Raw genomic sequence first — 72,089 nt, 5'->3', positions numbered from 1 at the left:
TCACAATTTCCCCTAGTATCCAGTCACAATTATCCTGGTTGGTAGAAAACTTCATTTAATTTCGTTCTATAGTGTAACTTTGTAACTTTCTTTCAACCAACAGTAACTATTAATCAAAATCAAGCATTGTAAAACTGTTTTCTATACCGGCACTGTTAATCATTATCTCAACGTCTTCTCCGATCTATTTTCGAACAAACTTTTTCGCTTCGCTGAAAACACAACAGGCAATCAGCAACAAGATGTCGGCTGTTGGGCTGTTGCGGTCCATCTTATAGCCACAATGATCCGCAGTGAATATTCACTAGGCCGCGACAATCACTGATAAGGATGACATCGATGCAACTTAATGAGCCACAAATATTAACTCTTTTCCTCCGACAAATTAAATTCTAAAACATTTTTCATGTATTAGAAAAAGCAATAAACACGTTTGACGTATTTGTAGGTAAAAATTATTTCCTATTTTAGTCTAAATGGGTATTAAAATGAGTAAAAGGCCCCATTCTGCTCGAATCAGTAGCGTCTTATGTAAGCAATGCACGCACCATTGAGCCAATGATTGACGCTGCGTGATATGGCGTCATGTGTTGAAGGCAGTCATCTTTTACAGAAATATTAGAAGACTTTCGTCATACTCTGAGAAACAGATTGTCTTATAGCATGACTGTTCACGTCAAGACGAGCCTCGCTTCGCTTTCCCTCGAGTCGCTCCGGTTACCTCCCTATAATCGTTAGCTTGTTAATGTTTTCGCTTGCTTTGCATTGCTTACTTCGCTAGCGTCAGTATGTGCTGCTAAAAACACGTCCCCTTCTGCAAAACGGTTAGGTGGACACCATTGAAATCTAAGTATAGGGTAACGCACAAATGTACGTAACTCGGCCATATAAGACGAAACGAATTTAGGTAAGCCTGGGGGGAAAATGGGGTCTTACAGGCGACCCTTCTCCTTGTCACGTACAACCCGGGAATCGAAACCACGCCAGTTCACTCAATGACAGACCTTATGATGCAACGCGCATGCGCTAACCATTCGCCCCCCCCCCCCCAAAGATATGTGGCAGCGGTAATGCTTTAAACCATTCGGCCATTGCAATTAATAAGAGACGATATTGTATAGTATAATATCACAGTGCTATTTATTATATCATATAATCAGTAGTCTATTATATTATACATATCATGTAACATCAAGATCTTATCACATACATCTCATACCACCCAACAATATTCCTAAATCAACGGTTACCAACACTACTAGCTTATTAACCATTACTTCATACAGTAGTCAATATCTTATCACATAGCTTATTAACCATTGCTTCATCATACAGCAATTAGGGGTGATTATTTTGACTGACCAATCAAATTTATGTGATCCCTAATCAAGGGAGCTAATAAAAGACTTAAAACGATACTGAATTATCTGAATTCAGCCTGTTAACCAGTAAAGTTATCTGAATTCAGCGTGTTAATCGAGTGTAAACCTCTGTTAAATCACCGAAGTTATCATTGTATGTAGACAACCAAGCCTACTGGCTAGTTCATTCTTATATTATTTCAATTTATCAAAAATAAGTTTCAACCCAATGTGCCATGAAGTATGCTAATGGTGTCACAATAATTGGCTTACGTTATATGACCTTGACATTGTTAAAATGAGATAACGTGTATTATAATCAACTTATTGTATGTATTATAATTATATATTTTGTATATACAAAGCTCTATGACGTCATTATAGTATGACATCATGGATTGCTGCTAAACAACTAAATACTGTGTAGTTTTTTCTAATCCGTCCACAGACTTTGACTTCAGTAATGTAATAAGCGACCTGTCCTATATTATAATTCAACACTTACAAAAAAATTCTAAAAATATAAAGTGGGAATTATCAAATGGATAATGTTATTACAAGTTGTAGATTTTACAGCCGGACATTTAAGAAATGTGTCGGATATTTTTAACACCAGTCAATGTCTGGGAGTAATATTAAAAATGACAGCCCTACTCACAACCTGGCTTATTCCAAACAAGAAATCTGGCGTTTTACAAACCGGTTTTAAATTCTAAACAAAATTCATAAATACATATGCAATCTAAAACATAACGGCTGCTGCAAAAAAAACAAAACAACCATTCCGAATCTTATAGCTGTAGACAACCAACAGTCCTTATTACGGCTAGAGCCTTATACTGAGTTTTCGGATAAATCAACCAGCATGCAGTTTTCAAATACATCTTATGGCTGTAAGCTACAATCCTTATTATAGCTAGAGCCTAAATTCACAGAAATATAATACATGTTTAATTAAAGTAAATATATATGGTTTAGAAACAGATTCAACATAAATACCTTGTCAACAATTTTATTAATAAATCATTAATATTTACAAATAACCATGATGGTTTAAAATCGATAATTTCAACCGATATTATTTTAATAAATAACAACTATTTGTATCTATTTTTATCTTTCAATTTACCAGAACATTTTCCTTATAAAAGCCACCTTGATATTTGTTCAAAATTACTTCTCCTTTTTATTTGATAAAAGAAATCAGTTTTTCATTTTCGTTTAAAAAAAATATAAAAATATTAATATCCACCTCAGACTGATCTAACATTAACACATATCATTGGTCAATGCTATATCATCACCCAGCATTATATGGAAAAGGGGCGGAGCTTATTATTATTATATATAAATTGATGGTTGATATTAAATATAACATATACAATATAGATCATAATATATAAATTGATGGTTAAAGCCATAGTTTCATGTTTTCTATAAAAAAAAAAGTCAAAACATAATTTTTATATATACTATTCAAAAAAAGTAGGGGATATTTGATTTTTAAGTGTTATTAAAGTCACCTAATGAAACTGACGAAGAAACAAATGACAAAATGAAATGAAGTTCACATTCATCGATTTATTCCAAATGATCGTTAGACTAAGTAAGGCACAGACTGACCATTATAAGGGTAAAATGATACCCGGGGTCAAACAGCAAAATTACCACAGCATCACAACCAAGTCAGTAACGGGTAAATCCTCCTCTGTTTGCCAAACAAGCATTGATCCGACGTGGCATACTCCTAATGAGACGTCTAAGGTCATTTTGGTCCAGATTGTCCCATTCCTGTTGCAACGCAGCAGCAAGTTCTTGGACATTGGCAGGGCGTTGTTGACGTTGACGTAACCTCTGTCCAAGCATGTCCCAGACATGCTCGATGGGGGAGAGGTCGGGACTCAGTGCTGGCCAAGGTAATGTGGTGATGTTCTGTTGTTGGAGGTAACCTGTAACGATCCTGGCCCTGTGACATCTTGCGTTGTCATCCTGGAAGATGAAACGGCGGCCATGACGTCGTGCGAACGTCACAACATGGACTGCCAAGATGTTGTCCCGGTAGTACTGGCCTGTAACACGCCCTGCAACAACATGTAAAGCCGTTCTTCCAGCAACAGTGATGTCTCCCCACACCATAACAGAACCACCCCCAAATCGATCATGTCTGATGACGTTAACGTCTTGGAAGCGCTCGTTTCGACGACGCCACACCCTCCTACGTCTGTCCAAAAAATCAACAGTGAACCTTGACTCATCTGAAAACATCACATTGCTCCAGCGTCGATTATCCCAGTGTTGACGATCCCTACACCAACGACGTCTTGCCTGAATGTGATGATCTCTCAAACAAGGGATCACGCGAGGACGTCGGGCGCGAAGGTGACCCCTATGCAGTCGATTCCGAATCGTCTGGCCACTCACTCTCACACCAGTGTCTGTTTGAAGACGAGCGCTGATCTGATTTGCTGTGATGACACGATTTCTCAAGGCCACGGTACGGATAAATCGATCCTGGGCTTGAGTTGTCGCCCTAGGTCGACCTGAGCGTGGTCTGTCCTGTACAGATTGTGTATCACGGTATCTGGACCATAGCCTGCTTATGACAGACTGAGAAACATTCATCGTCCGCGCCACAACCGCCTGTGTTGTGCCGATCTGTAGCATGCCAAGGGCACGTAACCTTTCATTTTTGGTAAGCCGACGCATATCAAAATTTGTTTTCTGGTCACTAAAACAATTAAACTGATGTTTCCACCCTGGAATTCAATGCCACAATGACTGTAACATTCAAAGTCAGAGTCGTGCAAATCTTGGGTTGGAACCCCATGATGATCCCAAGCATCACCTGCATTCCATGCGGTAGCTATTGGTGCGTTTGGGCGTCACATGTAACTGGAAATGTTTCTTCTATTAGGTTCTATAGTGACTTTTTTCGTAGTCATTTGCATATTTTAGTATTATGCCCCCAAAATCAAATATCCCCTACTTTTTTTGAATAGTATATGAATTGATGGTTGACATTAAAGCGATAGTTTCATACATAATTATTTCTATATCTATTGCTTGAATATCATTCACATAAAAATTTGATATATATTTTCTACTCGCCCACGGTACTTAGTAAACTTTAATCAGAATAACAGTAGCCTAATTATTAACGCCTGTCAATGACAGTAATTTCATTAATTGTTACTTGAATTGTAAAGTTTCCATTATCATCAATAAATCCACTGTCAGGGTCATTGACATATGACAGGTCAATAAGTTTACCACAGTATAATCCACCACCAGGTCTGGCAGTATCAACACATTGTTTAACCACAGATTGTCTATCATCATTTTTATTTATAATTTTACATGTGACGTCAACTTTACATGACGTAATACTTTTATCTTCCACGTCATGCAGGTTTAACCCAACAAATAATGATGTGCTTCTAGTTACACTGATACTCCATGTAAAACCTGAAACTACTTGTTGTTTACCATAATTCCAACCACTACCTCTCACACCTTCCACAGTAAAAATATCTTCAATCATAATCTGATGACAACTTACAATTTTACCAAGTTGATTAGTTAACAACGTTTTATCTATCTCTGCTACTTGAAATGTTGAATATCTTACACCAGGTATATCCAATTTTCTACAACAACTTTCATCTTTCTCCTGTCTAACTTTAGGTAATCTTTGCAAAACTTCAACAATGGCCGAATCTTCTAAAACATTGACTGAATATTTAACACTAGCTTTTAAATCTTCTGTTAGTCTTTTAATATCCTCCATCAAATTCCGGCATTTGGATTCTTCCTCTTCACTAGTTTTTTGCATTTCCTTTTTAATATTTTCTCCAATTTTACGAAATTCTGAGCAGACTTTATCCACCTGTGCATCTACTCTGTCACATTCAGTTTTTGTAACTTGTTTGACTTCCATTAGTTTACTATTCAAATTATCATAATGTTTCTCAAAACGTTTAATTTGTGTTTCTAATTCATCATTCAGTGTTCTTAAATCCTGTCTCATATTTTGTCTGACTTCCTCCTCCTGTAAATCTAAATAATTGTGTCCGTTATGATTGGCCACGAAACATTTCCAACACATGGCTAGTGAACAGTCTTTACAGTACATTGTAATTTCCTCTCCTTCGTGATGGCGGCAAAACTCTTTATGATCTGTGACTGAAGTGACTGGTGTACTTTCGTTCTTTGGCCTTGATTGTTGGCCAATTTGGTATTCATCATATCGATAAGCAACATGGTCTTTACAAGACTTTAACTTATCATGCATGGTTTTACACGATTTACACAAACATTGATCGCAGTCTTGACAAAAATATTGAGATATATCTTCAGTACATACATCACATTGTGGAATATTATTTGGAGAATGGTCCGCAATGTATGGTTTGGATCTTAATTGGTTAACGCCACCAGTAGGGATTTGTATTAAACAACGACACAATGGACAAATGAACTGGTCATTAGTTGAGGTTTTCTTCACATAATCGTCTAAACAACTGAAACAGAACGAATGGTGACAGTCCACTTTTACAGGTTGCTGAAAGTTGCTCAAACAAATACTACAAACTTCCTTGTCTGTTTTTTCAGCCATGGTGAATTACTGATTGTTACACTGGTTGTACACCACACGAGCTAAAACTGTTCACAAGTACACTTCTTGGTCTGTCTGTTCAGCCATGTTGAATTACTGTTTGTTACACTGGTTGATTGTTACACTGGTTTTATACCACACGAGCTGCAACTGTTCACAAATACAAAAACAAACGAATAGGTCTATGTAATATACGCTATCGAGACGGGAGACTTAAAAAAAACCAAAAAAAACCCCACATGTATAATATACAAACTGAAACTCTTCAAAAATACAAAACCAAAACGAGTTGGTCAAAAAAATATACGCCATTAAACACGACAGTTAACTGTCTATAGGATAAAATGTCAAAATCAGCCATCCACTAACAGTGTACATACACGGTTTTGCTACCGTTTCTTAGAAACTCAGCTTGACTTTCTTAGAAACTCAACTTTTCGTTTCGTATTGAATTACTTCATGTCACAATACAATTGTATATATGTGATAGGTCACGTGTTTAGTGGTGTATAATGCTATTCACAATAATTCTATTGCAAGCCAAAGTTCAGCTTACGTTTTATCATTCACGTGTTTAGGGCTGCCTATATATATAGTTAAAGTATTATTAACAGGTCGCATGTTTAGTGTAAAATGTAGGTTATTAAATAATATGATAGCGGGATATAGCAACGATACAACTGTATTATTACGTGAATATATTGCAAGCTTGTCGTAGAATATAGGTTATTAGATAAAATGAAAGACGATACTATGATCAATATAATACAGATGGGATTGTATTTAGACATTGAAATGACCTTTTCTATAAAACTGTACGTCAGATAGACACGTTGATCCGTATGCCCCGATTACAGTTTTATTTCGTTTCATCTTTATTATTCTCGTTTCACTATTTTATAAGATATATTTAATACATTTTGTTTGCTGCACGGGACTATTGTTAGCCTATAAATAGATACGTGGATTACAGAAAGGTAGTTCTCTCTGATCTAATAGAAAGTGTTTACGTTAATGTGCACGCATAAGATTCTTCGGCAGTTTGGATGCGATGAACAATAGACACAGAAGCCGTTATCCGGTCATAATTTCCCCTAGTATCCAGTCACAATTATCCTGGTTGGTAGAAAACTTCATTTAATTTCGTTCTATAGTGTAACTTTGTAACTTTCTTTCAACCAACAGTAACTATTAATCAAAATCAAGCATTGTAAAACTGTTTTCTATACCGGCACTGTTAATCATTATCTCAACGTCTTCTCCGATCTATTTTCGAACCAACTTTTTCGCTTCGCTGAAAACACAACAGGCAATCAGCAACAAGATGTCGGCTGTTGGGCTGTTGCGGTCCATCTTATAGCCACAATGATCCGCAGTGAATATTCACTAGGCCTCGACAATCACTGATAAGGATGACATCGATGCAACTTAATGAGTCACAAATATTAACTCTTTTCCTCCGACAAATTAAATTCTAAAACATTTTTCATGTATTAGAAAGAGCAATAAACACGTTTGACGTATTTGTAGGTAAAAATTATTTCCTATTTTAGTCTAAATGGGTATTAAAATGAGTAAAAGGCCCCATTCTGCTCGAATCAGTAGCGTCTTATGTAAGCAATGCACGCACCATTGAGCCAATGATTGACGCTGCGTGATATGGCGTCATGTGTTGAAGGCAGTCATCTTTTACAATAATATTAGAAGACTTTCGTCATACTCTGAGAAACAGATTGTCTTATAGCATGACTGTTCACGTCAAGACGAGCCTCGCTTCGCTTTCCCTCGAGTCGCTCCGGTTACCTCCCTATAATCGTTAGCTTGTTAATGTTTTCGCTTGCTTTGCATTGCTTACGTCGCTAGCGTCAGTATGTGCTGCTAAAAACACGTCCCCTTCTGCAAAACGGTTAGGTGGACACCATTGAAATCTAAGTATAGGGTAACGCACAAATGTACGTAACTCGGCCATATAAGACGAAACGAATTTAGGTAAGCCTGGAGGGAAAATGGGGTCTTACAGGCGACCCTTCTCCTTGTCACGTACAACCCGGGAATCGAAACCACGCCAGTTCACTCAATGACAGACCTTATGATGCAACGCGCATGCGCTAACCATTCGCCCCCCCCCCCAAGATATGTGGCAGCGGTAATGCTTTAAACCATTCGGCCATTGCAAATAATAAGAGACGATATTGTATAGTATAATATCACAGTGCTATTTATTATATCATATAATCAGTAGTCTATTATATTATACATATCATGTAACATCAAGATCTTATCACATACATCTCATACCACCCAACAATATTCCTAAATCAACGGTTACCAACACTACTAGCTTATTAACCATTACTTCATACAGTAGTCGATATCTTATCACATAGCTTATTAACCATTGCTTCATCATACAGCAATTAGGGGCGATTATTTTGACTGACCAATCAAATTTATGTGATCCCTAATCAAGGGAGCTAATAAAAGACTTAAAACGATACTGAATTATCTGAATTCAGCCTGTTAAACCAGTAAAGTTATCTAAATTCAGCGTGTTAATCGAGTGTAAACCTCTGTTAAATCACCGAAGTTATCATTGTATGTAGACAACCAAGCCTACTGGCTAGTTCATTCTTATATTATTTCAATTTATCAAAAATAAGTTTCAACCCAATGTGCCATGAAGTATGCTAATGGTGTCACAATAATTGGCTTACGTTATATGACCTTGACATTGTTAAAATGAGATAACGTGTATTATAATCAACTTATTGTATGTATTATAATTATATATTTTGTATATACAAAGCTCTATGACGTCATTATAGTATGACATCATGGATTGCTGCTAAACAACTAAATACTGTGTAGTTTTTTCTAATCCGTCCACAGACTTTGACTTCAGTAATGTAATAAGCGACCTGTCCTATATTATAATTCAACACTTACAAAAAAATTCTAAAAATATAAACTAGGAATTATCAAATGGATAATGTTATTACAAGTTGTAGATTTTACAGCCGGACATTTAAGAAATGTGTCGGATATTTTTAACACCAGTCAATGTCTGGGAGTAATATTAAAAATGACAGCCCTACTCACAACCTGGCTTATTCCAAACAAGAAATCTGGCGTTTTACAAACCGGTTTTAAATTCTAAACAAAATTCATAAATACATATGCAATCTAAAACATAACGGCTGCTGCTGCAAAAAAAAAAAACAACCATTCCGAATCTTATAGCTGTAGACAACAGTCCTTATTACAGCGAGAGCCTTATACTGAGTTTTCGGATAAATCAACCAGCATGCAGTTTTCAAATACATCTTATGGCTGTAAGCTACAATCCTTATTATAGCTAGAGCCTAAATTCACAGAAATATAATACATGTTTAATTAAAGTAAATATATATGGTTTAGAAACAGATTCAACATAAATACCTTGTCAATAATTTTATTAATAAATCATTAATATTTACAAATAACCATGATGGTTTAAAATCGATAATTTCAACCGATATTATTTTAATAATTAACAACTATTTGTATCTATTTTTATCTTTCAATTTACCAGAACATTTTCCTTATAAAAGCCACCTTGATATTTGTTCAAAATTACTTCTCCTTTTTATTTGATAAAAGAAATCAGTTTTTCATTTTCGTTTAAAAAAAATATAAAAATATTAATATCTACCGCAGACTGATCTAACATTAACACATATCATTGGTCAATGCTATATCATCACCCAGCATTATATGGAAAAGGGGCGGAGCTTATTATTGGCCCTCGGGATATGAATACTAATGTATTAGTTAGGTAGAAATAAAGAAGCATAACACGCCCTAACCCTAGCTGACAGCTGTCAATCAATCTGTAATCATCAATATGTAAGACAACTGTAGGGAGCTAATCCCCCCCCCCCCTTAACCCTAGCTGACAGCTGTCACTCAATCTGTAATCATGAATATGTAAAACGACTGTGGGGAGCTAATCCCCGCCCTAACCTTGAAGCAATTGATATATAATCTAGATACATGATTAATCCAACACTGAGTTGAATAATTAACTAGATGAGATCTTAACTAGTGAATATATATTGTAGAATTTGGTTCCAGCAGCACTGTTTATATAATAATCATACCGTGCCCCTCCCCCCCTTTATTCTTCAATAGATATATATATATATTAATCAGAGATATAATAATATTTAACATATTAAACATTATGCTTGAAATTATACAGAACAATTTGGATATATGTAAATATTATAAACAATATTAGAGTTGGTGACAAACCATAAAAAACAACACGTTGTAGCCAGAGAATATAAACAACATTTCACAATGTCCATGTGTATTGTCACAAGTCGTTTTCATGCAAGAAGCATTGAGTATTTATTTATCAACAAAAAACAGCATTTATTTAATTCAATGACCTTGGTTTTTTTCCTTCAATGACCTTTAGAGCAGGCCTGAAAATAACGATTTTAGATGTACCTGACAAAATGTCAGGCACTAATGAAATATTACCTCAAATTTTCAACTTAGTGTCGGACATGTACATGTATTAATAATATCAATAAAAAAGACAAATCAGTGCCGGTCAAAATGACAGGCACCAGCGGTTTTGTGTCTGACAAAGCCTGAATCTATGTCTGACATTGTCTGTGACAGGTGCCTGATTTCCAGGGTTGCTTTAGAAAGAGATACAAATATTTCCCCGTTTTCATTAACCCAAATGGAACAGAGCGAGATGCCGTTAATTAAACTTTATTTCATTTCTTAGTTCATGAAACGTATCACATGATGTTGACTCTTACTACAGGTCTCTTTACCACACCACGTGATGTGACTCTTACTACAGGTCTCTTTACCACGTGATGTTGAAACGCGTCAATTCTCTTGAGGATTTAGCTCGTTACAAATCAACTACTAATTAAAGATACATTATGGGAGATTAGATAAAGAGCTGGCAGTTCTTACTATAATAGTTAAAAACTAGATAATGTAACGGGAATTTGCTGGAATTTTCAGTCAAATTGGTCCTCTCTGAACCAAGAATTTAGCGATTGAATTTTGGCCTAGCCTTGATCATCATTACTAAAGTTGGTACGCTAAAAAACATAGTCTTTATTATCTATTTCATGATTAAATCATGAATGAAAGTTTAGCAGCAAATCGGATTATAATCCAGTAAATATCGTTGGCTAGCCATGACATCAAGATTTGTGATTATGATCTGGATAAGTTAATTAATGTCTAGATAACATTTCAGACCTAAAGAAAGACCTGCAATAGGCAGATTTAGCTCTTGCATAATGTATGTCTAAACAATCAATCATAAAAACAGGTGCCCTATCTATTAATTTAATATATATGTACATAACGAACAAAGGTATAACATACTATAAAAGTGGCAGAAACTATATTTTCTTAAATTTATCTAAAGCTTCCAGCAATGAAGCTGACTAGCAAGAGAGATCATAGCAAAAATATAAATGCAATAATACGAAAATAATATACATAAGATATGTTTCCGGGATCGTAAATCGTACCATATTGAAATAAGGAGACAAAAACCCTTTAAAGAAAGAGACAAGATACCCTTTAAAGTGTGTCTCACAAATGGTAACCTAATGAAAGAAACATTTCTGTGATAAGCTAGGTATCTAATATAGAACCTGAATCACATGAATAACACTGAGTAGTAACCAAGTCATAAATAGGCTATAAACATGTAAAATGATGGTACAAAAAAAAATATGAACAAATTTTAATAAATAATCGAAGAAGAAATATTCTTGGGAGTTAAAAAAAACCCACAATGTTTCCAACAAAGGAAGAGAACTCTACACCAATTCAGGGGGAGAGAACTCTATTTACACTGTGTCAATACGATCAGCTTCTGGTGTATCTTGTTGAAAATCATTGTTTTGATAAATATCAATTCCTTGAACACGTGGCATCTGATTGCCCTGACCTCCTTGGTTTCCTAGGTTACCAGAAGCTGAAGATTCTGGTTGCTGTGAAACACTTGGTACTAGATGAGATGGACTTCCGGGTGCACGATGTGATGCAGCTGAATTGACACCGTTTAAATCAGCAGGACATTCAAAATGAACACAGTGAAAAACCTAAAACAAAATATAAATATTTCATGATTTTGGTTTATCTTGTGACCATCAGGTCTGTCATCCAGCCCCCAGCCCCCGACCATTGTGACTATACTGTTCGCCAACACCGATAATTCCGCTCAGAATGAAATAATTTGACTGAAATCTTACATAATGCATCTTGAGTTAATTAGTTTTTCTGAAATTGTGCATGGTTTTGGACTAGTGGATATTTCCCCAATGAAATTAAACATGTTGCCAACATTGTTATTTTGATCCATTACAGCATTTTGTAAACCTCACGAATGTGAAACAGCCACATAACTTCTTGTTCCGATTTTACGATTTATGGTGAAATTAAACTTACCTCGTTAGCCGAGTTGTGTGTACCGACTATTCTTATAAAAGCTACAGGTATCGGAGCAAATTCTATTAACTGCCACGCCCTGAAATACATTTAACAAAAGCTACAGAGAGAGAGAGAGATGGGGTTTAATGTCCACTTGTTAAAACTAGGTCATCTCGAGATTAACATATGGTTCAATTCTATTACAGAGAGAGAGAGAGAGAGAGAGATATGGGGTTTAACGTCCACTTGTTAGAACAAGGTCATCTTGGGACTAACATATGGTTCAATTCTATTTCAATAATTTACTTGCATATAGGGTCTTTAGCAATGTGAGGAAACCGGAAAAAACCCACAAGGTTTGACAGACGAGCCCACTCCTGAGCCCACTCCTTGTCGCGTACATGCTTGGAAGTGAAAACCATGTCATTTGACTCAATGACAGACTTAGTGGGGTGAGACGATTTACCCAGTACTACCCAATACCACCACAACACCACCTCATACTACCCAATACTACAACATAATGATATAGGGAGGCAAATGGAACAGCCAGACATCCGTAATCACATTTGAAGTACATTTCCCACAATATATCTCACTATTTTTGAAAAAAATCAAGAAATATGCTCATTAGACACCATTAGTATTGGGTAGTATTTGGTGATATTGGAGTGGTATTCGGGTGGTATTGGGTAGTATTGGGTAAATCGTTCCGCCAGACATAGTGATTTAACACGCACACTACTGATTGTTACATGTACGTACAAGCTTGGGAGTCGAACCCACGCCACTTTACAGATCAATCTGATTAAAATACAGATCTATGAAGATCTGACTGGTTGTAGCGATAGGTCGCATCAGAGGTCATACGAGCAGCTTTCAACCCTATGACAGTAGATATTTGATTAACCAATCAGCACTGATGTTACTAGTGGATTACCCACAGCTCAGTGCAAAACACGCCTAAAGTTCGCCGTAACAGACCGTTTCATTGGCTAATAGCTCACATCATTCAGAACACGTCAATGATAACGACTCTTCCAGAGTCTAGTGTAGTCAAGACAAGTAAAACGAAATTTTGAATTATAAAAACAAAACGAAATATGATCTGTGTTTTAACCAGATTGCTTGACAGACCTTGTGATCAAAAAAAAAAATAATCAAAATGTAATAGGGTCAAGCAATTGGGATAATGAATGCTGCACTGCAATGGGGTCTAACCGCCACGCGACACAAACTGGGTCATTTCAGGACTAGGATCTGGTTCAATTTTATTTCAATAAATCGCTTGAGCGTAGGGGTCTTTAGCATTGATGGGAAACCAGAGGACCTGGGAAAAAACTCATGAGGTTGGACAGGCGACCCTATTCTTTGTCATGTACAACCCGGGATTTGAAATGAAATGAAATGAAATGGAGTTTAACGTGCTACTTTTCTGCTCCTAACCTGGGCTAATGAAGACGGGCATACGCCATACAGTGTGCTATGAGGGAAATTTTGCCCGGACAGCGGCACTACGGCCTACTCTTATATCGAATTCCAACTGCCAAGGGATCTTTTACGTGCACGCCAATGTGTACACGGGACCTCGGTTTTTCGTCCCATCCGAAAGACTAGACAGCTTCCCTTGTCAGCCCCTCCGTCCTGCATCACTGACAAGGGAGAAGCACGCCGGAAAATCTGGATGAACTTTCTCGGCCACTGCAGGGATCGAACACCCGACCTCCAGGCTCTGGGATTTGAAACCATGACGCTTAACTCAATGACGTGCACACGATAAACAATATCAAATCAAGGGAAAGCATCTGGGGGCCAGCTGTAAGCGTCTACTGCAGGCCTGTAAAGAACGATGAAATTAAATAAACATACTTGCACATTTCTCTTTGTTTATCAGCCACCATTGTCCAGGTTTGGTGATCGACTGATACCTCGATATAAAAACTATAACTACGATCATCACAATCCCATAATAATAATCTGAAGAGAAAAAAAATAATATTCTCTTTTAGTATCTATAGAGCATCGATTCTCAGCCAGTGTGCCGTGAGATCTTCCTAAGTGTGCGTGAAATTTTGAACAGCACACTAAGAAAATGCAAAAAACCATGTGATCCCAAATGAGTATTCACTGGTGCCTACTAATAAGTTCATAGCAGTGATTCGCAACCAGTGCGCCGTGAGATCTTCCTAAGTGTGCCGTATAATTTTGAACGGCACACTAAGTAAATGCGAAAAAACATGTAATCCCAGGACTTACATGTGGTACAATTTTAGTTCAATAAATTTATTGTCAGAGGGGGGGGGCGGGGGTACACATTAATAACATGTAGTACAAATTCCATTTCAATAATTTTATTGTCAAGTACAAGCATTGGATTGAAACCACATCACATGACTCAGTGACAGATCTTGTGATCTAAAGTACACGCATTAGATTATTTGGCTATCCAAATCCTCCACCCGACATCCCCTGAAATATAGGGCCATAATTATAATTACACTGCTATCACACTGCTATTTTCTATTGAAATAGGGGTATATCATCCACTAATATAGTTTTTAGACATCGAGAGAGGAGGATATGATATATTAAAATCGGGACATATAATCAACTAATATAGTTTTTAGACATCAAGAGAGGAGGATATGATGAATTGAAATCGGGGTATATCATCCACTAATATAGTTTTTAGACATCAAAAGAGGAGGATATGATATATTGAAATCAGTGTATATCATCCACTAATATGGCTTTTAGACATCAAGAGAGGAGGATATGATATATTAAAATCAGGGCATATTATCCACTAATGTAGTTTTTAGACATCAAAAGAGCACAGCTACCCAAACCCCCCATGAGAATTTTGGTCCAATCAATGAAGAAGTGAAGATGCGTACATATAAAATGATATATTTTACCTCATAGAACTAATGACATATGGTTGTGCCAGTTGAATGACAATAGCTCCACTACCCAATTGATGACACGTATAACCAGAATCCCAATCGTAGTTCTTAACATCTCCATTGATTAACGCGTTACGACTTCTACTCACACCTTCTATCACCACAGCACTGTTTTTGATTGTTGCTACGTTCTCCGTCGGCACTGTAAACATAAACAAAATAAGACATTTTATCTTTTAGACCTTTTATCCAATAAATAGGGTTTATCACCGGACTTGATAACTATACCTACTAGACCGTTATCCAATATTAAGGGTCTATTAACAGACAACGAGACTTGATAACTTACCTACTAGTCCTTTATCCAATATAAAGTGTTTATTACAAGACAACGAGAGACTTGATAACTTTTCCTACTAGACCTTTATCTTTTAGACCTTTCATCCAATAAATAGGGTTTATTACCGCACTTGATAACTTACCTACAAGACCGTTTTCCAATATTAAGGGTCTATTAACAGACAACGAGAGACTTGATAACTTACCTACTAGTCTTTTATCCAATATTAAGGGCCTATTACCCGACTTGATAACTTACCTACTAGTCCTTTATCCAATATCAAGGGCCTATTACCAGACTTGATAACTTACCTACTAGTCCTTTATCTAATATCAAGGGCCTATTACCAGGCAACAAGAGACTTCATAATTTACCTACTAGACCTTTACCTAATATCAAGGGTTTATTACCGAACTTGATAATTTACTTACTAGACCTTTATCCAATATAACGGGTTTATTACCGGACAACAAGAGAATTGATAACTTACCTATACTAGACCTTTATCCAATATTAAGGGTTTATTACCAGACAACAAGAGACTGGATAACTTACCTATTAAACCTCGATCCAGTATAAAGGGTTTATTTGTGTAATAAGCTTCTAGCGCCACCAGATGAAAAACACGATTTACAGTATTATGAGTTCCAACAATTCGAATATATCTGGAGAAAAAAACAAATAATAATAATAAGTATGTAGTCAATAATTAAAGTTACAATTTCATATTTTCTAAGAAAGTCAAAACATAATTATTTCAACGTCTTTTGCTCAATAGGATGTCAACTCACTATTATAGATCATTCTCACACTTAAAACTCATTTACACCGGAAATAATAACACAATTACCTCCCTTGTTTCCTATTCTCCACCATGGAGTAGCTATCTTCAAACGTTTGAATTATAGGATTAATAGGATTATTCTTTAACAAGGTAGGACTGTTTAAAGATACGATCTATTTTAGGGCTTTATTTTAATACATTTCAAAAATATAACTTAAAAATATGAAATTGTAACTTTAACCATTCTAACAATTCGAATAAATCCAGGGAAAAAAAAAAATCATAAAAACAATACATATTGAGTCAATAGTTCACAGTATTAATAGTAAGTGAAAGGGGGACTGCACCACACACAAAATAAATCTACGGGGAGAGAGACAGAAATGGGGTTTAACGTTCACTCTTCACAAACTAGGTCATTTCGGGATTATCATATAATTCAATTATTTCAATAATTCACTCGCATGTAGGGGTCTTTAGCGGTGGGAGGAAAATGGAGGGCCTGGAAAAAACCCATGAGGTTGTACAAGGCAAAGAGGGATATTTCCCAAATACTGGTGTGAGTCATGATCGGCTATGTGTTACATGAAAAATAAATATAACAGTTCCAACAATTTGAATATATCTGAAATAATAATACACATCGACAACGACGCTGATATAAATTCAGACCAATCAATAGCGCTAAAGTGTGTTCATAGTCTTTATCATTAAGTCTGATACTGCAATGGATTAAAAATCTGTCAAATGATGAAGACAGGTTGCCAGGCAATGAAACATACACCCACAGCAGCTATGTTGTCCTAGCAGTCGACAATGGCTGTCTCATATTTATACTCTAGTTTGTATTGGGGTATCTACAGACACGGATATCAATTTCCTATAGTGTTCAGAGTGTTCAATAGAAATTAAAAGAAATGAAATGGGGTTTAACGTCCTACTGTTCTGCTCCGAACTGGGCTAATGAAGACGGACATACGCCATACAGTGTGCTATTAAGGGTAATTTTTCCCGGACAGCGGCACCACGGCCTACTCTTATATCGAATTCCAACTGTCAAGGGATCTTTTATGTGCACGCCAATGTGTACATGGGACCTCGGTTTTTTGTCCCATCTGAATGACTTGACAGAAGTCCTTGTCAGCACCCCTCCCCTGTCCTGTATCAATGACAAGGGGGCACCACACTGGAATATCAGGATGAACCTTTAATGCAGGGATCGAACACCCGATGTTCACTAGAAATTCTGGACTACGGACGGACATACCTACGGACGAGGATATAAGTTAAACGAATACAAAATAAGGTACTATAATACTTACTTGCACACCCTGGTCGGAAAATATAATTTTTGCCACGATCTACACAGATACTCTGTATGATCAATCACTCGGATGTAGTCTTTATCATCCATAGACACTTCTATATAATATGAATATGACCTGGAAATAAATTGAGCGTTCTTAATTTGCCATATTTTTCAACATATTCCACACAGGCATACACTAGAAATGAAATGAAATGGGGTTTAACATCCTACTGTTCTGCTCTTATACTAGGCTAACGAAGACGGGCAGAAATCGACACAAATGGTTCGCAACGCATAAAATAATGTAATATGAATGTATATAAACTGATTTACATTCAGTTGTTTCCGTTTTTATTCTAATTTCGAATCAGTTATGTTCCGCGAAATACGCCAGAAGTCTCAACTGAATGGCAATCTCTAGTATCTGGTTTTTCCAGTATTTATTGCGCATGCCCTCTAGATAAGAATATAATGTCACCGTTTGACATGACTTGTGGAATATGTCTAGCCTTATTCTTCGAGTCCCTTGTTACAAATGGCGTTGAAACACATTATCGTACACGATTCGTGTTCCAATGGCAAAATGTTTATCTTGTCTTTTAAACCAGGGATATCAGAAGCCCATCTTTCCCGGTAAGATCACAACATCAATGTTGATTTAAATTGATAAATAATTTGTGTTTTCAACGTCGAAGACATTGAAAGATATTGAGTTAGAGACTTAGCTATTTAACTTGGTAAATAAAATTCTGTCTCTTTATCACAACTAGTACAACAATAAATTTAACAAACCTCATATCTCGATCCCAGAGGAGAAGTTTAAACATGTTTAATATATATGGTCTATCAAGTTTAATCACAATACCCTGACCATTATTATCATCTATCGGATGTCGTGAGAAACCACGATCTAAATCGTAAGTATGGTAATCACCGTCTAACAGACCCGACTTCATCTCTCCTCTATAAACATGGGCTCCATGTAACGCTGTGGCGATATTCTCCTCTGGTACTAAAAAATAAATAATTCGTGGTGAAATTATTTCAATTCCCTATCAATTTTACGGGGATTAGAATGCCCATGTAAGATCCCTTGGCAGTTGTAATTCAATATAAGATTAGGTCATTACAGCACTGTCCGCACAAATCCCTCATAGGAAAATGTATGAAATTTTCATCAAATTTCAACTGTCAAGGTTTCTTTCACATTCACTGCTAACATGTACATGGGATATCTTCTTTTTATCCCATACGAATGGCTAGACACTGTACTAAACCTTTATCCAGCACCACTGAAAAGGTGAAACCGTACTAAATAGTCCTGACGAAAATTTTCCATTCATCACCAGACTTGAACCAAGGACCCTGCGATATTTACTGGATTTGAATACATTTTGTGATGGATGATTTAACATCAAAATGGATAATCAAGACTTCATTTTTTATCGTACCGATAAATCGCAAATATTTCGGTTCAGAGTGGAGCAATTTGACTGAAATTTTCATCATATTCTATTTATGTTATCTATTTTTTAACTATTACAGCGAGAACTGTCAAATCATTGTCTAATCTCCCATAATGCCTCTTTAAGAAAATGAAATGGAAATACCAATACCCATCAGGTTTCTCTACTACAAAGATCAATGATCAATGAAAATACAGTTTTTCATAACTTTGTAAATACTGAACGAAATGAACAATTATTAAACTGAATTCCCATGAAATTCAACTTTTACAGAAAGGAGAAATGAAATGGGTTTTAACGTCCTACTGTTCTGCTCCTAAACTGGGCTAATGAAGACGGGCATACGCCGGCGCTACGGCCTACTCTTATATCGAATTCTAACTGCCATGGGATCTTTTACGTGCACGCCAATATGTACACGGGACCTCAGTTTTTCATCCCATCCGAATGACTAGACAGCTGCCCTCCGTCCTGCATCACTGACGAGGGGAAACCATGCCGGAAAATCAGGATGAACTTTCTCGGCCAATGCAGGGATCAAACACCCCACCTCCAGGCTAGCGAAGCCAGCGTCTTACCCACTTAGCCACGTGATCCCCCCAACTTTTACAATATTGTAGTTTATAAGGACTTCATATTGCCCTAAATGAGAGAGAGAGAAAGGGGGGAGGGAGAGAGAAAGAGAGGGGGGGCGAGGGAGGGAGAGAGAGAGAGTTTAACCTCCACTCAACACAAACTAGGTCAATTTGGGACTAACATATGGTTCAGTTTTATTTCAATAATTCGTTTGCGCGTAGGGGTCTTTAACAGTGAGAGGAAACCGGAGGACCTGGAGAAAACCCACGAGGTTGAATATTGTGCTAAATGTCTTTAAATACTGAAAAGATGAAAAAAAGATGAAATTTAAAAAATGAATATCTTACTGAGAAGTCCACGATATTTTAAATCCATGGCTCGACTTTCCGTTTGTGTTTTGATGGCATCTAATATACAATCAGCAGGAACGAGTGACGTGGGTCGAACATTATTTAATAAATCTGTCATGGTCATTAGAGGGAGACGAACGCTGTCTAGTATGGGTGTTGGGTCCAGGCCGTTATTAAACTCCGCCCATTCACAGACTGATTTAAAAATATCCAATTCATGGGCATAAAATGAATCTCTTGCTATCAATTCTTTAACAGAATTCTGAAAAACACAAGAATATAAAAATAAGTTTCAATCAGAAATATGGCCAGGTATCTTTAACCCTTTTGTTACTTGTCGCTATGGTTACCAGTTTACTCAGATTATTTCTACTACAGCTACAAATGTAAATGTATGAGAGCGGAATGGGCATCAGCATTATATATTCAATAATCCAGTCTTTGTTGTTTGTATTTTAGAGGAGAGTGTAAAAAGGCTCCCCTAAAACTACAAATTGAAAAAATCGCTCCCCTAAAAAAGCTCTCCCAGTTACGATACATGTACATGTACTTGTGAATTAGAAATTAAGGACAGCAATCTGATATTAAGGAGAGTGATTAGTTGGGTGTATGGGAAATCGTTCTGAAGATCAATAACTGCATGTAATGGGGTCATTCCTGGTTTCATAAATGATAATAAACACCCAATGACTTTGTAAAGGAGAGCGATTTTCAATTTTAAGGGGAGCGAGAAAAACATCCCCTCAGTTGACATTCAGGTGTGCGACAGGTGTGCGGTTTGACTAGCGCCCCCTCTCTCCCTTTAATTATCAATTAGGTGGGAGTGAAGTGAGGGTTTAACATCCACTCAACATAAACTAGCTGATTATGGGACAATCATATGGTTCAATTTCATTTCAATAATCTGCTTATGCATAGGCATCTTTAGCTATGGCAGGGGATTGGAGGTTTCAGAGAAAAGTCAAGAGGTTGGACAGAAAACATGTCAGCTGACTTAATGACCGACCTTGTGATCTAAAGCGTACCTGTTAGACCACTAACCACCCACCACCACATACATGTATCAGACAGGATGAGAAATTATTACCTAAGGAGGCCAGTGCCGTACGGCTCAGCTAAAGCCCCTGCCCCCTTTTATCACATAGAATGAGCAATTATTACCTGTGACAAAGATAAGAAGGATTCACTGTGTAAAATCTCAAAAGCGTTTCTATCGATAAACTCCTGACACATGGTACATAAAGATGTCAGATTGTACATGTTGGCGAGATCGTAAATTGGACACACATTACGATTATCTAAAACAGATTTCAAATAATCAGATATAGCCGTCTCGAGTTCTTCAAAACCAAATCGATGGGCCAAACCTAGAACATCTAATATATGACTCTCCTCCTGAAAAAAACAATCATTTTTTATTACAGCATAAATACGATGATTGAAAACTCTTTAATTTTTCAATTGTTTGACTACCAAAACTCTTGTTTACATTTTTCTGCTTCATGCAATATGCTATGAGGGAAATTTTGAAATGAATTGAAATGAAATGGGGTTTAACGTCCTACTGTTCTGCTCCTATAGTGTTCAGAGTATTCACTGGAAATTAAATGAAATGAAACAGGGTTTAGCGTCCTACTGTTCGGCTCTGAACTGGGCTAATAAAGATGGGCATATGCCATACAGTGTGCTATGAGGTAAATTTGAACTGTGGACAGTCCATTCAAGAATCCAGTGCCGTGATAGAATAACCTCCACTAGACACAAAATTGGTCATTTTGGGACAATTCATTTCAATAATTTGTTTGTACGTACATACCTGGCTCAAACCAAAGACATTGATTAATACTTACCTTTATCTCTGTAAGATGTAGTCTACCTGTATAGATATATTTAAATAAAGAAGAAAACGCTGCAGCAGGAACATCATGTAATTCTATCTGAGATATTCCTGGCTGTGATTCTTTCAAACCACCATAAAATAAAGCTCTGAAATAATACCATAAAACATGTTTTAAACAACGCAGATGTATAAAACAAGAGCTCTGAAATAATACCATAAAACATGTTTATAATAACGAACATGTATAAAATATATTTCATGCTATCATTTAAATCTTCCCAAGCTGATAATGTGGGCACAAATCATCAACAGGGAGAGATAAATAAAATTTAGTGTCCACTTGACATAAACTAGGTCATACTGAGACTAACATATCATGACTGTTTTATCATGTGACATCACATTATGCAGCGTCAATCATTGGCTTAATGGCGTGTGCATTGTTTACATAAGATTCTACTAGTTTGGGCAGAATGGTGCCTTTTACTCATTTTACAGACCCATTTACCCTAAATAGGAAATACTGTCTACCTACATATAATTGAAACACCTTTATTTATTTTCCTAATGCTTAAAAAAAATGCTCTAGAATTTAATTTGCAGAAGGAAAAAAGTTAATATTTGGGGCTCATTAAGTCGCATCGATGTCATCCCTATCAGTGACTATAGTGGACTAGCGAATATTCACTGCTGATCAATGTGATACAAACTTATTATCAAAACCATACTACTTAGCTCAATGACAGATCGTTTGATCTAAATCGGATGTGTCAGACCACTCAACCTCCCACCCCACCACACCACATGTATCGTACTCACAGATATTGGTTTCTTATTTCTACATAAAACAGGTAAAATATATTCTGTATACAAATCAATAATTTATTGAATTCGCAGATCCCAATCCTGCACCTTACATTTAAAGCTACAATTTCATATTTTTAAGTTATAGTTTTAAAATGTATTAAAATAAAGCCTTAAAATAGATGGTATCTATAAACAGTTCTACCTTGTTAAAGAATCCTATAATTCACTATTGCCAGTTGAGAAATTGGCAAAAATATCATTTTTAACTTCAAATCCAAACGTTTGATGATAGCTATTCCATGGTAGGGAATAGAGAAACAAGGGAGGTAATTAGGAGGTAACTGTGTTACTATTTCCGGGGTGAATGATTTTAAGTGTGAGAATGATACCTATGATCGTATAATAGTGAGTTGATAACCTATTGAGCAAAAGACATAGAAATAATTCTGTTTTGACTTTCTTAGAAAATATGAAATTCTCGCTTTAATATGCCATCACTTAATTCACAAATCTACTCAACAAACAAAACCAATATCAAGAGTGAGTTTACATAATCTCCTGGCTTGGATTTATTCAGATTTTAAAAAAAAGTTGTCCAATTATCTTACCTAAGTATAAGTATACGCGATACTGTCTTGCGACTACTGCCTGATAAGGCGGGTTGAATGGCCGAATGGTTAGCATGTGCACGTTTTATCATAAGGTCTGTCATTGAGTCAACTGGCATGGTTTTGAATTCCCAGTTGTATGTGACAAGGAGTACGGTCACTAAATAAAATTGAACCATTGTGTAAGTCCAGAAATGACCTAGTTTATGTCCAGTGGAGGTTAATCTTTCTTCTCTCTGATAAAAATCACGCAATGTTCAATTCATCATTTCTTTGTAAAAATGGACTGATATTCCTTTTCGAGATTAACTTTCACCATACTGTAGTTTGTAAGCGATTAAAAATCCCTCTAATTACAACAAGCGAGTTACACATAACAGTTACAAATTTACCCACCTAAAATACTCTGATCTTGCTGCTAAGATGACTTTATGGCCTTGAAACTGGCCCCCATCCACAATGAGTGTGATATCACTGTAGTCGCTATTTTCCACAAGTTCACCGAAACTTTCTGATAGAGAACCAACGTGATCCACGACCCCAACAGGAGCAGGAGATCGCAGTTGTCGATGGTCACACATCTCTTCAAATTATTATCGATTCTCCATACTAAACTGAAAAACACCAAGTACTTTTGTCATAATATGTATATTATTACTCATAGTATAATGAGTTACTCGGGTGGTATATTATTACTCATAGTATAATGAGTTACTCGGGTGGTAATTAATCTGTTTAACATGTGACCTCAGGTCCACTTATCTTGTATATCTCACTCTTGGGGTAGACACGCTTCGATCGTTCATCTTATTGTAAGACTTGCGTGATTCGTTAATAAACATTAAACTTATATGAGTTGTTAATGAGTTTTACAAGTATGAAGAAGCATAACAACTTTAATTACAGATAGGCGTGTGCCACGTTATACATAAACAAGATGCACAACAAGATGCACATTGACTGAATCAGTGAAAGTTTCTTTTTTTCAATCTAGGCCATAACTTTCATACAACGATTTTAGTTGTGCAATGTACTGAACTACATGTACATGTAGGCTACACCATAGTACCATATAGACTATCCTACATGCCATATATCGTCGTTAGGCAGACGAAGTGACTTATCGTCAATAGGTTACGGTAGGAAGATAAGTCACTTCGTCTGCCTACCGACGATATATGTAACTCAGGTATCATTTAATCTTGTGTATCTAGCACTAATTTCTTTCACATTCGTTTAATATCAAATCTTGGTTTAAATGTTCGTAAAAATCGTTTTAAATCACCCAAAATCATCTAATTTGTACTTATGCCAGTTTAAAGCTGACTGATTAATTTTGATAATGAGTGTCAAATTTACAAGTATTTAATTTCCTGACCACTGTTAAAAAATTAATCATTATACATCATTATTAATCAATTGGGTTGTTTATTTTTTAACAGTGATTGAAAAATTGGACACTCATTATCAAAATTGAATGGTCACCTTTAAACTGGACAGAAGTACAAATTAAACGATTTAAACAATTTTTATGAATGTGAATGTGAAAGAAATTAGTGCTAGATACCCAAGATTAAATGATACCTGGGTTACAGTATAATCATGTATATTACATTTTCATTTATGCCTGAGAAAAACGACAGGCACAAGAGGGTTAATACAAGACAAAACCTAGATTTGTGGTTGACAATGTTTGTACCAGGTGCCTTATAATATATTTCTAGACTTGCACTAAGCATAGTTTATTGTTGATTGTGTCAGAAATAAATAGATTCAGTAATGGCTGTGATTGGTGCACTGTAACATTCCAATATTGATTAAAAATATAATAATTATTTTAGTGTTTGTCTTCCGAATGATACACATTATTCCATGTAGGCCTACATCATAGCCCAGTATTTATTAACCTGATTCTAAGCCGTCTAAGGTCAAAGATTTACGAAATTGTTGCCATCTGCATCTGTAATAACAATCGGCTAGAGGTAGAGTTTACAAATATAATCTACACTATCCACTGATCTACATGTACATAGAATTAAATATATGTAAGAGTTTTCATATGATAAATAATTACAAACATGAAATATGGCCCGGGCATGTACATACGGAAATGGAAAGTGACGATAAAAAGTAAACAAATGTTACAAAATAGACTTTCATTTTTGTACGTTTCACATTTCCTTTTCTTCCGAGATAAATATTTTTTATACAATCGATGATCGTATGTTCATTTTAATTATTTGCAATTCGCTACCGATTTTTCCACTTGTTAGATACATGACGAATATAGATTTCTATGGCTAGCTTGAAAAAATAACCAAAAACATTGAGTAAATTTACCGTAAACGAAATCCAAACAACCGCCATCTTGAATTCTATTTACAGTGGTATCATTGCGCGAATATAGATCTCACGTGAAATTGTTTTAATTTATAACGCATTGTGTTAATTGTAATTCCTTTCGCACACAAATTAATTTACAGTAAGAGAGAAGAGTTTTTATGCGTTACCGAAATAGAACAAAGTTTTTTAGATTGAGTCAACGCAATTATTACGCGTGTTTAGGGAGAAACCATTGAATGAACTGTCAGAACTATAATATACAAACACATGCTTTTGTTTACTATTCAGTTATTGGAAAGGTTTTCACAAAATATCCCCCAAAATGGAAACTGATCATGACAGTGGGTTGAAGGAACCAACAGTTAATTCATCTGAACACCCAAATGGAAAGACAACCACTTCTAAACATCTTTTATATTCAGAAAAGTTTGAGAAAGAGCCAGTGAAACTTCTAAAAACTGATTCAAAAAATGGCCCAAGGAGGACATTCAAGCCCCCTCCAAGTTCTGTTCTAAGTCAAGTGAAAAATTTCTTACCCAAAATGATTGAAGCTAACGTTGAATTACAACAAAGGCTTCAAAATGAACCAGAAGAACTTGATATTGAAAACGTGAACGAGGAGGATTGCCATATTGAAATGAATTTAGCATTAGTTGAAAATGAGGAGAGTGACGATAGTGAACTCAGTGCTTCAGATAGTGATGTGGACTCGGATAGCGAGAATGATGACATTTGTACAAAAGATAATATAGAAATGAAAATATCATCAATAATTAATCCAAATAAAAACAAAAATAAAAATGTTAAAATTGAAATATTGGGTTCGGATGATGTTGACAGTTGAAATAGAAGGACTTGCATATTGTTGACTGAATGATAATTGTTTTTTTATAAACAGTAGTCAAATGTGTATTGGATTTACTCATATAGGCCTAACCGTAAGGTATATAAAAGGATTGCAGCAGAAAATGTATAACCTCTGGCACTGAGCTCACAAGAATTTACTCAACATCATAAGAAATATCTTTGATCCAGAAACACAAAACTTTACACATAGTTTCTTATTGATGTATTTGCTACCTTAAAACAACAGAAGTTTTATAAAGGGCTATATTTTAGTCAAAATAAGGCGAACAATTTTGAGTAAATTCTTAACTTAAGTCTGGGATGCTTTGTGAACTCGGGACTTGGTATATCGTAAAACTTGAGAAATGTATAAAAACAGCTAGATATCTGTAAATTGGTGTAGACCACTGTATAAATAAAATATGGTATGGGTCGTCATGGGTACCATCAAAACCACAAGTACGATCGTACAATGGACCAGGAGCTGACCATGTTGTTGGATGAAATTAAAAAATCTAATTCACTAAATCGATGCAGAATTGTTCAAAGAAGAAGCATGTTAATTTTCATGTCGATCAAACTTGAATTGACGGAGCCTTAGGCTTTTCCAAAGCATGTCACCTCCAGAAGAACAGTTCCTGGTCCAATTATGTGCTATCAAATTTGTAATTGGAAATTAAATTAATTTTATTGTAATATTTAATATTAAATTTTTGGTTTGTGTCAATTTTCAGTTTCCTTAATCTCAAACTAATCACAGTAGATGGAAACCCATACTCCTCGCAGTGTTTCATTTGATTATACCTAATCCCACTAAACACTGCTTTAAATTGGACCAAATATGTTTACATAACGTTACGTCATGACTCAAGGTTCTATTATGCCCAATTAACCAGTGCATAGCAGATAACTGTCCAAAGTTTTAGGGAAGACCAAGATTAAACGAAGGGCTGTCATGTTGCTGTACTTGGGATAGATTTGATTGAACGGGAAGAATAGACAAACTCCCTCAAAAACTCAAGTATCAGAAGCCAATCCAGCAATGGCCAGAGAGGGATTTCTCAGGCCATTGCTTCAGGAATATGATGGAAACCAAGGTAATAATAAATTGTCTTATTTACATGGAGTGCAAGGACTCGAAATAGTACAAATAACTGCCACTTCTCACTCTCAGTATCCCTAGTCAGTGCGGGACCACGTGGCTAAGTGGGTAAGACGCTGGCTCGCTAGCCTGGAGGGCGGGTGTTTGATCCCTGCATTGGCCGAGATAGTTCATCCAGATTTTCTGGCATGGTTTCCCCTTGTCAGTGATGCAGGACGGAGGGCCTGAGAAGGACAGCTGTCTAGTCGTTTGGATGGGATGAAAAAACGAGGTCCCGTGTACATATTGGCGTGCACTTAAAAGATCCCTTGGCAGTTGGAATTCGATATAAGAGTAGGCCGTAGTGCCGCTGTCCGGGCACATTGTCCCTCATTGTATACTGTATGGTGTTTGCCCATCATCATTAGCCCCGTTCGGAGCAAACAGTTGGCTGTTAAATCCCATTTCATTTCATTTTCACTGGTCAGTGTTCTCATTCCATTCAACTCCACTAACCCCTGGGTTCACCTATCGGGGAGACATGTACATATATTCAAATTATCTGCCCTTGATGATTGTGCTACTTTTATCAAATACGCTTGATAGGGATGACTTGCCACTGCCTGGTTTGACTGACATAAAAAAAAAACATCTTTCCCATCAAAACGATGCTTTAGGACATATCACTTCTTTTATGTTAAATTTCTGGAACATAGCTCCCACTGGCCAATGAAGACAGGTATAGCCCATACAGTGTGCTACGAGGGAAATTTTGCCCGGGCAGTGGCACTATGGCCTACTCTTATATATCAAATTCAAAATGTTAAGGGATCTTTTATGTGCATGCCAATGTATACACGGGTCTTCAGTTTTTCGGATCATCCAAACGACTAGACAGCTGTCCTTGTCGGGCCCGCCGCCCTGCACCACTGACAAGGGGCAACCTCCAGGCTAACGAGCCATCATTTAGCCACTGTGGCTCCGGAAATAATAACACCTTAGTTTCAATCAGAAAGAGAAAAGAGAGTTTGGGTATGGTTAACTTTAAATTACTTTTGTCTCCCTCCTAGCTCCCTACCTCACACCGGTACAACCACTAGTTTTTCAAGGCTATTGGTTATTAAAACTAAATGTGATGTCATTCGATCATTTATTTATTTACAATATATCAATTATAAATTAATGAAATCAAATAATATTTGAGCCGTTACAATCCCATCTGGACCTAAACCTGAATGTAGTTATCCCCCTTTGATAACCAGCCGTTCTAAAAATTATTCATATCCTTTTGACGGCCACTCTAACTATTGCATCGTCTAAATCCGCGTTTTGGAATTTCTAATTTCTACATCCGACCTGAACATAGACTGATCTTTCTTTTTTGGTGTGTGTGTGGGGGGGGGGGGCATATTCATTCATCCTTTTTTTGCTAACCACTCTAACCATTGCGGTGTCTATATCCGCGTTTCGGATGGTCTTACTTTTTTGGTGGAGAGGGGGGGGGGGGGGGCACGGACATGTATTTTTTCAAAAATCTGAATTACTGTGTCATGATTTTCATTCATTCCCACCCAACGCTATTTGATTACATACCCCCAATGTACAGGGTCTAGTACACAGAAAGGAAGATATTTTTTTAAATATGGTGTGCCAAAACCAGTGAAATAAGTAAAGCAGCGTGTACAATACAGTTACAGCGATAATTTCGATTTTCACAAATTTAATTTACCCTCTCTTTAATTGTACGCCCCGATGTCCGAAGCTGTAGCCCTCTTTATGCACAGCACTCTTCACACTTTCAACTTCCAAAGAGAATGTCTATCCTCCAAAAACGACACAGTTTGCATCTGACCCAAATTTAATATCTATGGATGACAATGAAAGTATCATAACCAATTCAATGTTATGGCCGTTACCGAACCAATTCAATGTTGTAATTGCCAACCTTTCTTCAATTCTGTTATTTTCAGGGACAAAAGTTTGGCCATAACGTTTGAAAATCTATTTGTCCCCCCCCCTTCAGTTTCTGTGAGTGTATGTCATTATGTATATAAAACATTTTAACGTAGATATCAAACCTCGACCTAATAAGGTATTACAAGACAAACTTCACATTTTATTTTCATTTTTTAACATCTATACATTTTGAAATAATTTTTCTAATATATAATATTTTCACTTTTAACACGAACCTGTATTTCATGTTTCGTATTATTATAAATATATATATATTATGTATATTTCTATATATTTTATTTTATGTTCCTTATGTCATGTATATGAATTGTATGCGGCCCGCAATGGGTGTTATAATACAATAAAATCTTATCTTATCGTATCTTATTCTGTATCCTGGATGCAACATGATCTCTGCAGTACCAATCCATCGTATCAGTTTTTTCCTGGAATGTCTTCACGATCTCCAAGGGTATTCCGATCACGAATGTCCAGAGATAATTAAACGTTATATTTTCAAGACTACCCGAAGTTCGATTTTTGTTTTTACTATTTTCTGTTCTAGACATTTATTTGAGAAGAGTTAAATAAGAACAGGAACCTGGCAACCCCTCCCTCCTGCAAAACTTCCTGGATCCGCCCCTGGATTAACGTCTTACTGTTTCACATCGACCTGCAATGGCCTACTCTAGCTTTTACTTCCATTTCCCACTGTGGTGGGTATCTTTAACGTACTTCCAATAGGAGACTTCGGGTTTTCATACCTTTGAACAACTAGGTGCCATCCCTTGTCAGGCCCTCCATTCTACACCCTTTGTTTGCGAGCCAGCACCACACACCCTGAGCCCTCGGCTAAATCTATTTGTTAAGGCCAGCTCAATTTTTGTCAAGGTCGCTGAGATGTAAATAAATTTAGTGCATGTGATTGTTGGTGAACTTGTAGGTAAGGGTTGGGGCAAGTATTGGGGTAAGTCCAGGGTTTGGGTTAGCGCTAGCCCTGTTTACATCTCGTGACCTGTGACGAAAAATTGAGCTGGCCTTATCATTTAGCACTAACCCTGAGCCCCCTATGCGACACTTACGTTTAAGTTATATTTTATTGAAGTACGGACTATATTGTCGTATAGTAATGATGATACTATATGTGTTGTCCCTGGAATAAACACCTCTAAATACTTCTGTCATCTAATTATATGAATAGGCTAAAGGCCTATTCCACAATATGACCATTGAAACCCGACCCTTGTTGGGGCACTGCACTGTCAGTTATTACATAAACCAATGAATGACATCATTCGGCCATTTTATTACACGCTATACACAAAACAAACCCGCGATCGACAACACGGCCATTCTATCCCATGCAATACACATGACCGATAGCACTCGGTCAATTTATCACATGCAATACAGCCCCATTTTATCACGTGCATTACACATGACCGACAACACTCGGACATTCTATCAATACACAAAACATACAAATAACAACAGATTACAATAAACATATTTTAATACAGTCTGAAATCTCCTTTTATTTCATCCAAGATATACAAGTCCGAATGGCTGAGTTCGATTATAGCCATTAATATCACAGTTTAATATTAAAAGTCGAATTCTGTGAGTTTGGACGCATTATAAGCGCCGCTCGTTGTCTTGGAATGAAAGCAGTTTCATTGAGAACGAGAGGTTGTGATGTTCCCGAGGCAAATAGATAAACAGACATCGGTGATTGGACAACAGTCTGTGTAATGTACATTTCAAACTCAGCGAATTGAAAGTGAAAAGAACCTCCTTTGTAATCCAGTCCAGTGATGTTCCATTGATTGACATTTGGGATGATCTGTGGATCGAATATCAACATGTCGTTTCTGATTCTAAATCCACCATAGCCAAATATAATAGACTGAAGATATCCACCGATTCCTGTATGGAAGTTTACAGCACCGCTACCATCAGCATTCTCAGTCCATGTCTGAAGACAAAAATTTGTTTTTTTATTACAAATGTACATCATAAATTGCTACCTATATGACGTGGGCGGGGTCTAATCTGATCCGAGGTTTGACAAGGAGTATTACCTCCTCCATGTTCCTGAAGCAACGACTGTAAGTTTTACAACATCTAGCCGTTGCTAGTTTAGTCTGAAATTACCAAAACGTTTAGGTAGTTATCTTCCTTTACCACAGACAATTGATACAAACGCGTAAGGGAATCGATTTATTACAGCCGTTGAAATTTTTTTTTTTTAAGTTGTACAACTCACGGAAACTAATAAAAAACAACCTTACATAGCATAATGCAAAAACAAAATGTAAATTATTAAGGTTTGGACTAAGACGTGCTTCACTGCATATTCATGATATGGCCGGGGGCCGTGCGAACTTGTAGTGGAAACCACATCACTTGACTAAATGTAAGACCATTTTATTTAAAGTGTACAATAGGTACACAGTTAGAACAACCCCCTTGCCCGCTTTGAAATTCATTAGAGAGGTTCAGATGTGTTGTAAGAACGATACGAGGTGAAGTCGTTCTCGTTCTCGGAAAAGGTGACACACTTTTATGGTTCAGAAAAATCCGCGATGGTCAGTTCATCGTGAATAGAGTAAAAAGTGCGCTGTTTGAAAGTGAGGATTCGTTTAACCATTTCGCTTTTATTCGACCAGTTAAACAGTGCCTAACAAAGGCTGATTTATGTGTTTCGGTATAATTATGAAAACGGTTGTCTAAAATAGAATTAAATCATCACGGAATTCACTTACGACTTCAGAGGGTCCAAGATGTTTTCCGCTGTGGGGGAAGCCCTCAAGAACTGATGACGTACCATGCAAAAAAGGGAATCACCTCGTCCTCGTTCTCGATTTCGGAGTGGATCAGAACCTCTCTATTATTAATCTTCGAAACCGAATATCAACAGACACCACACAGTTCTGTGCACTCTGATTCAAACACAGATCCTATTTCGTTCCGTTTACTTGTCTTTACTACACTAGGATCTGGAAGAGTTGTTATATTACCGGCGTTTTGGTTGAAGTGAGGGATAAGCCAATGGAACGGTCTATTACAACGACTTCTTGGCGTGCTATGCACGGAACTGTGAGTAAACCACTAGAAACATCAACGCTGATTGATTAATCAATGTCTGACGTCATAGGGTCAAAAGCCGCTCGTACGACCCCTGACACGACCTTCGAGTACAACTTGTCAGATTTTCATGTAGTGTAGGCCATTGAAAGTATAAAAATACGAAATGAAATATACATCTGTATTTTAATCAGATTAAATTCATTGTGAAATGAAATGAAATGGGGTTTAAAGTCCTACTGTTCTGCTCCTATACTGGGCTAATGAAGACGGGCATATGCCATACAGTGTGCTATTAGGGAAATTTTGCCCGGGCAGCGGCACTATCGCCTACTCTTATATCGAATTTCAACTGCCAGGGGATCTTTTACGTGCATTCCAATATATACACGGGACCTCGGTTTTTCGTCTGATCCGAAGGACTAAACAGCTGTCCTTGTCAGGCCCTCCGTTCTGCACCACTGACAAGGGGAAACCACGTCGGAAAATCTAGGTGAACTTTCTCGGCCAATGCAGGGATCGAACACCCGACCTCCAGGCTAGCGAGCCAGTATATTATTCTTAAAGTTACTTACCTGGAATGGCGGTTGAATATTACCAAATTGTTTATTGTAATATTTCTCTGCTAATGTTAGATTTCCTTGTTCTAGCCAGTTAATAGCAAACATCCCCCACGTCATAGCTGGACCACTCGGTGTAACCTGAAATCAATCCCAGATATCTATTCCGTAATCTGTCATTGATATCAATGACGTCATACCATTAAAAGAAGCATATTAGGGAAATGAAAATTGGGTTTAACGTCCTACTGTTCTGGGCTGATGAACCCTATGCCATACAGTGTGTTAATTCGAAATCTAACCCCTAAAGGATCTTTTACGTGCGCTCCAATGTGTACACGGGCCTCGGGTTGTCAGGCCCCCTTCCTACACGGGGGTGGTGGTTGGGGGGGGGGGGGTATCACGCCGGAAATCCCCAGAAGAACGTTCTCGGACAACACCAGGAGCGAACCCGGCCATATCTATTTGTGAAGGTCGCTGAGATGTAAAAAAGGTTAGGGCACGTGGTTATTGGTGACTCGTAGGTTAGGGTTTGAGTAAGCATTGGGGCTTAGAGTTAGGGTTGGGATAAGCGCTAGCCCTGTTTAAATCTCGTGACCTTTGACTAAATTTGAAGTTGACCTTATCAAATAGATCTAACCAAGCGAACTCGAGACATTAGCACAATAAAACATGACGTTGTTTACAGACGCTGACAACCTAATGACGTAGTTTAAAGATACAATAATTAGTACAAATTAATCATGACATAGTGCATAAGTTATATATTACAATTAGCACAATAAAGTATGACGTAGTTTGTGGATATTATAATTAGCACAATAAGGTATGACGTAGTTTGTATAATTAGCACAATAAAGAATGACGTAGTTTGTGGATATTATAATTAGCACAATAAAGCATGACGTAGTATACATACATTAGCATAATAAATCAGATCATTTTGTTGTATAGTTTTATTGGGTGATTGAGACATCAGAGGAAATCCTATTAATATGACGTCACCTTGTTTTACAATTTCACCTGAAATGTTCAAGAATATAAAATTAGGGTTTTTTAAATCCTTTTGCGTGGCATCTTAGTCAGCAGTGACCGCCAAATCCCGTCACTTCATCCTTAGATTTATTGGTTTTTAAATGAAATGGGCTTTAATCACTCGGCAAACCTCAGCAGGTTCCAGTACCCAACAACTAGCCACGGCTGTATGATGAAGTCTGCCATTGAAACTCCTTTCAGAATGTTTTATCGTACAAAGATTTCAAAGCCATTTTTCTTTTAAGTTTATCCGATGTTCTTTAAACAAGGACAATTTGCACTGAAATTCTATACACTCTTCGAACGACACAATTTTGAGAACTTCTTTCTAAAAGCTGAAAGTTAAACCGGCGTCGCATTGCAATTGTATAGGTGTGGGTGCATATCACTTACCGTCATAAAGCCGAGGCTAGATGTAGAGAACCGGAATCTGCAGAAAATGAAATGAAATGAAATGGAGTTTAACGTCCTACTGTTCTGCTCCTAACCTGGGCTAATGAAGACGGGCATACGCCACACAGAGTGCTATGAGGGATATTACAACTGTCAAGTGTACACGAGACTCCGGGTTTTCTCAATCGGTAACTAAATGTCGCTGTGCCAATACCTAGACTAATGGATTCATTGAATCATGCTCTCGACAATTGACCCACCTCTAGAATAACCACCATATTCTGGATGGTAGAAATATTGACCTACCTCTGGGTGGTAGAAATATTGACCTACCTCTGGATGATAGAAATATTGACCTACCTCTAGGATAACCATCATATTCTGGATGATAGAAGTATTGATGATTATCAATAGGTATGTACATGTTATCTATAATACTCTGCCATAAAGTTGGTGGTGTTCGTCCTGTTTTCACGGCAGCCATCTGCCCAGTCATTAAAGTAATCCGAGCTATAGTATTAATGTATACAGAGTTATTCTTGTGGTAGTGATACTCATCAGGTCCCATGACATCTAAAAACAAAACAAGAACCGCCATTTTATAAATTATTACCATAGAAAAGGTTACTGAAATGGCATTTTTGGAAAAGATGCGTTGGTTCGAGGTTCAGTATCGCTGGCTTCGATGAATTCTTGTACAACATTAATATAGACAATTAAGGTAACGCCCATGGCCCCCATTACTAAAATACTACAAAAACTGCCATTTTATAATATTATATAGCACATTACCGTAGAAACGCAAATGGCTTTTTAGGAAAAGGTATGTGCCTATAGACTTGGTGTATATCATTACGGTTATGGTACAATACTACGACTAGACCCCAAAGGTTATGGCCCACGTGACTAGGAAGGGTAGACATTTCCTGTAGATCATGAAAGATGAGGTCCACGTGAGTAGGAAGGGTAGACTTCCTGTAGATCTTGAAGGATATGGTTCACGTCATTAGGAAGGGTAGACTCCCTGTCGATCATGAAGGATATAACCTACGTGATTAGTAAGGGTAGAATTCCTGTAGATCATGAAGGATATGGCCCACGTGATTAGGTCGATAGACTTCCTGTAGATCATGAAGGTCTTGACCCACAGGGGGATACAAAGGGCGAGATGCATTCCGCAAGACCGCTTAATCACGTGGCCGTAATCATAACGATCTACACTTGTGGCATTCCATTTCAGAGATTTTTCTTTAGTTTGGCCCAAATTAAAGACACGATACGTTCAATAGAGCCAACATTTTTGAAATTGCAACAAATTGTTCAGAAATATACTGTTTACAGAGAAAACAAAAAGAATGACGTACCGAGTATTTCGTATTTTTTTGTTTGTTGATTCAAGGTGACACGTGCCGCCCAGAACGTTGCTAGGTCAATGAGAGCTTCTGCACCACGATCTTTTACCAGGAAGTCGTCATCTGTAGTTAGCAACCAATACTGACGTAATGCGAAAGCTACGTCAGCTGAAATGTGGATTTCGTTGGTGGAACATGTCTCTGACGTAGATGTAGGTAGTCCTGTAGAAATATATTATTAAAACATAGGAGTATTGAAATGGTGTGTAACGTGTCTCCATCCACTGACCAAATAAAATCCGGTACATCCCAGGTAATGTTGCCCGGACTGTGGCATTTCTGCCTCTGGTTCATCGAATTGTGTCGATTTGCATGTCAATAAGTACACTCGTGGACTAGACGCCTAACGTTGCCAGCTTCCCAGAAGCTCCGCCATTATCACTTTCTCGGCCAATAGCAGAATAGAATCCGGGATCTACTGTGTGTAGTGAGTCGTGCAATGACGCGATTTGTTGTTACAGCTCGTCTAAATACAATTCCTCTACATTTCTGTTATGGTATCATTGACTTTGGTATTACGAGGTTGATGCATCTAAGTGTCTAACAGAAAGCACACGAATTTGACCCGGTTTATAAATACTGAATGGTTTTGCGGCGATGCATTTACCATTGAAATTTACCTGTATATGCGGATTCCCAGGGATACATGGCACCGGGAAACCCCCTCATCTTCGCCAACCGTCGAGCAGCATCTAGTTTTCTTAGTCTAGATTGAACGATCAGTTTTCCCACATCAGCATGCAGCATCATGATTGGTGGAAACATCCACGTGTCTTGATCCCAAAACACGTGACCGGAATAATCCTGCGACTGAAATGAAGCACAATAAAGCGCTTTGAAGACTGGCAAGGATGGAAAAGCATGTGAACAAATTCAACCGGTAGAGCGTTTTCAAAATTTTGCTGTTACGGGCAAAAATGTCGTATAAATTTGGGGCAGACCACCATTAATTTCCCAGAGACTTTAATTAATATTCTGGTCTCCTCTCACAGCTACAACATTTCGCAAAATTTTGATGGTGCATCACAGACAGGGCATATCTTTGCTCAAAGTTTGTAGGAGGTTGACCACTGAAATTTTGAGAATGTATCCAACCGCTTAGCTCTGTTAGCCATCTGCCTCTAAACGATGAATATTTACCATAATCTGTCAGAAAATGTCGGACCAAACCCTCTCCTTCGACTCTAGACCAAAACCTCAAGAAAAATGGCCATATTGAAAGGAGGTCTGCCTGCAATTGTTATACGATTTTAAATTTAGAATGGATTCCGCCTGAGGGTTCGGCAAACTATACCAGCAAGTTTGATTTTTTCCCCCAAAAAATGTGACCTAACGAGCATTTACAGGGTCTACAGTATTGGCGGGATCGTTATTACCTAGAAAGCTCAAGGATGAGCAGCTACTGTACTATTGCTGGGTGGTCTGGTAATATTCCTGGTAGAATCAGGACTAAAGGAATTAACTTTCTATTGAATTGGACGAGTAGGTTTCTACACGAACTTTCGGGTATTTTTTCGTCCCTATTGAAGAAATTAAGTGGTTACCCAGACCTGGTTGCCCCCGTAACAGCTCAAGGGTACTTAAATTTGCAGAGAACTCTGTGTCACTTATTTTTTGATTAAGAATCGGCTTACCCAGTTCTTTGTTGTCATGTTTGAAAATGTTTTTTGGAAAAATATGCTAGTTATATGGGGCGTAAATTGACCGATTGGTCCAGAGATATTCCGGTCAATTGTTTAACACATGCGGTCATGGTCGGCATATATTGCCGAGTTGGAATCCATACTCTCAGCTTATAAAATCCTTTATATATGTTGTTTTGGAAAACATGCTAGTTTTTGGGGCGTAAATTGACCGATTGGTCCAGAGATATTCCGGTCAATTGTTTAACACATGCGGTCATGGTCGGCATATATTGCCGAGTTGGAATCCATACTCTCAGCTTATAAAATCCTTTATATATGTTGTTTTGGAAAATATGCTAGTTTTACGAAATAACAATTGACCGATTGGTCTCGAGATATCCCGGTCAATTGTTAAATAAAGGCGGTCATGACCGGCATATATTGCCGAATTGGAATCCCTGTTCTCACCTTATAATATCCATGTGCTAATCCACCAGGTGCTAATCCCATGAACGGCCAATTAGCCTCGTCAGGATGGACAGGTAGAGAGCTGAGTAGATAATACAGTGAGGCGTAGATTATTTGGCCTATTTTATTATTATTTGCTAGTACATCAATACGACCCTTGTTCCAAAGATCATTCCAGGCGTTGATGTGTTCATGTCGAAACGTGTCATTCACAAATAAATCACTAGCTGAAATAAACAATTCCACATATGGTCGTGCTCATAGCGCTACAAAACACACAATCACTCTTACAAATATTTCTCAAATAAGTAACTGGGTAAGACGGTGGCTCGTTGGCCTGCATTGGCCGTTCCGAATACCTGGTTGTACGTGACCAACCTCGTGGGTTTTCTCCGGGTCCTCCGGTTTCCTCCCACTGCTAAAGACCCCTAGGCGCAAGCGAATTATTGAAATAAAATTTAACCATATGTTAGTCTCGAAATGACCTAGTTTGTGTCGAGGAGATGTTAAACACCCCCCTCTCTCTCTCTCTCTCTCTCTCTCTCTCTCTCTCTCTCTCTCTCTCTCCTCCTCCTCTCTCTCTCTCCTCTCTCTCTCTCTTGCTCTCTCTCTCTCTCTCTCTCTCCTCCCCTCTCTCTCTCTCTCTCTCTCTCTCTCTCTCTCCTCCCCTCTCTCTCTCTTGCCCTCTCTCTCTCCTCCCCTCTCTCTCTCTTGCTCTCTCTCTCTCTCCTCCCCTCTCTCTCTCTCTCTCTCTCTCTCTCTCTCTCTCTCTCTCTCTCTCTCTCTCTCTCTCTCACTCTTTCTCTCTCTCTCTCTCTCTCTCTCTCTCTCTCTCTCTCTCTCTCCTCCCCTCTCTCTCTCTCTCTCTCTCTCTCTCTCTCTCTCTCTCTGCATTGGCCGAGAAAGTTCATCCAGATTTCCCGGCGTGGTTCCACCTTGTCAGTGATGTAGGGCGGAGGGCCTGACAAGGACAGCTGTCTAGTCGTTCGGATGGGACGAAAAACCAAAGTCCCGTGTACACGTTGGCGTGCCCGTAAAAGATCCCTTGACAGTTGGAATTCGATATATAAGAGTAGGCCGTAGTGCCGCTGTCGAGGAAAAATTTCCCTCATAGCCCACTGCATGGTTTATGCCCGTCGTCTTTAGCCCCGTTCGGAGCAGAACAGTAGGACGTTAAACTCCATTTCATTACATATTACTTACCCCTTTGATGGTAATAAGTAGCCTCTGTTTTGTTGACACCAAATGCCGCGAAGAAGTAGACGGTTTCCGATTTTATAAAGGCCGGAACTGTTATGTTGTTTAGTATATGGTCGTAAACTAAAGCTACAGGTGTTGTTGGTTTGATGTCAGGATATTCAGCTATCAAAGTTTCACCAGTTGTTGTACTATAAACCAATGATATAGGAATATAACAAGCTGGATCAGCTATGATCCCCGTCCAGCCTTTAAACTTAATTGAAGTACATTCAAAGTTTTATCAAAATCCAACCAGTTTGCAATTAGGCAGTAATAGAATGAAATGAAATGAAATGGGTTTGAACGTCCTACTGTTCTACTCCGACTGGGCTAATGGAGACGGACATAAGTCATACAGTATGCTTTGACGAGACTTTTGCCCGGATAGTGGCGCTACGACCGACTTTTACATCGAATTCCAACTGTCAAGGGTTCTTTTAATGTGTACACAGGCCCTCAGTTTTTGTCCCATCCGATCGACTATACGTTGACCCTCTCCAGGTTCTCTGCCCTGCACCACTGACAAGCCGTAACCACTTCGGAAGATCTTGATGAACTCCAGTTACATATGCTACTGTAGTAAAGTGGTACTATGTATAATATAAACTTATTGATGGCCTGGTAAGGAAAAGCGTCTAATCATTCGGAAGGGACAAAAACCCGAGGTTCCGTGTACACGTTGCTTGCACGTGAAAGAAACCTTGACAGTTGGAATTCAGTTGCATAGTCCATTATAGGAGCAGAGGGCGTTAAACCCATTTGATTTCATTTCGCTTTCTGGGCCACACTTCCTCAAAACACACTGTATGGCTTAAGTCTGTTTTCATTAGCCCAGTTGGTGCAGGAAAGCAGTACGTTAAACTCCATTCCATTCATTCATCGTTGCTAAGTGGGTAAGACGCTGGCTCGCTAGCCTGGGGGTCACGTGTTCAATCCCTGCATTGGCCGAGAAAGTTCATTGGGATTTTCCGACGTGGTTTCCTCTTGTCAGTGGTGCAGAACGGAGGGCAGCTGTCTAGTCGTTCGGATGAGACGAAAAACCGAGGTCCAGTGTATACATTGGCATACACGTAAAAGACCCCTTGGCAGTTGGAATTTGATATAATAGTAGGCCATAGTACCCCTGCCCGAGCAAAATTTCCCACATAGCACACTGTATGGTGTATGCCCGTCTTCATTAGCCCAGTCGGAGGAGAACAGTAGGACGTTAAGCCCCAATCATTTCATTTTTCCATTCATTCATTCATTCATTCATTTCATTATGCCTACTTACTATGTATAATCTTTATCTACTACTGGACCAAAGTGAATATCATCACTTGTTTTTCCTGTATTAGTGTGAAAGTTGATGGTTAAATCTGTTAAACCATCTTTCTCTATATCTACCTCTACCGCCATTACTCTTGTTAAAATACGATGAGCATACGTTCTTATCTCTATTCTATAATCTTCACCAAAAAATCTCTCTCTAAAAATACCTGTAATAAAACACTATATAATATACCTCTAATAGTACACCAGTAATAATACACTATATAATTTACCTGTAATAATACACCTGTAATAATATACCTGTAATATACCTGTAATAGTACACCTGTAATAATATACCTGTAATATACCTGTAATAGTACACCTGTAATAATATTCCTGTAATAGTACACCTGTAATAATATACAAGTAATAGTACACTATGTACTACACCGGTAATAGTACACCTGTAATAAGACATCTGTAATAATACACCTGTAATAATACACCTGTAATAATACACCTGTAATAATATATACTATTCAAAAAAAGTAGGGGATATTTGATTTTGGGGGCATAATACTAAAATATGCAAATGACTACGAAAAAAGTCACTATAGAACCTAACAGAAGAAACATTTCCAGTTACATGTGACGCCCAAACGCACCAATAGCTACCGCATGGAATGCAGGTGATGCTTGGGATCATCATGGGGGTCCAACCCAAGATTTTCACAACTCTGACTTTGAATGTTACAGTCATTGTGGCATTGAATTCCAGGGTGGAAACATCAGTTTAATTGTTTTAGTGACCAGAAAACAAATTTTGATATGCGTCGGCTTACCCAAAATGAAAGGTTACGTGCCCTTGGCATGCTACAGATCGGCACAACACAGGCGGTTGTGGCGCGGACGATGAATGTTTCTCAGTCTGTCATAAGCAGGCTATGGTCCAGATACCGTGATACACAATCTGTACAGGACAGACCACGCTCAGGTCGACCAAGGGCGACAACTCAAGCCCAGGATCGATTTATCCGTACCTTGGCCTTGAGAAATCGTGTCATCACAGCAAATCAGATCAGCGCTCGTCTTCAAACAGACACTGGTGTGAGAGTGAGTGGCCAGACGATTCGGAATCGACTGCATAGGGGTCACCTTCGCGCCCGACGTCCTCGCGTGATCCCTTGTTTGAGAGATCATCACATTCAGGCAAGACGTCGTTGGTGTAGGGATCGTCAACACTGGGATAATCGACGCTGGAGCAATGTGATGTTTTCAGATGAGTCAAGGTTCACTGTTGATTTTTTGGACATACGTAGGAGGGTGTGGCGTCGTCGAAACGAGCGCTTCCAAGACGTTAACGTCATCAGACATGATCGATTTTGGGGTGGTTCTGTTATGGTGTGGGGAGGCATCACTGTTGCCGGAAGAACGGCTTTACATGTTGTTGCAGGGCGTGTTACAGGCCAGTACTACCGGGACAACATCTTGGCAGTCCATGTTGTGCCGTTCGCACAACGCAAGATGTCACAGGGCCAGGATCGTTATAGGTTACCTCCAACAACAGAACATCACCACATTACCTTGGCCAGCACTGAGTCCCGACCTCTCCCCCATCGAGCATGTCTGGGACATGCTTGGACAGGGGTTACGTCAACGTCAACAACGTCCTGCCAATGTCCAAGAACTTGCTGCTGCGTTGCAACAGGAATGGGACAATCTGGACCAAAATGACCTTAGACGTCTCATTAGGAGTATGCCACGTCGGATCAATGCTTGTTTGGCAAACAGAGGAGGATTTACCCGTTACTGACTTGGTTGTGATGCTGTGGTAACTTTGCTGTTTGACCCCGGGTATCATTTTACCCTTATAATGGTCAGTCTGTGCCTTACTTAGTCTAACGATCATTTGGAATAAATCGATGAATGTGAACTTCATTTCATTTTGTCATTTGTTTCTTCGTCAGTTTCATTAGGTGATTTTAATAACACTTAAAAATCAAATATCCCCTACTTTTTTTGAATAGTATATCTGTAAGAAATTATATATTGAAAAAAAAAAACATAGTCCCGTGTAAAATTAGAAATGGCGCTGTCAGGGCAAAATTCTTCTTTATAGTCTGGTTAGTAAATAAAAGTAGGACGTTAACCCACATTTCATTACTTTACATCAAGTCTATCACAGAACACTGTGTATCTTTAAGGCGTGACTCAGTTAGTAAGGCACGGTTCTCTCGGTTGATCGGGGCTGTTCCTCGCGGTTTTCAGGCATGGTTCCCCCTGTCAGTGATGCATGACGGAGGGTCGGACAAGAAACAGCGTCTAGTCGTTCGGGTGGGACGAAAAAAAAGGTCCCCGTACATACTGGTGTGCACGTAAAATAACATTTGACAGTTGGAATTCAATGTTCCTCATGGACACTATATACAGTATGTTCGTCTTTGGAACTTAAACCCCATTTCATTCAGTCATTCACTCATTATAACTAATACCCACCGTTTTTCATGTCTAGTAAATATTTCTTTGTGTAGGATCCATTTGACGTTTTAATCGAGTCTACTATTAAACTAACAATAGAGGGTATCCTGGCTCTATGACTGCTGGTGTTAGCACCGTTATACAATCCGTTCATACAGATGGTGTCGCTGTGTATTACTGTTGCGATATGGCCGTTACCGATCTCAGGTAGAAGTCGCGGGTCGGATGGTAGTCTGAAATAAATACAGATTGTACACAGAGAGAGAGAGAGAGAGAGAGAGGGAGAGAGAGAGAGAGAGATTCTCTGATTCATAATGTCTATCTTATCATTTATTGTATAAAATGAAGGGGATTGGGGCGTAACATCGGTTAAATACACGAAGTTTCCAATATAAGTTACTAACGGTTGACCCGACCTAGCACTAGTATAGCCATGAACCGGAAGTAGCATAGCTCCGAAACCGGAAGTGGTATTTCATCGCCACCAGCCCTTAGTTACTCCGCGGTCGGAGCTACCTTATGAACCTAACTTCAGCCTGGGGATAACCGCAGTGTAGCCGCCAACCCTGAACAGACAGACAAACAGTCAGACTAACAAACGACAGTCACAAATATTAGTATAGATGATTGTGCTTTAGAATTTGATACATGTACCATACTGACCCACTATGATCATTGTTTTCAGCGGTTTTGGGGTGGCTTTGGTGCTGAAACAATCTGTTTCAAAGGCCTCCTTATCACTCTGTGTGAGATGACTGACCTTTATAAGGTTCATATTCATTCACACGGCGTCCATCATAGGCTCGATAGCTTGTACAATGTTTCTTCAGAAACCAAAATATCAGAAGCGACAACGAAGGACGCATTAGCGCCACCAACACCAAAAAACCCCAGCGAAATCAACTTTGTACATAAACCTGATGTATTGCATGTATTTTTAATAAAACTAGGAAATACCACGAACTAATTTTTCATCATCCTAGGTCAGTGCTTATATGAAGACTTAACCTCTCCCCCAAATTCTTAAACCTAACTCTGGACCTAGCCCTAACCCTAATCTACAATCTCGCCAACAATCACGTGCCCGAACCTTATTTACATCTCAGCGACCTTGACAAACATTGAGCTGATCTTAACAAATAGATTTAGCCAGTTTGATGCTAAAATACTCACTTATCTGTCTCTATAATGGCGGGGTCTCCAGGTATATCATCATATTGAAAAGAGAATTTGTTTTTACATGGAACCTCTATTCTAGTTGGACCATGAGATCGATAACATTTCTGTTTTACGTTTTGTGTCTCTTTATTTCTTGTTATTTTCACATCTTCGGGTGATTCTGAAAGTTTATTTCTGTCTAGGTCAGCTCCTTCAACAACCATAGCCGTTGATTTCTCACTCCCTCCATATTTCAAAGGAATCAGCCTGTCACCACTGCCTTGTCCAGATTCTTCAGTCCTAGTTCTTGATTTCTCACTTCCTCCATATCTCAAAGGAATCAGCCTGTCACCACTGCCTTGTCCAAATTCTTCAGCCCTAGTTCTTGGCTTCTCACCGCCTCCGTGTTTAAATGAAATCAATCTGTCACCACTGCCTTGTCCAGATTCTTCAACCCTAGATCTTGGTTTCTCACCGCCTCCATATTTAAAAGGAATCAATCTATCGCCACTATTGTTGTTTGCGTAAGTGTAAATGCCCGCCATTAGAATGGCTATCATCAATCGCGACCACAGGGCTATCTTGATTATCATTTTTACGTATCATAAGTTATACTATATATCTATGAAACAATATAAAAATATTAGGGAGGGTTGAGAGAGAGAAATTGGATTTAACTTGACACATAACTTAATAACAGTCCCGTTTGTCTAACTAGACGAAACTAATAATATCGCACAATTTTATTTCAGTTATTCGTTTGCGCATAGTGGCAACCGAGTTACCCGGATAAAACCTGCGACAAAAAGGTGTGTGTGTGTGGGGGGGGGGGGGGGTAACGTCCACTCGACAAAAACCTACGATAAAGGAAAGCTTCTAATTGCTAGCCTACATATCCCAGCTGGTGAAGAAAATCAGGACGTTATCGCCCTAACCCGTGTACAAATCACCCGACAAAACAGATAAATAATCAACTGAAACTATATTATCATCACCTAGTTCTCGGCTAAATCTATTTGTTAAGGCCAGTTCAATTTTTGTCAAGGTCGCCTAGATGTAAATGAGGTTAGTGCACGTGATTGTTGGCGAGATTGTAGGTTAGGGTTAGTGTAAACATTACGGCTAGGTCCCCAACATCATGGATTTTCTCCGGGTCCTGCGGTTCCCTCCCACTGCTAAAGACCCCTATGCACAAACGAATTATTGAAATAAAATTGAACCATGTTAGTCCCAAAATGACCTTTGTTTGTGTCGAGTGGACGTTATATCCCATTTCTCTCCCTCTCTCTGTTACAATAATACACCATGTCTTGATTATCCATTTCGTGACCTATGACGAGGGTTAGGGTGAGAATTGGGGCTAGGGTTAGACTAAGGGTTGGGATTAGCCCTAGCCCTGTTTAGATCTCTTGACCTATGACGAAAAATTGAGCTGGCCTTATCATTTAGCACTGACCCATAGTTATCTTTGTACACCATTAGCGTAATGACATAAATTGATCAAATGAAATGAAATGAAATGGGGTTTAACGTCCTACTGTTCTGCTCCTAACCTGGGCTAATGAAGACGGGCATACGCCATACAGTGTGCTATGAGTGAAATTTTGTCCGGGCATCGGCGCTACGGCCTACTCTTATATCGAATTCCAACTGCCAAAGGATATTATACGTGCACGCCAATGTGTACACGGGACCTCGGTTTGTCGTCCCATCCGAACGACTAAACATCTGTCCTTGTCAGGCCCTCCATCCTTCATCACTGAACTTTCTCGACTAATGCTGGGATCGAACACCCGACCGCCAGGCTAGCGAGCAAGAGTCTTACCCACTTAGCCACGTGATAAAAAAAACGCTTTCATTGAAGAACACAAGTTTTATCAACGAATGTATCACCAGTGGTCATTTTATAGGCCTATGGTCTTGTCTCGCTCATAAAATAGAATAAACGTGATAAAAAAAACGCTTTCATTGAAGAACACAAGTTTTATCAACGAATGTATCACCAGTGGTCATTTTATAGGCCTATGGTCTTGTCTCGCTCATAAAATAGAATATTCCGCGTTTGAATCTTGGCAACGGCCGAAAGAAATCTTCTTGTGAGTTGAGCGATGGCGCCAGTGAGGCCCACAAGGAAACGAAAAGCGTGCATAGTGATTTGGATTGGAATGGAATAGTAAATCGAGGTCACTCCTGCACAAAAAAAAGAACCTTTGAACGAAAGTAGGCAAGAAAAGTCGCGGTCTATTACAAAATGACCGCAGTGTTGGATAACGAGAAATTATACCCAATTTTGAAACATATTTCGGTCTACAGCGCGACAAAGTTGACTACTTGCACTAATGCTGAGTTGGTATAGCGTTATGGCGGTCCGTCTTCATTAGCCCGTCTTTATTAGCCCAGTCGGTGCAGAACAGGAGGACGTTAAACCCCATTTCATTAAATTCACTTCGACATAGCACACCGTATTCCTATCTTCATTAGCTCAGCAGAGCCAGAAAGTAACGAGGTTACAGGCGACCCCACTCCCTGTCACGCACAACCTGGGAATCAAAACCACGCCATTTGACTCAATGACAGACCTTATGATACAACGCCTACGTGCTACCCCTTCGGCGCCGCCCCCCCCCCCCCTTTGATATAGCACACTGTATGCCCATCTTCATTAGCTCAGCAGGCGCAGAAAAGTAGGACGTTAAACCCCATTTGAATCGTTGCTAGGCGACATACTTACCACCTACTTCATACTATACTATACCTCGTGTTTAAAGCAGTAGAAATGATATGATGTTTTATCAAAATGGCGACCTATATACTGATACCGTTATAACTATATCAAGGTCAGTTTAACCACATATCAGATAAAAATAAACTCTATTAATCGCTGATTATTCTTACCCAGCCACCATTTTGTTAACGGGAAGGGGTATCCGCTGTTTCAGGAAGCAACACTCGTTACTATTTTTATCTGACTAGAAAAGGTAATAAACTGGTGTTTAACGTTCTACTGTTCTGTCCGACTGGCTTAAAGGACAATATTGGTGCCAGTCATTATCACATATGTGTTAGAGCTGGTTAAACACATTCCAAACATACATTTAACACAGAGATCATTGCTACGATAGCTGAGTAATACGCACGCGTTAAACACTAGACCATCAACCTGCCAACCCCGACATCACCCTCCCCATTGCTGATTATACGAAGTATCTTTAAAATGGAATGCCTCGTCTACATAATACTTTGATCTTTGCGCGATTAACAGATGGTAGTGTACGTGTGCAATGCGAGGAGTAGAATTTTGCCCGGACAGTGCCGTTTTCGTCTTTCCTTATTCAATATCCAACTTTCAAGGAATCTTTTACGTGCATGTCAATGTGTACTTGGGACCTCGGTTTTTCATCCCATCCGAACGACTACACTGTTCTTTGTTAGGCCCTCCGTGTACTCAAGACCTCAGTTTTTCGTACCATCCGAACGACTACGCTGTTGCTTGTTAGGCCCTCCGTACTGTACCAATAACAAGGGGGAACCACGCCGGAAAATCCCGAGGAACTTTCTCGGCCAAAATCGGGAAAGAACCCGAGACCGGGTTAGAGAGCCTCCCGTCATCCACCACTGTCAAGAAGGGAACCACGCCGGAAGAACCTGAGGAACTTTCTCGGCCAACATCGGGAACGAACCCGAGACCGGGTTAGAAAGCCGCCCGTCATGCACCACTGTCAAGAGGGGAACCACGCCGGAAGAACCTTAGGAACTTTATCAGCCAACACCGGAAGCGAACGCGGGACCTAACTGGCGAGCCACGGTCATGCTCAATGAGCCACCACAGAAACATGGTAATTCGTATGTTGAATTGAACTGGTTTCTCAAGGGAGATTTGAAATACAAGAATGTAAGACCGGTTGGAATTTTTTCTCATTTATTAATAAATCTCTTACACTCTAATATAAAAATATATTTTCAACGAATTGTAAGATATACACAGATCTAACATACGCAGAATATTACAGATACATTATGTAAGATTTAGATTAAGAGCTGGACGTTCTTGCTATAATAGTTATTTTAAAGATACATTATGTAAGATTTAGATGAAAAAAAAGCTGATAGTTCTCGCTATAATAGTTTTAAAAAAAATAATAAAAAATAAATATTTTGAAATTCCTGACCAATTACTTTATTGTGGGCGAACTTATGAATGTTTGATGATTGGGCAAAAAAAAAATAGTTTAAATTAGCCAAGTGGCAGTTCATATGCTTGATTTTAAAGTACCAATGTCATGATAATAAAAGATGTCCAGATTTTCTCTCCCTCAATCAACAGTCTCTGTAGGTAGCACGAATATTATCATTTAACGAATTAATGGCGGATATCAGATAGTCTAGAGAGCTGATTATGGTTTTGCCATTTGAATAAATTTATGTCTTTTGAAGCAAGAAAAAAGATCTGCGAGCAGATATAGCTCTTACATAATACCTGTTTGAGGTTATAATTTTTTTTTCTTGATCACATAATCTTTTATTTAAGTTTCTACAAAAAAAGGCGTTTACACGTTAGAATAGAAAAAAACTATTGTTTTACGATGCAATCCATTTAATAAAGATCTATAGGCTTGTATATATATAGTTTGTAAACAATCTGGTTAAAACACAGATCCTATTTCGTTTCGTTTTTTATTGTTCAAAATTTTGTTTTACTTGTCTTTACTACACTAGGATCTGGAAGAGTTGTTATATAACAGGCGTTCTGGGTGATGTGAGGGATTACCCAATGAAACGGTCTGTTACGGCGAGTTCTTGGCGTGCTCTGAACGGAACTGCGGGTAAACTCCTAGAAACGTCAATACTGATTGATTAATCAATGTCTGACGTCATAAGTAAAAAACCGCTCGCATGACACCTGAAGCGATCTTTCACTAGAACCGGTCAGATCTTCATGAAGTGTAGGTCATCGAAAGTATAAAAAAGAAACGAAACGAAATATAGATCTGTATTTTAATCAGATTGTGTTTGTACATAGCTATATGCAAAGGAATATTCTGACAATATTTATTTAAAAAAAAGTAAAGCCTTCCTCATACGTCACGTGTTTTCATGACGTATATGGGTCTATATCTCACCAGTGCCTTTGTTTACTGGACGAAGTAAGAACTTTCTGCATTATTTTTACAAATATATATGTAGTTTAAATATTGGGTATTGTATATTGCCGAGTGGTCAGACTTCTCCTATTCGGCCTACCCGACGCTACAGCCAAAGCAAAATATCTGGTAACAAAACTTTTTTTTTTAAAGTACTTTTTCGCTACCTTTTCACTCATTTAGCTCTTAACCAAACTACGTCATTTTGACGTCATGACGTCAAGTTGTCAGGCTAAATAAAGGCTGAAGTGAAATATTTTGTATGCCTATTTCAAAAGACTAGGCCTACTTATAAGTTATAGACTCTTGACACCAATAAAAAAGTTGAAGGGGATAAGTTGATCTATAATTTGCACGTTGTCTCTCGTATTTTTTTTTAAAATCATTTTCATCAGAAATTTCGTCTTCAGAATCGGTGTCATCGATATAATCCGAGTCGGAATCATTCATAAGCATTTCAACTACTTTGACTTTGGGAGTCTTTAACATTCTCGACATAGTTAAAAAAAAATTACGTTTTTTTCCCAAAAAATGTTGAACAAAGACATGGTTTTCTCAATGCCCTTGACAAGACAACTTCTTGTCTGACACGCATACGTAGACATATCGATTAAATACGAAACTAAATACTCAAATGCCATTCATAATAAAGGTTTTTACTGCGGTTGACGGTGACCACTTAGTTTTATAACGTTATGGCGACTATAGTCGACAAAGACCGGTCAAGGGCTAAGACGCTTGTCAATAATTTTGTCATATATGTAGAATATAAATGATAGTATGTGGTTACAATAAATTCATTTCACAGCTGTTAAACAATCTATTTATGGTAACAATATCACAAGGCCTTCGGCTGGTTGTAGTATAATTTTATCTAGTTTTATTGTAGAATCAAGTGTATAATCTTCATGGTCGAAATTTCCTGTGCTCACTTTAACAGTTCCTTCGTGGTAATCATATGGTGTTTTAAAATCAATCGTTCCAGTCTCGGTACCCACGTTAATAACCACCAGGTATGAAGAGTAACCGGAAGCGGATCTGACGTAGGAAATGACGTTATCGTCAGTGTACCGGAAGTCAAAACTGCCGTAAAGAAAAGCTGGTTCCTGCCGTAACGTTGCTAAGGCTCTGTACACCTTCAGTGGTGTTATATGGGTGGCGTTTTTTTCGTACTGGAAATAGCAAATAAAATTTGTGATTATTGACATGAAGTTCTACTCCAAGCGTGTAATTTATTGACAATATAAACCGGTAGATTATCCACCCTTAATATTTTTGTTTTTGCTTTATTAAAGGGAGCCACGGTGGCTAGGTGGTTAAGACGCTGGCTCACTAGCCTGGGGGTCGGATGTTCAATCCCTGCATTGGCCGAGAAAGTTCATCTGGATTTTCCGACGTGGTTTCCCCTTGCCAGTGGTGCAGAACAGAGGGCCTGGCAAGGACAGCTGTCTAGTCCTTCGGATGAGACGAAAAACTGAGGTCCCGTAAAAGATCCCTTGGCAGTTTGAATTCGATATAAGAGTAGGCCGTAGTGCCGCTGTCCGGGCAAAATTTCCCTCATAGCACACTGTATGGTGTATGCCCGTCTTCATTAGCCCAGTATAGGAGCAGAACAGTAGGACGTTAAACCCCATTTCATTTCATTTTATTAAAGTGGCATTGCGTTATGTTAGCGCAATAGGAATCTTGTGAAAGTTGAATCTCTAAAATGAATATCAGTCCAAAAATGGTTCAATTTCTTTCAGTAGTTACAAAGATATGATGAATTGAAATATAACTCGCTATTTTAAAAGCCCACCGCCATATTATTGCGTTTTATGGTACACCCTTCACTCCTCCGATTCGGCCCTCCATTTTGAAGAAACTATCTACGTGCTTTCCTGATAGAGTTCCCGAATCGCCATCACAAAAATACAAAATGGAGTTACCTGTACATTTATAAAAGTATGATTTTGATTGAGAGGAAGCCATGGATGAGAAGAATTAGTAAAACCAGCCTGTGGACCACTATCCCACTGCATTGGTGTTCTTTCTGGATCTCTCGAAAAGTTCTTGTATGCAGACTGTAAGGTAATCAAATTACGTATTATATTGTGTTTAAACAGTTTAACTTGTGACTGTACAATATTTGGACCAGGAACAGCCCCCCCCCCCCCCGCAAGCGCTACTCATCATCTTGTTGTTCTTGGGAGGCGGTGATGGTCGAAAGCCCCCAAGGTTCCGCCAATTTAAAGGAGAATTATGTAAGATTAGATATAATAGTTAACAACTTGATAATGTAAAGGGAATATGCTGAAGGTTTCAATCAAATTGCTGCACTCTGAACCGAGATATTAGCGTTTAAATTTTAGGCCTGGCCTCGATCATCATTACTAAAGTCGACACGATAAAAAACATAGTCTCTATTATCCACTTTTGGATTAAATCATCGATGAGCGTTGAACAGCAAATCGGATTCAAATCAGTGAAAATCCTACACATAATATGACATCGAGAGTTGATTAAGGTCTTTTCATGTTAATAAATGTCTAATTGATAGTTTATATAATATTTCAGGCCCAAAGAAAGACTGAATAATATATGTTTAAGTTCGGTCGACACGGAACTTGGCATGCGTGTTCCTTGGAGAACTGTGCATTTGAGGGATTTCGATTTTTAACATGACGTCACGCATTATCGTCTTATGCAGTGGACAAGAAATAAACAAGTACATTGTAGCCTACATGGTTCAATTTTATTTCAATAAATCGCTTGCGCGTAGGAGTCTTTAGCAGTGGGAGGAAACAGGAGGACCCGGAGAAAACCCACGAGGCTGGACATGCAACCCTATTCCTTGTCACGTAAAACCTACGGACAGAGGAACATTGCAAGCAAGAAACAACAAATAGCATAAGCATCCACTGCTGTGCAGTTCCTAGTACAGCTCTGAACGTAGGTCTCATTACACTCACCTCTACGTCCAGGGAAGCTAGCATTTAATCAATTTCGAACGTAAACGACCGCCCCAGTCAATTTTACTGGGCAACTTTTTACTGCGAAACGGTCGCGTGTCAGTCCCTGTGAACGCCTGAACAATATAAATGAACATCTTAGTGAGAAAATAAGACCTTGCTTACCTCGCTAGAGTCAGTATGAGCGACACAACACGCTGTTAAAAAATACGTCTCCGTCTTCTAACCGACTTGGCAGACATCATTGAAAGGGTAACGCATAAATTTAAGAACTCGGCCATATAAGATGAAACGATGAAACGACCGTTTCGCAGTAAAAAGTTGCTCAGTAAAATTGACTGGGACGGTCGTTTACGTTCGACATTGATTCAATGCTAGCTTCCCTGGACGTAAAGGTGAGTGTAATGAGGCCTACGTTCAGAGCTGGACTATGCAGTTCCAGGCTTCTGTCAAAAACTAAAACAAAACAGTGACCCACAAATAAACCCCACTCGGCAAACCTCGGCAGATTCCGTTACACTACATCTAACCTCAGATGTATGACGGTAAGTGATATGTACCTACGCCTATAAAATTGCGATGCGGCACCGGTTTACTTATTAGGAAAACTTGCCGCTTTTAAAAAGAAGTTGTCCGTGTTTGACGAAAATCAGAAAAACTTAGAAGAAAAACAGCTTCAGGCTTCGAAATATTTGTATGATAAAACCATAGAATATATTTTTATGGATAAACATTCTTCAAAGGCGTCGTCATGGGCAACGCCGTTGGTAATCCGGGAACTTGAAAGTAGTTCTAATGGCGAACTTCGTCATACAGCCGAGGCTAGATGTAGGGTACTGGAATCTGCTGAGGTTTGCCGAGTGAAATAAACTCACCTCTCCAAAATGTTTTCCATACGGATCTTGGGTATCTTTAAATGATATTGTATCTACATCTGCCATACCAAGTTCATCACCATAGTAACAGGTTGGTGTACCTCTCAGTGTTAATAACAACATATTCAAAACATTGGTGTATGTTTTACCGGAAATAGTTATACCACGTTTAGATGTTAGTCTAGATCTGTCATGGTTGCCCATCTGAAATATTTTTATTTGTACATGAAATGAAATAGGGTTTAACGTCCTACTGTTCTACACCGAGGAAACTTCTTCCGGTTTAACTGTTTGACTTTCATCCTTGTTTTTCCTACCTAATATATAAACAAAGTAGCCAAGTCTCTACCCCAATACCATCCAAAGTCTTCGACATTGACAACACGAATTATTTGTCAATTTAAATCAACATTGATGTTGTGATCTTACCGGAAAAAGATGGCCTTCTGATATCTAATATTTAAGACAAAATAAACATTTTACCATTGGTACACGAATCGTGTATCATAATGCGTTTCAGTGTCATTTGTAACAAGGGACTCGAAAAACGGGGCTAGGCATATTCCACAAGTCATGTCAAACGGTGATCTCATATTATTATCTGGAGACCATGCGCAATAAATAATATCGGTGTAGACTGGAATAACCAAACGCTACAGATTGCCATTCGATTAAGTCTTCTGGCGTATTTCGCCGAACATAACTGATTAGAATTTACAGTAAAAACAGAAACGATTGAATGTAAATCAGTTTATATACATTCATATCACATAATTATATGAGTTGCGACCTATTTGTATCATTTTCCAGGTCACAAATATTCGAGATTTAGCTTCTTTAAAATCTACCAACAGCGCAGCTAACCAGAGCAATGGTTTTGGGCTTTCTAAAACCGAACTACTGTGAGTTAGATAATCATAGACAGCCACCAGCAGGGTATAGTTTCCTTGATGGCGTGTCTGTACACTCACAAACTAAAAAGAGAGAGAGAGAAATGAGGTTTAACGTCCATTAGACACAAACTAGGTCATTTCGGGACTAACATATGGTTTAATTTTATTTCAATAATTCGCTTGCGCGTAGGGCTCTTTAGCAGTGGGAGAAAACCCACGAGTTTGGACAGGCGATCCTACTCCTTGTCACGTACAACCGGGGATTCGAAACCACGCCAGTCGACTCAATGACAGACTTTATGGTACAGCGCGCGCACGCTAACCATTCAACCATCCAACCCCCCACAAACTAAAGAACCCGATCTGACGTCTGATTGGCTTTTCTTACCACGTGGTTATGTTTAACGTCTTCCAAAATGGCAGCTAGTAAGAGCTGATACTGAATTTTCAACATTAAGATCTTTATTAGAGGCGAGATTAAAGTCTATGAAAAATGAAAATGCTTGTGGTATATTTGAGGTAGGGACTATGGGTTATTTTTTACAGCAGGAATGAGACTCGGGTTTCATCTATGTTTTGTTTTGGGGTTTCTACATGTATGTTCTTTAGCTATAAATAACAAAAGGCCGCTGGTTGTCTAGAATTCTGTCGTTCGGAACCCAGCCCCTAAATCACGTGGATGATATCCATCAATCGAGAATCATGTTCGATTCTTTAGTTTGTACTAGTCGGGAATCAAGTCCGGTTCTTTAGCTTATAATAGTCGCGAACCGGATCAGCAATTCTCGGCTCCCAGCGATAAGTTTAACCTTTGTTTATCTCTTGGAAAACTCGCCGGCCATTTTGAATGTCACGTGATGTATCCTTCCATCAATCGCTTCACAAAGATCCAAGATGGCGGCTCAAGCTCGCATTTCTTCAGAAATTACGCGTATTTAGCCGAATCACCTACATTGTGCACTACAAATAGTTCCCGGTAAATCATCAAATCGGTTGTTTTCGAATGAACTTTTGATGTCAAGATGTGAAAAATACGATGAACCGATCCCTAACAAATTCAGCCAATCAGGAACCACTGGGGGCGGAACTTAGGAACCGATTTAAGACTGATAAATGAGCGTCGAGTTTTCCCAGAGATAAACAAAGCTTAAAATTATCCCTGGGAACCGAGAATTGCCAGATCAGGTCCTATATTCACTGCCTATTTTCAACCTACCACAAAATTTGGCCATTTTCCTTCCGGTAAAGTGTTGTATTCTGTTTCCACTAGTTTCTTGATACAAGAAGCGTTACAGCTGGGATAACTCCCCTCAACTAGATCCATGTTAAACGGCATGTCAGCACCGTTTGTATAATAAGCATTTCTAATAGATGGCACAGCATAGATTTCCACAACCATAAATTTAGAACTGAAATTAAAAGAAATTAAAGAGGAAATAACTTTATGCAGGCTATATTAACCTTTAATCTAGTGGTGTGTATTGGGTGTTGGGTAGTCTGGTGGTGTGTAGTGTGGTTGGGTGGTGTGTAGTCTGATGGTGCGTGGTGTAGTCTGGTAGTGGGTGTGGGGTAGTTTGGTGGTTGTGTAGTGGGTGTGGGGTAATCTGGTGGTGTGTAGTGGGTGTGGGGTAGTCTGGTGGTGTGTAGTGGGCGTGATTCGGTGTGGGGTTAGTCTGGAGGTGGGTTTGGGGTAGTCTGGTGGTGTGTAGTGTGGTTGGGTGTGGGGTAAGTCTGGTGGTATATAGTGGGTGTGGGGTAATCTGGTGGTGTGTAGTGGGTGTGGTTGGGTGGTGTGTAGTCTGATGGTGCGTGGGATAATCTAGTGGTGTGTAGTGGTAGTCTGGTGGTGTGTAGTGGGTGTTTTTGGGTGGTGTGTAGTCTGATGGTGCGTGGGATAATCTAGTGGTGTGTAGTGGTAGTCTGGTGGTGTGTAGTGGGTGTGGTTGGGTGGTGTGTAGTCTGATGGTGCGTGGGATAATCTAGTGGTGTGTAGTGGTAGTCTGGTGGTGTGTAGTGGGTGTGGTTGGGTGGTGTGTAGTCTGATGGTGTGTGGGGTATCTGGTGGTGTGTAGTGGGTGTGAGGTAGCCTGATGGTGTGTAGTGGGTGTGGGGTAGCCTGGTATTGTGTAATAGATGTAGTAGGTGTGGTTGGAACCCAGAGCTACCCAGTCCGCCCCTGTATTATAAACAAGTGTATCTTACTTATCAGTATCGTCGTCACTATTATCGTACTTTCTTAATACATCACTCCATTCCCGTATAGCGTCGTTAATCTCAGGTAAGTTGGCCGTATACAGGTGTTCGTAATATTCCCATTGTTCCTGAAATTCAAGCATCCATTCAAGAATGAGATAGTTAATGAGTTCCGCTTAATGAGAGAGAGAGAGAGAGAGAGAGAGAGAGAGAGAGAGAGATGGGGTTTAACGTCCACTCGACACAGACTAGGTCATTTCGGGACTAAAATATGGTTTAATTTTATTTCAATAATTCGCTTGCGCGTAGGGGTTTTTAGCAGTGGGAGGAAACCGGAGGACCCGGAGAAAACCCACGAGGTTGGACAGGTAACCCTACTCTTTGTCACGCACAACCGGGGATTCGAAACCACGCCAGTTGACTCAATGACAGATCTCATGATACAGCGCGCACATGCTAACCATTCGGCTATCCACCCCCACTACCGCTTAATGAAGAAAACAACTTCTTGTTCGGTCGGTCTACGGTCTACATGATTTATGGTTTGCTTAAAGCTGCATTTTACCAATTGATCAGTATCGATTAGCCTAGCAACCGATCATTTGGAGAAATTTCAAAACGTATATTATCTTGTAGGTGTCCGTTCTGTATAAATATACTTACGGAAGTGACGTCGGGTTAGTTAATTTGTGGTTTTGTGAATATACTTACGGAAGTGACGCCAGGTTAGTTAATTGGTAGTTTTGTGTAAATATACTGACGGAAGTGACGTCAGGTTCGTCAATTAGTGGTTTGGTGTAAACGGAAGTGGCGTCAGGTTAGTCAATTAGCGGTTTGGTGTAAATATACTTACGGAAGTGACGTTAGGTTAGTAAATTGGTAGTTTGGCGTAAATATACTTACGGAAGTGAAGCCAGGTAAGTTACTTTGAGGTTCATTTAAAGACACGTCGGTAGATTCAAACAAATAAGGAATGGCGTCCACACGTAAACCATCGATACCCATTCTGCCCCAAAAATCTACAGCATTCTACAGATAAAAGCCATTGTACTTGTAAATTAATATCTACTTACGGAAGTGACGTCAGGTAAGTTAGTTGGTGGTTCATTTAACGATACATTAGTAGATTCAAACAGGTTAATAATGGCGTCCACTCGTAAACCATCGATACCCGTTCTGGCCCAAAAATCCACCACCTTCTACATATTGAGAAACGTAAACCCATATATTTGTATGTAAATGTGATATTTAATTCCTTCACGGTTTTGTTGCTGATTATCTCCCTTGGTGTCCGTCTTGTGTGAATCCCGTGCCACTAGCCTACTGTACAGCGTAGAAATATTTTTTGTCTTGCCTACATCCACAATAGTGGCTGGTTCTAAGGACTTCCTTAGGACATGCTTTTTAATCATTTGCTTACAGAAAAGATACTGGCCTATAAAGCCCTTAATATTCAATTAAATTGTCCACGAAGTGTACTGCGCATATCTAATTCGCATTGAAATAAAGGTGCAACCTCACCGCATAATTGTGAGACATTTTAAGCAAGCAAACAAATGAAAAAACAAAAAACCATTACCACCAGACACCAAAACAAACAAAAAACAACATTTTTTTCATCACATAAAATATTCATATTTTTCTCAGTACCCATAATCATGGTGAACTGAATTCAAACGGAAGGGGGTCCGAATACATTGGTGTTGGCGTTAAACGGAACGAGGATGGGTCGGAGTCCCACGGCGCCAAGTTCCGGGCAGGTGGCTTATAGTTTTTAATTCACCAATTTTTACCCAAATGTGGACTGACATAATCCAATTCTAAATCTATGCACCACACTAGGTACAGACATTCAGAAAAGTCACCCATTTTCTTCTACTTTACGATCCAATAACAGTGTATTTTTTTATTAATTTATATCCTTTTTTAAAAAAAAAACCCCAAACAAAACATTACTCGGCATACCTGACCCCTAGGCAAGTTTCTCAGCCCCTCCCCCCCCCCACGGGCCCTGCAGAAAGTCAAAATGGCTACATAAAGATACCGTCATTTTTTAAGAAAACTGTATAATTCATATTAATTGTAAATCCATGTTTCACATTATCACTGGGTCCTGCTAATATTTTGGCGCCATTGCACACTTTCAGGTGACCCAACACTAATTGTCAATCCATTTTTACAGACCATTTATTTCCCTAATGAACAGTGCGTTATAGTCCATAGGGTCATGCGACTCATGCCCTTTAAATAATAAAACCAACCTTCATTTCATCTCTGACTGCAGGGTTTCTATAATTTAAGTCTGGTTGTTCGGGTAGAAAGGCGTGATAGTAATATTGTTTTCTGACGTCACTCCATGCCCAAGTTGAACCACCAAACACACTGTGCTGAAATAATGGATTATAGTCTGTAAAAACATTAGTTTTTCTCAGTTTGTTTTCATTTTAATGCTAGATTCCCACTGTCGTGCGATGTGTTAAGATAGGATTGCCCCCTAGTGAGTCAACGATCTGGTACGAGCAACACGATTGCTACGACCGACCTCAATATATGATAAGACCTGATAGGATCACCAAGATTACTCTGCGATTAAAACCACGATTTTAATCGTAACCCGAATCGTGAAGTTGGAATCTGGAATAAGTAAAGCATGAATCATTACAGGCCCGGAACTGTACAGCACTCCCCCCCCCCCCCACACACACACACCCGCAACCCATTCCCGTAATGCACACGACCACACAGACACAGGTTGTACAAGTGTCCCAATCCCACCCTTAGGAATATTCTGGCTATGCTATTGATTGGCAGGTTAGGAAACCTGATCTTGGGTACCAATCTGTTTCACAGAGAATTACGAGTCTCGTATAATATCTCTGTCATAGATGACTGCCTTAACACGTGCTGTCACAGCACACGGTGTGAATCATTGGCTGAATGGCGCGTGCATTGTTTACATAAGACATAACTGCTTCGGAGAGAATGCTGCATTTTAGTCATTTTAATACCCATTTACACTAAATCGGAAATAATTTTTAACTACAAATACGTCAAACGCCTTTATTTATTTGTCCAATATATACAAAAAATGTTTTAGAATTTAATTTGTCGCAGGAAAAAAGTTAATATTTCTAGCTCATTAAGCCGCATCAATGTCATCCTTATCAGTGATTGTCGCGGCCAAGCAAATATTCACTGCGGATCAGTTCTTTGGTACGTTTCGATCCCATTTTGTACTTCAGTTCCAGGGCTAACATAAATTTAACCCGTTTATACCAGAAATTATTCTTCTTCGCGAAACATCCCATTGACATGCTTGTTCCTTTGACAATTGTGCATCAATTGATTGGCATTGGTTTTTGATATCACGTCACAGTTTAAAGATGGCTGCAATCACGTCATGTTCGGCTCCTGTTGAATGACCCCATTTTCCAATGATGACGTCATGTGAAGTCATAGGTGAATGCAGACTGCTTTATCCGACTCAGAGATATAGAGTTCCTATATGTTGATAATACATTTATATGGTCTAACATTGATAGTTTTTGAGATATTGACCGCTTTTTGTCTATTGGCCGACTTTGACCTTTGACCCCGCACCAAAAATTTTCCCCAGGCGATCATGATGGGTCATTTCTCTTTTGGAGTACCTACGGACCCAACCTTTCATTTGAGACCAAGTTTGCTTTGATGAGACTTTTTTCCAGGAAAACACATAAATCGGTGTTTATCCGGCAGACTATATAGAACGTTCGTAATTGTTACAATGCGACATCGTCCTCGTTGGAAGAGGACGTTAAGTCGAACGAACGAACGAACAAACGTGACAATGCGAGCCTAATTACTTAGCTTAATGAATATTTATAATGATATATTTATAAAAGTCTAGACTAATAAATAAATAACCTTATTGTATATTTATATGACTAATTAATACGTTTAATATATATTTGCATGACCTAATAAACACGCTGTACTTGTATAACTGATAAATACGTTTATTTTATATTTATATAATTGATAGATAAGCTATATTTATATAACTGAGAGAGAAATGAAATGAAATGAAATGGGGTTTAACTTCCTACTGTTCTGCTCCTAACCTGGGCTAATGAAGACGGGCATACGCCATACAGTGTGCTATGAGGGAAATTTTGCCCGGACAGCGGCACTACGGCCTACTCTTATATCGAATTCCAACTGCCAAGGGATCTTTTACGTGCACGCCAATGTGTACACGGGACCTCGGTTTTTCGTCACATCCGAACGACTAGACAGCTTTCCTTGTCAGCCCCTCCGTCCTGCATCACTGACAAGGGAGAACCACGCCGGAAAATCTGGATGAACTTTCTCGGCCAATGCAGGGATCGAACACCCAACCTCCAGGCTAGCGAGCTAGCGTCTTACCCACTTAGCCACGTGATCCCCTAACTGAGAGAGAGAGAGAGAGAGAGAGAGGGAGGGGGGTTCAACGCCCACTCGACACAAACTAGGTCATTTCGGGACTAACACATGGTTCAATTTTATTTCAATAATTCGCTTGTGAGTAGGGGTCTTTAGTAGTGGGGGGAAACCGGAGGATCCGGAGAAAACCCACGAGGTTGGACAGGCGACCATACTATTAGTCACGTACAACCGGATAATCGAAACCCCGCCAGTTGACTCAATGACAAAACGTATGATACAGCGCGCACGTGCTAACAATTCGGCAATCCAAACCCCGTAACTGACAAATAACTGATAAATATGCTATATTTATATACCTAATCAATACTCTATATTTATAATAAATACCCTATATTTATATAACTAATAAATACGCTATATTTATATACCTAATCAATACTCTATATTTATAATAAATACCCTATATTTATATAACTAATAAATACGCTATATTTATAAGACTAATGTTATTTTTAGTACCCAGTTATTTGGTGCTGTATCCTGCCAGATATAAAAATCCGTGTATGGATCTTGACGTTGTTCACTCTTTATAAACCATGGATGTTTGTTACTCGAATGATTTGGTACAAAATCCAATATAACTCTTAAATCTAAAATTATAAAACAAAAAAAAAAAAACACGTTATGCCCGCTCGATCCAGAATATACAACCGCGTAATTGGAATATACAAGGCTTAATCTAATTGTTAAGGTCAGCTCAATTTTTGTCAAGGTCGCTGAGATGTAAATAAGGTTAGGGCACGTGATTGTTGGCGAGATTGTAGGTTAGGGTTAAGGTAAGCACTGGGCTAGGGCCAGGGTTAGTGTTGGGATTAGCGCTAGCGTTGTTTACATCTCGTGACCGACCTATGACGAAAAACTGAGCATAGAAGGGGCGGATCCAGGGGGGGGGGCAACCCCTCCCCACCCCCACCCCCCCACGCTCAGCTACATAATTTATTTTGTAAATCAATACTTTTTATGAGAAAAGTTTCTCGGTCGTGTGCTTTATCCTTTATCGTCAGATGTAGGACAGGATGGACACTCAAGGCACGAGATAATGATATAGACATTATGTGATATCACAATTAATGCTTTGCATCAATAAAATTGAATCACAATGTCATTGTATTAATTCATAATAAAAATTGACGTCAAACGAGGTGTTGAATTTCTCTGTTTAAAAAGCTCAATGTGTATGTATATACGCCAAAATGACGATAGAGACCAAGCGAGGGTGGGGGGTGGGTAGATACATTGTCTCAGGAACCTGGCAAACCCCCTCCTGCAAAAATTCCTGGATCCGCCCCTGCATAGCCGGCCCTATCATTTTAGCACTAAGCGAATATACAAGAGTATAATTGGGTTGAATATAAAAAGTGTAATTGGAATATTGAATATAAAAAGTGTAATTGGAATATTAAACTCTGTGGATGGAATATAAAAAGTGTAATTAGAATATTGAATATAAAACAGCTGAATTGAAATATTAAACTGTGGAGTCGGAATATAAATTGTTTTAACTTACTTCTAGCATGGGCTTCTTTAATCAGTGTTTTCATGTTTTCCATAGAACCAAACATGGGATCAACCTTGGTGAAATTAGAAATATCATAACCAAAATCTTTCATAGGGGATTCATAGATTGGACTAATCCAGATAGCATTCACCCCCAGATAGTTGAAATAATCCAACCTTGAAATGATACCTGTAATACACAAACATTAATCATACCTGTCTTTATACCTGTATTTACAAAGTAAAAGATTAGAAATAATACGCATCTCTCTCTCTTATCGAGGAGGGGGGGGGGGGGAATGGTAAGCTCGTGTGCCCTGTATCACAAGGTCTGTCCTTGAGTAAAATGGTGTGGTTTCGATTCCCCGGTTGTACGGAACAAGGAATAGGGTCGCCTGTCCAACCTCGTGGGTTTTCTCCGGGTCCTCCAGTTTCCTCCGACTGCTAAAGACCCCTAACGCGCAAGCGAATAATTGAAATAAAACTGAACCATATGTTAGTCCCGAAATGACCTAGTTTGTGTCGAGTGGACGTTACCCCCCCCCCCCCTCTCTTCCCCACTCCCTCTCTCTCTCTCTCTTTAGATGGTGGGGGTTAACGTCCACTCGACACAAACTATGCCAGTTCAGGACTAGCTACAATCAGACTTAAAAAGGGTAAAGGAGAAATGGTCTCTCTCTCTCTCTCTCTCTCTCTCTCTCTCTCTCTTTCTTACCTGGACAGCAATTGAATTCAAAATGTCAAGGGTGTATACGGGGGCATGGTTGTTTCCTCCTGCACCAATGACAAGGCGAAACACAACGGAAAAAAACCGGAGAACTTTCGCGGCCATTAGCGGGCTTGAACCCAGACTTCCAACGTCTTACCTACTAAGCTACCGCGGCGCCTTTTATATAAGAGAAAAATAATACAAGCGACCCTCACCACAAACGCCATAAGACAACCCCGCGGACAAGGCGTTCAGTGGATCCAGGAGCCATTCGTGACCCTCCACTGCGCTGTTCGGGAATGTTCTTAGAAAGGAATCTTTAAATAGGTCTTCAAAAGTCGGTTATTCACACATCTTACTGTCTATTTATTTAACGGGGCCAATGGAATCAAGTCACGTGGGGTTTAACTTGCCCGTCGACTCTACCGAAATCTATCTGCCAAGGGCTCTTTTACGTGCACGACAATGTCTACATGTTTTTCGTACCATCCCTACGACTAGACGTTATACCTTGCTAGACTCTCCTTCCTGCACCACAGACAACAGTAAACCCCGGGGAATATAGATGGACAGAGACCCTAGGTCTCTCCCAACCCCTAACCTCACGACTAGAAGAAGATAAACCCGTGTTTTAATCACCATTGAGCAAAGCCCGGGGGGTTTAACGTCCTACTGCCCCCCCCCCTCCGCCTCAAGTCTTGGGGTCCTAGGTTTCAGTCTCGCAATCCTACCCTATAGGTAAATCCAGCAATGACTGTACATTATACTTATGATATACCTGTTTGGCATATCTACCTGTTAATTAAACTATAGATAACCGATTTACCTGTCTGGTCTTGTTATTATATATATATATAGGTGTGAAACCTCGACGCGGATCCTAGTTACTGTTTGAACTGTTTGGAATATACTGGATTAATCTTTGATAAAGAGAACATGTTTTTCATGTATTAAACTGATTGTTTTATTGGGAAACGAATCTATGTTTGGGATATACTGGATTGATCTCTCTGATAAAGAGGAGCCACTGTGGGTTTGGCCGATTTAGTTCATCAGAATTTTCCGACGTTGTTTCCCCGTGTCAGTTGTGCGGGAAGGAGGGCCTCGGAAGGACGGCTATCTAGTCATTCGGATGGGGCGAAAGACCAAGGTTCCATGTATACATTGGTATGCAAGTTAAAGACCCCTTGGCAGTTGTAGTTCGATATAAATTTAGGCAAAATTTCCCTCGTAGCACACTGTATGGCGTATGCCCGTCTTCATTAGCCCAGTTTAGGAGCAGAACAGTAGGACGTTAAACCTCATTTCATTTCATATATATGATAAAGATGTTGTACTGTGATTTATCTCCTAATACGACCTAGTTTGTGTCGAGCGGACGTTAAGCCCTGTTTATCTCGTTCTCTAGGACACTGACGTCACAACTAGACCGATCCCGTTTGAATCAGTACGTGACCGACCAGAATAGTTTGTTGGGTCGTTCGAGTGGTACGACAAACAGACATCCTATGTACAAATTGGTCGGGCACGTAATTGGTGCACATAGAGCTGAAATTTGAAGGAGAATGAGCGCAAACCATTCTCAACGCCTTGCACACAGTCGTAGATCTATACTAATATTAGTGACTGTCGTTTGTTTCTCTGTCTGTCTACTCCCGAGTTGGTGTCTACACTGGGAGTATCCGGAGGCTGAAATGTGGTGTATCGGGATAGTTCGGACCGGGGAGTAACATAAGCCTGGTGGTGATAGACTATCACTTCCGGTTTCAGATTTATGTACTTCCGGTTCATGGCTATACCCCGTGTTACGTCGTGTCAACCACTAGTATATCATAATAAAGGAGAATGAGCGGAAATGCCGTGTTCGAGGTACGATTCTCAAATCGTTCACACCGTCGTATATATATCACAACATTAATATATGTTAGTCTTGATGTAAGGACGAGCCATTAAAGACACATTATGTAAGAGTTAAATCTGCTTAGTGGAGGTCTTTATTTCAGCTTCAAGTGATATAAATTGTTTTTGTTTTTTTTCGACATTTATTCACCGGACTAGCTCCATAACCAACTCTCTAGACCATCGGAGGGCGCAGATGTAAACAGATTGAGATACGATCGCCATTTAATGATTTAATTTAAAAATGGAGAAACCAGGCTGAGTCTCGATTAAAAAGTAACGCTTCTGCGATAATAAACATTCTAAGTCAAAACATCGCTCAGAATAAAGTAATTTGAATGAAATTTTCAATATATTCATTTTGAATTATCTATTCTGGAAGTATTATAACAAGAATGATCAGTTCTTTATCGTACATAATGATGTTTAAGCCCCATTTGATTCCAGCTACCGTCATCGATTCGTGTGTACTTGTGACGTCAACCAGTAATGAGTGTTCGGCCAGTGAAAAACGTTACGCGCATGGAGCTGGACTCACGTAGGTATGCAAACGAATATGTTTCTTGTCTCATATATTGAATTTTCCACCATTTTTCGAGGCTCTGTGTATATTGTTGATTGCTCTGATGCAATATTCTGCTTGATTTGTTGTACATCTGCCACAAAAATCGATTGAAAACTTTGCCTGGACTGAGAAGTTCATGGAGTGGAAAGTAACGCCATCTATCTAGTATCGTACGTCGGATTGCGAAACCGCGTGATAAAGGATACGAAAACGTAAACGAACATATGTTCGTTTTGGTCTTCGTTTTCGTACCGATGCGAAAGGTCCCTATAATATCCCAGAATTTCAGTAAGAAAAAACCTTATATATACCCTGGAAGAATAACCCGTTGCAGGTTTCAAGAAAAAATTGCAGAAGAATAACTCAAAATTCCCCTGTATATATTCAAAGCCACCCACGGCTTTCAGACCGCAAGTTATTCTGGGCATAGAATATACCCCAAAGATCAAAGAGATTTATCGTTATAGGTGTAAATCTAAACTAATAGAAAAACTCACCATTTAAATCACCGACGCCGTCTCCGTCGGAATCCTGGAACGACCTCGGATAAATCTGATACACAATGGTTTTCTGCCACCATTTTTGATCTGGTGGAAATCGTCCTCGAACATTCATGGCCAATAGTGCCACAACTATCAGAGCCGTAATTCCCAATGCCACCACAAAAAATAGAAATATCAGACACTTATTTGTTGCGCAACATCCTGTTTTCTTTGAACTAAATTCCACCTTGGGACTCATTTTCAACTTCTCAACTTCTTCTTGTTCTTGTGAATATTGCGTCGAATCATAAAATATAGGTCACAGTTTTTATTGCGAGTCTCAAACTTCGGTATAAGTATGCTAAAAAGAATCTTAGATCCTGGAAAAACAGATTATTTCTAAATAAAACCCACAGGATTGCGATGTTCTGTTATCGCCGGACTTAGGAATCAGCTGCATACATCGTAATAACAGTACGAATTGTGTGTGTATTATTCGTGACTATATCGATTGTGATAAAAAGGAGAATAAACACATATGTATATTATATAGTAGATGTGTTTGTTATCATTTAAGATACAAAATTTACATTTTAATAATTTACTGTTAGTTACACAGTTATTTGACCCTGTTAGATATATATATAATATATATATATATATATATATATATATATATATATATATATATATATACTATATATATATATATATATATATATATATATATATATAATTTACTTATTAAATTAAACGAATGATAATATTGATGAAACTTATCAAATTTATAATAAACTCCGTTAAACATGGTTGGGGGGGGGGGAGGCGAATGGTTAGCGCGTGCGCGGCTGTATCATAAAGTCTGCCATTGAGTCAACTGGCGTGGTTACGATTCCCTGGTTGTACGAGATAAGGGGTAGGGTCCCCTGTCCAACCTCGTGGGTTTTCTCCCTGGTTCTCCGGTTTCCTTCCATTGCTAAAGACCCCTACGCGCAAGCGAATTATTGAAATAAAATTGAACCATGTGTTAGTCCCGAAATGACCTAGTTTGTGTCGAGTGGACGTTAATCTCTCTCTCTCTTTCCTCCCCCCCCCCCCCATTAAACATACATTATGCAAGAGCTAAATCTGCCTATTGCAAGTCTTTCTTTAGGCCTGAAATGTTATTTGAATGATTGATTACACATTTATTAACATTAAAACATTTTAATCAACTCTCGATGTCATCTCATGTGTCCGATTTTATCGTACTGACTTTAGTAATGATGATCCTGGCTAGGCCAAAAATCAAACACGAAAATCTCGGTTCAGAGTGGATCAAATTGACTGAAATTTTCAGCATATTCCCTTTTACAGTATCTCGTTTTTATCTATTATAGTGAGCACTGTCGGTTCTTTATCTAATCTTCCATAGTGCCGCTTTAAAGAAATAAGTCAATTAATATATCATATCGTAAAAGATGGGTGGGGATCATAATAAACTCTTTGGAACCACCGTGACTCACTGAGTCAGACGTTGGCTCGCTAACTTGGGGGTCCCGTGTTTCTACAGACGTAGGTCGAGAATGTTCCCACGTGGTTTCCCTTGTCAGTGATACAGGGCACAGGGCCTGACAATAGTCCGCGCATAGTCTCGTGTATGTCATGCACCTTAAAGATCACTCGGCCGTTTGCATTCGATATAAGAGAAGGTCGTAGCGCCGCTGTTCGGGATGTCGCATGTCCATCTTTATTTGCCCAGTCGGAGAAGAATAGTAGGAAATTAAACCCCATTTCATTTCATTTCTAAATAAACTTCGGAAGGCTGGACGTAAAACCTCCCTTCATTTCGTATTTAAATGCGACTGTCATACATGTGTGTAATGAGTGTTTTTACCGACGAACGATATCCAATTTACACGCGAAGTTATAATTAATAATTAGAAATTCCGAGATTGCTCCAGCTCTTCCGGTAACACACACACACACACACATTGCTAAAGACCCCTTTTATAAATGAAATTGAACCTTATGTTAGTCCCGAAATGACCTAGTGTGTGTCGAGTGGGAGTTACACCCCATTTCTCTCTTTGTCTTACCATGATAGTGATTCTCAACCAGTGTGCCGCGAAATTCTGAACGGCACACTAAGACAATGCGAAAAGCCACTTGATCCCAATTGAGTATTCACTGGTGTCCGCTCGACTTCCAGGGAATGCAGCTTGCCAACGTGTGTTCTCTAAGTATCAGAAATGAATACAGATTCTTGGATCTTCAACACTTTATTTCAGGAGCAAATAATTAACATATAATTATTGAAGTATTAAGACTTAAGGCATTTAAAACAATAGTTAGAAGAAACTTAACAAATCAACCACTTTAGTTGCCAGTCTGTCATAATTTGACTGACAGGTTAATTGCTGTCTGCCTCTAATGACTAACGAAGCATTAATGAATATTAAAATATAGATTTGAAAACTAAAACAGAATCCAAAAATGATAAAATAACATATCACCTAGACATCGGTCATAGTCTACTGGTACGTTCATAGCTTTATTTAGTTTGAGTCAATCTATATGTCTATCACTAGTCTGTGTCTACGATTGTCTGCCGTCTATGACTTACCATGTTTTTATTTTGCAAAAATCAGATATTTTTCATATATATTTAGCCAGGTGTGCTGCTATTTTTTCATGTGTTCCAAGGTGTGCCGTTGGCAAAAAAAGGTTGAGAACCACTGCTCCAAGACGTTATCAATTCTAGATCGAAAGATGGGTTAAACAGTGAGCGTCGTGGGCGTCCACTGCGCTGTACAGTCCCGGGCATGTAGTGATACAGAGTTCACTCAAAATTGAAAGACAAACAATCATGAACATAGCCTAGAAATGGTTCCACTACTGATGTCTTCCGTCTTACTCCAGCCACAGTAGTGGACGTCCAAAGATCTTCAAGTTTTGTAGTCAATTGACTAAAATGGTTACTGACCTATAACTCCTTTAATTTCCAATAACACTGACCCCAAACAGTACTGTACATCCTGACATATAATAAACCAATTCCTATTGAAATAAAGGTGAAACCTTACCGTATAATTATATGATTTGATTAAACCCAACTGCTATGCGAAATTTATGTTCAGATTAAAATGGCCGCCGAACCAGAATCACGGGGTGCCATGTCACTCGAAAAACTGTTCGGTAAGATAAGATTATGATTTCAGTGTTCAACTCTTCACTATATGTAACATAATTACTTATTTCCATGCAAACTGTGATGTTATATGTTGAAAAGCTTGCAATTGAACCTAATTTTACTGGCTCAAAGCCTCGAGTAGTGTATCAATTGCATCCGCAGATAAGAATTATCACGGCTAAAAAATGAAGCTAGAATATAACCCAGAGAAAAACATTGTGTAATACCAGCACGAGTTATGATCTACTATATACCACATGAACTATGAATGTAACCTTAATGAAGTAAAGAAATACCTATACACGTAACGATGGCAACTTGCCACTCGAATGTGTGTAAAATGGCGCAGTATTTTGAACTGTGTATAATGAAGAATGCTATGCTATATCAGTGGTTCTCAACCTTTTTGGCCACCTTGGAACACATGAAAAAATAGCGGCACACCTAGCTAAATATATATGAAAAATATTTGAATTTTGCAAAAAAAAACAAAAACATGGCAAGTCAGGCGGAATACAACCGTAGACAGAGACTAGTCATAGACACATAGAATGACTCAAACTAAATAAATAAAAACACAACTACGAACTTGAGAATGACTGTGCTATATGATCATTGGCCTAGATGTAGATCAAAATAATAAAAAAAAATATACTAATAATATTATGCGGTACGATCATTGGTCGAGATGTAAAGCAGGATAATGATTACAAGACTAAAAGTAAAAATAAATCGGTAAAAACAGAATTTTTTTTTTTTTTATGCTATTTGTGTTCGAACCCTCTGAGTAGAAGTTGGCACCCCGCGTTGGCCGAGAAATTTCATCTGGATTTTTCTGACATGGTCTTCTCTCCCCTACCCCCATTGTCAGTGATGTGGAGCGGAGGGCCTGCCAAAGGGACAATGTATAGTCGTTCGGATGGGGCGAAAAACCGAGGTTCCGTGTACACATTGGTTTGCACGTAAAAGAACCCTCGACTATTAGAATTTAAAATAAGAGTAGGTCGTAGCGCTGCTGTCCGGGAACAATTTTCCCTCATAGGGATTCCGAATTCCATCCGAACAATTCCAAAATTCAAAAAGCAGCTTTCATGAATGCACTTTCGTCACTTTGTACCATTGTGTTTTGTGGAATCAAGAGGAATCAACTAGCGCTCCCGAAAACAAAAATGGGACATTTTTCAATGAAAATATTCCTACTTATTCATTATTCCTAACTGGTTAATCAAATGGTCAAAATTTTCTCAACTAGTCCTATTTTTTAACCAGTTAAATTCTCTTGATCTCAACTCTTGACTCTTGACGATACAATGATAATACGTTAATTAATAATTTCACAGGTTGATGGATGGAAATTACTTGCAGGTCGGGGTTTTGGCCTAAATTAATCGATTTATGAGATATATTATTTGACAGAGATTATAATCAGATATGCCAACAAATTGCATATTTGGGGTTCATGTTTCTAAATTTTTCAGGAGGGAGAGCCCCCGGACCCCCCGTCCGAGCTCCGCGGTCAGTAAAAGGGGCCGCTCTGACACGGGATCCCGGGCCGGTTCGCGGCCCCAATCCGCCCCTGTGGGGGTCCACTCTATTCCTATAGATGTCCAGAGGGGTCAGGGGTGGGGGGAGGCACCAAGGAGTCCGCTTTATTCCTATACACGCCCAGAGTGGTCTGGGGTGTGGGGAGGTTCCGATGGGTTCACTCTATTCCTAAACACGTCCAGAGGGTCAGGGGTGGGGCAAGTACCGAGGGGATCCACTCTAATCCTATACACGTCCAGAGGGGTCGTGGGGGGGGGCGGTCCATTCTATTCCTATACATGTCCAGAGGGGTCGTGGGGGGGGGGAGGGTCCAGGGGTCCATTCTATTCCTATACATGTATGCAACTACAAGCAGAAGTATTATCTATGTCAGAGCTTCTGAATTTATCAAATTCTCGTCTCTACACAGAACCCTTCCCTGACAACATAAATTAAAAGAGATAAATAGAGAATCTCCTACCAGTCTTTTTTGATATCAAAAAATATCAACACAAGTTGATAAAGTAACAAAAAACGAGGCTCTGCCGAGTTTTTTTTTTACTTTATCAACGAGTGTTGATATTTTTTGATATCAAAAAAGACGAGTAGGAGATTTTATTTATCACCCAATCCCTTCTTACATGCACAAATAGATAAATATAATTCTTTGCTGTAGATTTCACTTTTACTGAACATTATGGCGTAGTGATACATCAATTTTTGACAGCAATTTAATCATTGCAAATTCCTTTATATTTACCCAGTGTTTCCTTCAAGGTCAATTGAATAACAATAGTTCATTTTTAATTTTAAAAAGTTACTTTTATTAATGAACTGTTCTTTGAAAATCAAAAAAAGTAGTTCCTTTTCAACTGACCAATCAAATTCATGTAAAGCGATATCTCCTAAGGAGATATCGCAGTAGATTATGAAATATATCACACAAGCGATATCTACTGTAGAATGTATTATTGGGTGATAAATGGTGTTTAACACCCACTCGACATAAACCAGGTCATTTCGGGACTAACATATGGTTCTATTTTATTTCAATAATTCGCTTGCGCGTAGGGCTCTTTAGCAGTGGAAGGAAACCGGAGGACGCGGAGAAAACGCACGAGGTTGGACAGGCGACCGATGCGCAATTGCCCAAGGAACAAGCATGCCATGTTTCATGTCGATCGTAACTGCATGGGTGAAGCCTTAGGCCTGTTTTTTTGTTGTTGTTTTTTTTTAAATGAGGAGAAATACTGTCTCACTGGGTCTGATGTAAAATTTTCGGGTAATCCCCTAGACCTCATGCCGAACTGGGCGATGTCCCCACACTGGACCCACTGCTGTTCATATTCTTGAACATGCCCTGAT

General features: G+C 38.8%; 4 protein-coding genes across 6 annotated transcripts; all 4 read right to left on the bottom strand.

Moving 5' to 3' along the window:
• Positions 1–4,387: 4,387 nt before the first annotated feature.
• Positions 4,388–6,383, bottom strand: LOC126821023 (tripartite motif-containing protein 2-like). The gene has a single exon (XM_050549276.2). The coding sequence runs from the start codon at positions 5,974–5,976 to the stop codon at positions 4,516–4,518; it is 1,461 nt and encodes a 486-aa protein (XP_050405233.2). The 5' UTR covers positions 5,977–6,383; the 3' UTR covers positions 4,388–4,515.
• Positions 6,384–9,896: 3,513 nt separating this feature from the next.
• LOC126821021 (BTB/POZ domain-containing protein 9) lies at positions 9,897–25,807 on the bottom strand. Its single transcript, XM_050549271.2, has 12 exons — positions 25,762–25,807; positions 23,818–24,035; positions 22,017–22,152; positions 21,328–21,561; positions 20,164–20,428; positions 18,567–18,786; positions 17,788–17,907; positions 16,237–16,346; positions 15,354–15,543; positions 14,305–14,412; positions 12,454–12,532; positions 9,897–12,107 (listed from the first exon to the last, which is right to left on the bottom strand). The coding sequence occupies exons 2-12, from the start codon at positions 24,000–24,002 to the stop codon at positions 11,853–11,855; spliced, it is 1,902 nt and encodes a 633-aa protein (XP_050405228.1). The 5' UTR covers positions 24,003–24,035; positions 25,762–25,807; the 3' UTR covers positions 9,897–11,852.
• A 5,405-nt stretch (positions 25,808–31,212) lies between these two features.
• Positions 31,213–44,970, bottom strand: LOC126821019 (protein-glucosylgalactosylhydroxylysine glucosidase). Its single transcript, XM_050549269.2, has 11 exons — positions 44,372–44,970; positions 43,217–43,431; positions 40,740–40,944; positions 39,431–39,615; positions 38,228–38,454; positions 36,755–36,944; positions 36,087–36,296; positions 35,083–35,295; positions 34,214–34,317; positions 33,310–33,435; positions 31,213–31,622 (listed from the first exon to the last, which is right to left on the bottom strand). Exons 1-11 carry the CDS (start codon positions 44,947–44,949, stop codon positions 31,239–31,241), a joined length of 2,637 nt encoding a protein of 878 aa, XP_050405226.2. The 5' UTR covers positions 44,950–44,970; the 3' UTR covers positions 31,213–31,238.
• Positions 44,971–48,270: 3,300 nt separating this feature from the next.
• On the bottom strand, positions 48,271–69,353 carry LOC126821022 (alpha-glucosidase). Of its 3 annotated transcripts, none has more exons than XM_050549275.2 (11): positions 69,094–69,353; positions 66,044–66,408; positions 62,384–62,563; positions 61,336–61,466; positions 58,671–58,796; positions 57,483–57,608; positions 56,419–56,537; positions 55,433–55,625; positions 53,324–53,527; positions 51,426–51,560; positions 48,271–50,669 (listed from the first exon to the last, which is right to left on the bottom strand). In XM_050549275.2, the coding sequence occupies exons 2-11, from the start codon at positions 66,285–66,287 to the stop codon at positions 50,322–50,324; spliced, it is 1,806 nt and encodes a 601-aa protein (XP_050405232.2). In that variant the 5' UTR covers positions 66,288–66,408; positions 69,094–69,353; the 3' UTR covers positions 48,271–50,321. The 3 variants fall into 3 exon arrangements, with proteins under 3 accessions (XP_050405232.2, XP_050405230.2, XP_055957474.1); XM_050549273.2 differs by lacking the exon at positions 57,483–57,608 and adding an exon at positions 57,313–57,438 and having other exon boundaries at positions 48,272–50,669; positions 69,094–69,351; XM_056101499.1 differs by lacking the exons at positions 57,483–57,608; positions 66,044–66,408 and adding an exon at positions 57,313–57,438 and having other exon boundaries at positions 48,274–50,669; positions 69,094–69,346.
• Positions 69,354–72,089: the final 2,736 nt, after the last annotated feature.

Source organism: Patella vulgata, chromosome 5, assembly GCF_932274485.2.
Source record: "Patella vulgata chromosome 5, xgPatVulg1.2, whole genome shotgun sequence".
In the NCBI taxonomy this organism is placed as follows: Eukaryota; Metazoa; Mollusca; class Gastropoda; family Patellidae; genus Patella; species Patella vulgata.
Note: the sequence above shows the minus strand (reverse complement) of the source record. Positions and strands in the feature narration are given on the sequence as shown.

What these genes read in the sequence shown, in the direction of transcription:
- LOC126821021 (XM_050549271.2), bottom strand. Translation starts at nt 24,002, where the DNA reads ATGTGTGACCATCGACAACTGCGATCTCCTGCTCCTGTTGGGGTCGTG. An exon ending in GCAAGATCAGAGTATTTTAG is followed by an intron (nt 22,153 to 23,817) that starts GTGGGTAAATTT and finishes GTATTATTTCAG; the next exon opens with AGCTTTATTTTATGGTGGTT. An exon ending in CCTTCTTATCTTTGTCACAG is followed by an intron (nt 20,429 to 21,327) that starts GTAATAATTGCT and finishes TGTGTTTTTCAG; the next exon opens with AATTCTGTTAAAGAATTGAT.
- LOC126821022 (XM_050549275.2), bottom strand. Translation starts at nt 66,287, where the DNA reads ATGAGTCCCAAGGTGGAATTTAGTTCAAAGAAAACAGGATGTTGCGCA. An exon ending in TAAAGAAGCCCATGCTAGAA is followed by an intron (nt 61,467 to 62,383) that starts GTAAGTTAAAAC and finishes TTATAATTTTAG; the next exon opens with ATTTAAGAGTTATATTGGAT. An exon ending in AGTGACGACGATACTGATAA is followed by an intron (nt 55,626 to 56,418) that starts GTAAGATACACT and finishes TTTTAATTTCAG; the next exon opens with TTCTAAATTTATGGTTGTGG.
- LOC126821019 (XM_050549269.2), bottom strand. Translation starts at nt 44,949, where the DNA reads ATGATAATCAAGATAGCCCTGTGGTCGCGATTGATGATAGCCATTCTA. An exon ending in ATCTGATTTATTATGCTAAT is followed by an intron (nt 33,436 to 34,213) that starts GTATGTATACTA and finishes GATTGATTTCAG; the next exon opens with GTTACACCGAGTGGTCCAGC. An exon ending in ATATTCAACCGCCATTCCAG is followed by an intron (nt 31,623 to 33,309) that starts GTAAGTAACTTT and finishes TTTTGTCTTCAG; the next exon opens with ACATGGACTGAGAATGCTGA.
- LOC126821023 (XM_050549276.2), bottom strand. Translation starts at nt 5,976, where the DNA reads ATGGCTGAAAAAACAGACAAGGAAGTTTGTAGTATTTGTTTGAGCAAC.